Raw genomic sequence first — 72,089 nt, 5'->3', positions numbered from 1 at the left:
CAAAAGGTTGACCGTTATTGAATATCCGAAATTTTAACTTTTAAACTTTACCGTTTTTTATTGCTCCACATAGAGGCCATTATTTCAATTTAGTATATTATATCTGGTCCATAATATATTACAATCATTCTAGATTTTATTTGTACTCGGTGATAGCGGGATTAATTTGTGTATTTTGTCAATAAATAAAGGCAACAGTAGTATACCGCTGTTCAAACTCATAAATCCATGGACATTAAAACTGACATTCTCATCTTCGACGTACGTTTTTAAACTTTCCAAGCGTTTAATTGTTGAATGATCTTTAATAACTAAAAGAAGCGTACTGAGTATCACAACACAATATTTTATCCTTAGAAAAAATTCTTATCGGTCGATTCATACTAAGTTTGGGATTCGCCATGACAGTTGACGATCCTCTTCATTTGGTTTTAGCGTTAGCCGCTGCAAGCACAATTAAATATATCGGTGCATCTTTGTGGAAGTTAACGAACCTTTCCAAATATGAGTTTGTATGTAACGTTAGTACATTGGAGCTATATCCTGTTAATTCATGTGGAACAATTTCTCTACAGTCAGCGAACTGTACCAGAGGTGGATTGAAGCATGCTGAGGAAGCATGACGGTGTTACTGACAGGTGAGCGAGATATTTTTTTTTCAAAATTTTCTTGTATGAAAAATGTTTTTCTGTAACAAATCACGATGTCTTGTTTTATGTGTTCAGGCCATGCTCCCCACCAAGGGCACTTGATTGGAATTATAAATATTTGTATTTTTATTCTCATCAAAGATTTTTATTATACTATAGTATACAAATCAGTAATTTTGAAGTTTGTATCAAAAATGATTGCAGGAATATGTGTTTGCTTGTTTCATTAGACAAGTTGAGCTCCTTCTGCATTTAATGTTAAAATAGCTTTGTGAGTTACCATATTCCAAAGAAACAAAGCTTCTATTGCTGTGATTTTTATTTATGCTTTCATACTTTATTTATTGTTTCAGAAAAAGGGAGTAGGTTTGATACCATTAAAACATTGAATCCCGCTGCAAATGTTTGCACCTGTCCTAAGACAGGAATCTGATGTACAGTAGTTGTCGTTTGTTTATGTAATTTATACGTGTTTCTCGTTTCTCGTTTTTTTGTATAGATTAGTCCGTTGGTTTTCCCGTTCTGAAGTTTCCATGTGTAATAAAGCATCCGAAAAATCGCTGGAAAGCAAGAAAATAAATGGTTTTGTGTAGGGAATACAAAAATCCATAATGTGATGCTGCAAGCCAAAGGGAATGGTGTATGGTGTACGCGACACATCGTCTTGATGTGTTGTACCCATGTGCCAAATGTAAAAAGCCTATGTCGAAGGTTAAACAAGTTATGTTCCGGATGAACACTAGAATGTAAGTCAAGTATTTTTAAATTGATTTTCGAAGTTGAGACGATATGCAACTCACCATGTTATAGCAATACACATTCATGCCAAATATAATCCAGATAAAAAGATATGATTCTGAGAGGTTTTATGAAAATAAGAAGAAAAAGAAACCAGAAGTTAAAAGTCAAAGGGAGACATCAAAATGTAAGAAGGTACTAAAGGATCAATTAAAAATCATAAGTGAACAGAAACTTATCAACATTCATTAAAGCACTACACATAACTGAAGATTAAAGAACACAAACACCGTCAAAAACCAAAGGGATAAAATCAGGGGCTCCGAAATATAGGTACTCGGGAACAGGACAATTTTTTTTTACTCTCCCCCTTTTTCCAAAATCCGTTTTTTTTTCGTTGATCCGAAAGAGTAATTGCTGAGTCACAAATGACACCTTTTCGTATTGTTAATGAAATCATACATCTCAATTACTTGTGTAAAAATTTCATAGATTTCTATTTACTTATACTTAAGTTATTGTGCGAAAACCAAGAAAAATGCTTATGTGGGCCCTTTTTTGGCCCCTTATTCCTAAACTATTGGGACCACAACCCCAAAAATTAATCCCAACCTTCCTTTAGTGGTATTAAACTTCCTGTTAAAAATTTATAGAGATCCATTCACTAAAACTAAAGTTATTGTCCGGAAACTAAATGCGTCTTCGGACGACGACGACGCAGACGACGACAACATCATACCATTATACGACGCAAAAAATTTTTTGCGGTCGAATAAAAACTAATATTTTGGGTTAATGATTTTATGTTAACTGCTTACTACATTAAACTGAAATTTATTTTACAAATAAAGCTATACTGCAAGGAAATCGAATTTGAATTGCAGCATTGGAATTTATCAAACAAACAAAAACAAAATGTATTTGCTTGTATCTAATTATAAAAGTTATCTACTTTATTGCAACTTTTTTTCTCGTTAAATTTTAATTTATGATTTTCGATGCAATCTTAAAGGGGCACTAGCTACGAATCATATGAAAAACCTAATGTATAATTTTTTTTGGCTCAACCAGTAATGAAATACAAATAGTGAAATAATAATTCCTTTTTAGTAGCCAATGGGGTTCAATTGTGTCAAAATAAGCAAAAAAAAACCCATGGATTATGAATTATTCACTTGCAAGTGAATAACTCGACCTCATTGAATCCGAATTCATGTGAACTTTAATTTAACCCCTTAGCTTGAGATGGATAACACGTGAATTGTATGTGTAAAGTTATTTAAAGGAAGAGAATGTCAACATTGAAAGTGAAACAAAGGTAAATCATTTGATTGACTGATTCGATCCACAAATAAACATTGTAATACAGGTAAAACGATGATAAACATTTATTTTTTATCTGTAATATGAAATTAAATAGACCTAGAATAATTTAACAGCACGTGTTTGCTTAATCTATTTATATCTTTATTTATGTTTACATCGCTTATATGGTCATCGAATGACTATAGAGGTCAACTCGATAAATAATTAGATGGCGTCTAGATTCAAATACACACGAAACGAAGCTACGTATTTTCATGCCTGTGCCTTGTTTATTGTTTTATTTAGACTTTTAATAGTTTGGGTAAATATTTTACATTGCTATAAATCAAATATGAGAATTTGATTAGAATGGGTGAACATGAATTTGACAGCTAGTGCCCCTTTAAAGCTTGTAATACTATTAAATACCATTGTTTATATATTCATTACGTGTTTTAGTCTGGTATATATGGTCTTGTTTACTGTTTGATTTACAATATTGTTATATTCACCTCGCAAACTTTACTGGGAAGAGACCCTAACATTGAGCCATTGAAAACACTCAGAAAGTAAATTCCAATTTTATAATAACAATTTACATTAATGATTATATAACTTGGTTATGAAAGTTTGTGAATTAAATATTGGTTATTTAACATCGTAAAAGAAATGCCTAATTGCATACACTAAGGAAAGAGGCTTTTGCAACTAAAATAGAAAATCTCCCTTTATATATTTAAATGATATACTTAAATATGTATAGCCGTAGAATTGATAAACAATTGTATACATTTCAGATTTAAAAAGACAAAACCATACGGTGATTCTCCTTTATAAATTTAATTTGGTATGAACACAGCAATAGATAAAGAAGGTATAGTCAAGATTGAGGACCCAGTTTATGTCTTGAGGAAACCAATGGCATAGAATCATAAGATGTACAAAAATATTGACAATGGGGAACAGACTTTTCAGACCGTATTTCTGACATCTAATCAAATGTATTTTTCTGAGATATGCAGACTTATAAATTAAAAGTCTACATTCAATCAAATTTGTAGCGTCTATTTCATCTTCTTTTTGCAACATAATATGTTAATGTTGATTAAAAATTATGAATGTAGTTGAAGTAAGTCAAGTCATGCCATTTAAACATATCCCATAAAGTATGGATCACGGATTGTGAATTATGTAAGATTTTTAAAACGATTATGTGACGAGAAACATTAATTTTGTGTGAATTTGAAGAACTCTAAACTGTAGAATTTTAAAGTGTAATAGGAAAAAATAGTTTTTGTTATGTAATTTCAGAAATAAGGTGGAAGAATTGAGGTTAAGGAACTCTGTGTTTGTGTGTGCTTCAAAGCAAAAAATGTTTATAAAATGTACATAACTTAACATCAGTGTATATGAGTGATTTCAGCTTATATTACAATGCGATATGCATTTGTTAAAACAGTCGAAATAAAACAAAGCACATGTCATTGTTTATTAAGATAAAAAGTAACACAAAAAATTGCATTCCTTTCTCAAAATATGCATATTTTGTTAAAGATATACAATTTTACGATCCAAAATGGTGGAGGCCATCATATTTCAAATATGCCATGGAATACGACGAAACCTGGTACATTGTCTGACGAACAACACTTAGACCACATGGATCTACTGCAAATTTTGAATGCCTTCAAGCAGTAGAGAAGCAGAGGCACCACATAAACCAATCAGTGACCATGTGGTGATTTCAGTCGTTCTTTTTTATAGTCTACAGTAGCTTTTTTAGGTAGTCCATGAGACTTTGCCTATATAGGTCTCTGCCTTGCTTTTAATTTTAAGGAGCAGCTTCACAGTACGAAAAAACGTACAAAGAGGCAATCACAGTTATAAATTTATTAAAAAAAATAAAAGATAACACAATAGACAACAGAAAACAACGAATCGGCAAATAACAGTTCACAGAAAACTTTCGACTGAGCCATAACTCCCAAATCTTATGATAAGTTATTTGTTACTTCAGACGGGTGATCAGTTCTTGTTTACAAGGTCAATCGTTGTGTTGTTTAATTGTAAACTATGCTGGTAAGAAACATTATGGATATTCATAATCGAGGACAGAACATGGGGATTAAGGTTTTTGACACATATAAAACATCAGGGGCCCATCTGTGACAGGAATTATGTAGCGGTCAAGCAAGCTATAAAGATGTCCGCAAAAGTTTCGTAGAGATAACTAAAGAATGACAAACAAGCACCCCAAACTAAAAAAAAACTTGGGGTGATATCAGGTGCTTAGAAGTTACGAGTTCGAAGCTTCTATCATGCATGTTTCCTGACAATCGTTTAGATGGCATCAAACGACCTTCCTTTGTCACTTCAGCTTTCTCTTATAAATTACAATTTTGAAAATCATGAGGAGTCTTGAATCTTTTCGCCTTTGTTCCAGAGATCTCCATTCTAGGTGATTAAGCATCTTGCTTGCACTCGAGTGATTATATTGTTTATTCGTCACATATCTTGCATCTCCAGTTGTTAAATCTCTGTTATGTTGTATGGATCCCATACATGACTGGAGTATTCAGTTATAGCTCATACAAGTGTTTTATATGCATTTTCTTTTACAGAAGAGCAAGTAGATCTGATATACAGGTTTTATTTTTAGAAAGTCGATGGTTCTTTTGGCTTTGTTACATACGCTGTTAAAATGGTCATTCCATTTCATTACGGGTGTGAATGTGCAGTCTAAGTATTAGGCGCTTTTGGTACGTTCTACAGTGTGACTATGTAGCTTATAGGATGTTGCAATGGTATTGTTTTTAACCAATTTCTTGGACTAGCCTGATTTTCTTGTAATAGACATTAGTCCAACAATAAAATCAGGAAATAATTAAAGGTCATAAAAAGCACCAACTCTATATAAAAAAAAAATCAAAAGCAGAAAAACGAAAATATAACCTGTCTGCTTTCTGAGAGAATTTTTTTTTTTATGTATAATATGCTATGTTTTGTTTTCTATATTTCTATGACCAGAAACTATAATACCTAGGTTCAACTTAGTATTCTATTTAACCATACTATGTCCGTTTAAATCTTGTGTGGACAAAACGTGCGTCTGGGTATTAAATCATAAACCCGGTACCTTTAGTTAGCTATTATTTGTATAATAGTCCTATCATGTAATGTTGTCATTTTAATGTTACGTTTAACATTGCAATAAAAGTAGGAGGTTTGGCATGCCACAAAACCAGGTTCTACCCACCATTTTTTTTTTATCAAAATGTCCTGTACTAAGTCAGGAAAATGGCCATTTTTATATTATAGTTCGTTTTTGTATGTGTTACATTTTAATTTTGTGTTTCTGTTGTGTCGTAATTCTCCTCTTATATTTGATATGTTTCCCTCAGTTTTAGTTTGTAACCCAGATTAGTTTTTTCTCAATCGATTTATGAGTTTCGAACAGCGGTATACTACTGTTGTCTTTATTTAAAGCTCAGAAGAGATTATGGTATGTCCTTATTTGGACATCGTGCCGACTCTAAATAATTTTTTCCCATCATTCATTTGTTCATTATTCATTATTAGACAAAAGATACACATATAATTATTTATTAACTTGTGTCGTATGTTAAGTCGTAAACATAACATTATTGTTGTTATTCGAAGAAGTTACAAAATTTTTGGCCTGAGTGCATACTTGTAATCTTGAGTAAGTGACTTCGAGTATTCTATGGTGATTGTTCTACAGTAACATTCCTACTTCCTAATCACATACACTGGGTCACCAACTTTAATTTCACCTTCTATATCAACAGCTGCATTTACTCCAAAACATGGATCAATAGCTTCTGTTATTAGCCTGTAACTGGAAGAAAAATTGCCATTATTTTCATGTACAATAATTTATCTACAAGAAACAAACTCACCATAGATACCGGTACAAGGATTCTAATTTTGTACACAAGACGTGCGTTTTGTCCACAAAAGACTCATTAGAGACACTATATATATCAATCAATGCATTTTAACTATATGTTCCATCCTTGTGGCTAACTATATGTTCCATCTTAGTGGCTGTGTTTGTTAACTGACTGGGGATATACCAAACCTTCATACAGATACATTAAGGATCATTTAACCAAAATTTGCTTGAATTGGTTCAACACTTACAGAGGAGTGATAGCAATAGCTCCCCTGGCCCATGGCCATATCGTTCAAGTGAGCTAAAAAGTACATGTTTAGAATGTAACAATAGTACAGCAGAATTTATAAAGAAACATCGGCATTGACATATTTTAGTGATATGTCTGTTCCTGTAAAAAGTTTCTTTTAAAATATTACAACATTTATCGATGTAGAAATATGTTCTCAGTCTGTGATATCACATAAACATACAACTGGAAATAAGGAAAATAATTTTGAACGCTAATTCAGATCGTTATATATTTACTTACGACTTTAAAGTTTCTAGGGGTTGTCTTTTAGCGTCTTTTTCTCCCGTTCCAGGGTCAACTGTTGTTAAGATGCATCTAAAATGATATATAAATTAATATATTAGTTTGTTTTTAACATTTATTTATTCTGAAACTACTATGTAAAACGTCAAGACATTAGTAATAAATGTATCTGCTATCATGACAAATTCGAAAAAGACCGCCAGATAGGAGCTTAAATTTGTTCTGGAACTTTCAATGCATCATTATACGACAAATTCCAGCTAAGTATGTGCAGTCAATCGCTGTTCTTAGTCTTACGGTGGAGTATGTAGCTCTTTCTATGCAAAGTCCAGCCTAGTCATCCGGTAATCATACACTCACTTGTTTATTTGCATCTAATAATTGTACGATATACTGAAACAGTTAATACAGGGATATCCACTTTTTTCTATGATTAGTTACAATGGACATTGTGCTTGACAATAGTGGAATTAATCATAAACTATACATTCGACCTTCTGACTATGTTTCAGGTGAAGACTTATAAATGGACTATTATCTCTCAAAGCTTACTTTCTAAAAACACGACGGGCACAAAATAATGGGAAACATTCACATGCCCCTTTGATAGTAATCAAAATTATGATAAGAATCATAGTACCTACCTACCACACAAATCCAACAACCTCATGTACACTGAATTCCCTATTTTCATTTCTGCCCAATTGTCCTAAAAAAAACACCAAAACAACGCATGTGTAGCAGTATTTAATAATTTTAACTAAAACATCAAAATCACACTTAACATTTATTAAATGAATCTAGAACTTGTACAATTATTACATCCCAGCTATATACGTTTTTCTCCTTCAGATGTTTTACTTCAAACATTTACTTAATTCTGCCCTCTTTTAGAAAACATAAAGCTGGTAGACATTTATTTCTCGATCTATCGCTCATTTAATTCCATTTCTATTGTTTTAACCTGAAATCAAAGTGGTTTTCTTTACCAAATACAAACTACCTACAACTGGTAGGAAGTGTACCTACTTGTTTCTTGTACCCAAGTTACAACAATTATATGCTACTTATCTTTCCACATCATAAAGAATAATAGTATTCTATAAGTTTGATAAAAGTTTAGGGTGATAATGAATCTTATGTTAAAACTTCATGTACTGCATAATGCAGAAACTCTTTACCTCGTCGTATGGACCACAGCCGTCGATGGTAATATTCGGTCTAAATCTTGTCATTGTTACTTTCTTCTCTAGTCTTGTATTGAGATCGTCTAAAGATGCTTGTGATAATATCATATAAGCACCGAAATCGGCAAATGTACTCTGAAAATTGTATAAGTAAAACATTTCTCAATGGTATGGTTTATTTTTATCAATAAGATATGCAATTGCCATTTGAACAGCGGTATACTACTGTTGCCTTTATTTAAAGTGATCAGATATACGCATATGCATTCTTTAAGTTAATTTAGTTTAAGCGTGTAATGTTTTTCGCCTTTAAAAATGTCGTTACAAAAGACCATTCTATCTTGAAAAAATCATAGTGAGAAAGCCCATATAGTTATATAGAATTTTTGGTTTGTGTGTTTGGAAGAAATTGCAGTGAGTAGGTTTGGTGTGAGCATAGTCCATTACAATTAAATAATTGTGGTGTAAAATACAGATTTGAAAGAGAAAAAAAAAACAGTTTGTAATGTAGACACACATTTAAATAACATCAATTTCTCGTTCGTTTCAAATCATTGACATGTCTGATGTATAACTACCACAACTAGCTTCCAATATATAATTCTTAATTTTACGACTGATATAATCACAAAGGGTCAAATGATGGTGGTTCTGCACGTAAAACTGGTTTAACCATGCCAAATTTAATTTTGTGATTGCTGTTATCTTTTTGCATGTCCATAGTACAATTTAATGAGTACGCATGTTACACACATATGCTATAACAAATATATATATACCAGATCTCCTTCAACAGCGGGATTGCCAAACTCTTTAAATACTAAAGAGCTATCCCTCTTTTCCATGGATGGTGTTGACACAACTATCGAAGGACCGTCATAACCAAGATATTTAGCTATCCAACTTTCTGCATCCTCTCCGCAATATAAACCAGTTATATATTCGTCCCAAACTCTGAAACGTGTGTGTATACGTTAAAGTCAGAAATGCTCGATATTTAACACATGAATGTTAGACACAAAAAAAATGACAAAAAACTAATGACGCTAGTATTACTTTTAATAGTTAACAAGGTACATTCCTTCTAATTGTATGTCCGACTCGTCAAATTAAACTAAGCATCATGATTTCAAATTTTGATTTTTTTTTTTACTAAAAACTAATTGCAAACATACCTGCATTTTATCAACTTTGAACTTTTCTCGATGGGTGGACATTTTGGCAAGACTAAAGTTGGCATCCCTGGTGCATCGAGAAGTAGATTGTCACCTTCTGATGATGGTTTAATCAAAACCAGTTTTGGTTCCTTTCGGGCAGACAAAAATGCTCCATCTCGTCGTATAACCATCCAGTGTCTGAAAACGAAAAACATATTCATTTTCAATGTTTTCTATATTTCGAAACAGGTTAATTGCGAAGCCGTCAAAACATACTTCGCCAGCAGTTTTTATTTGCATCGCTAAATGGTATTCAAATTCTGCAGGTATGTTTTTTTAGTAATAAGAACTTTCTAAAAAATTCCCGTTTTTTTTCAGTTACTTCAAACAAGATTTTTCCTAGTCTCACTATACAAATCCTTGCTTCAAACTATAAATTAGCAAACTGATGTTCATCGCAATAAAATACCCGAGTGAATGTACTTCCGCTGTATATAAACTGTTCACTAAATCCCAAAGTCTACCAAGCCAAGAAGAACTATTAAAAGGACAAACCCATACCTTTCCTTAAAGGTAGCTTGTTAGGTTGCTGTAAAAGTCTTGTTGTCAAATAAAACGTTATGGTGGAAGCACACGTTTATATCAAATCTCTGTTCTATGTTGAGTTTTATTACCAGTATATAATTCCTCATGTACATTTTTTTAAAGTGATATGCTTAGTTTATGATTGGTTACCTGAGACGTTACTGCAAACAGGTGCATATCGAACTATTTAAAGAGATAAATGTACCCCAATACATATTTTCGAACATCCTGGCACTTTAAATTTCTAGGAAAATATACCAACGGAAAATACAATTAGTTTTTAGAAAAATAAAATACCCGAGTGAATGTACTTCCGCTGTATATAAACTGTTCACTAAATCCCAAAGTCTACCAAGCCAAGAAGAACTATTAAAAGGACAAACCCATAACTTTTCTTAAAGGTAGCTTGTTAGGTTGCTGTAAAAGTCTTGTTGTCAAATAAAACTTTATGGTGGAAGCACACGTTTATATCAAATCTCTGTTCTATGTTGAGTTTTATTACCAGTATATAATTCCTCATGTACATTTTTATTTAAAGTGATATGCTTAGTTTATGATTGGTTACCTGAGACGTTACTGCAAACAGGTGCATATCGAACTATTTAAAGAGATAAATGTACCCCAATACATATTTTCGAACATCCTGGCACTTTAAATTTCTAGGAAAATATACCAACGGAAAATACAAATCAGGGAACTGCAATTTAACAATAAGAAATAAAAAGTCGTTCCGTTTATCATAAATATTTGGTATGATGAGTACCACGTAAATGCTTGATAACAAGGTTTTAAAATGACGTTGGTCAGTTTTCACGTGAGGGTGGAAGTTCATAAATATCAAATAAAAAAGATGTGGTATGATTGTCAATGGATGTGGTATATGATTGTTATTGAGACAAATATCCAAATTAACAACTATATGCCATCGTATGGCTTTCAAAATAAAAAAGAAATCTATGCCTAATATAGTAAACTATTCAAATGAAAACAACAACGGCCTGATTTACGAAAAACAATAAACGAAAAACAAAAACGACTGATTTGCAGGTTCCTGACTTTGGACAATCACATGTATAATTTGTCATACCCAATTTTATTTTCTCTGAGTCGTTTAAATCACTCGAAACTAGGTGAGACATGCACAGAAGAGCTAGATATGTATTATAATATAGAAAATTGAATATTTTAATCAACAACAAAAAATAATATCTGTATCATATATCCAAGCGCCTGTTGTTATACCTAATGGGATATGCTTTCTACTATGCTCGCTGCTGTTGAAGCTATCGAACCGATCTTTACATATCAAAACATCAAAATCTATTTACACATCGGAGGATGGACCCGTAACATCGTGAAAGGAACAAACACTTCGCTTCAGCCTACGGATAAAAGACCTTTAACAGAATTCATCTTATTTGTAAAGTAGTACATGGACCAAAGACAATAAAGGGATATGCATTTCGATTTTCGTTTTAGAAAAATAGAGGATGGAAAAGACAACAACCGGCCTTAGAGAAGAGAACAGTCAACAGACACCAATGGATCTTCTACGCAGCGATCGAGAAATTCCAGCACCAAAAGCCACCTTCAGCTGGTCCCTAAACAATAACGCATACTAGTTCAGATAAATGGACGCAACATTAAACTCCGAAACATACAAATGACTAAATAAATAAAACACATCAGACTTACAAAGGCTAGATGTTTCTCACTTGGTATAGGCGCATACAAGAAAACCTAGAGGTATTGAAAAATTTTGCTATTTATATTAATAAATATTTTGAACTGAGAAAACTATCAATATAGTATAGATATTGTTTTATTAAAGATGTTGAGAATATTTGCCTGTTAATAATAAATATATTGTTACGCCTTTTTATGTATATGGCTCTGATCTGGTTGTAGACTAACATCTAAGAAATTATAGTTCAATTCATGTTTATGATTTGTTTCATTATTGTAACAATTATAAAAATCATTGTAATAATAAATTGCTTTGCTCTTCATGGGCCCTTTAATTGGAATAAAAATATCTTATCATACATTCGGTGGTATTCAACATGTTTCTTGAGACCTTAACACTCCCCTATTATATAACTAGCCAACGTGGAATAAAAAAACAAACACACATCAATACGTAAACAGAAAAAAACTAAGCTAAATGACATGAATTAACAAAGGACTGCCGAGTATATAGTAGTGGACATGCCATATCTAGGCCTCAATTAAACTGATCGAAAAATAATGACTTCATCGTATGAAAATCAACCTCGATCTCTCCACGGTAAGCATGGTGAAGTGGTTTACGTTCATGCCATCATATATCATACGATAGGATAAAACCCGTATCATTCCAACCCGTTGAACTTGGTGGTTTTGGAATAATTGTGTGTATACATTAAAGTTTGAGTCACATTTTTTTAATTTTCAAAGCAATTTTGATGCCAATACCGTGTTGTTTTTTTCAGCTTATAAACAATTCACTGTAAATAGTTATACATAATGTTTTAGACCTTGACCTGTTGACATTCATTTCGCAAAGAATATGCGTGTCAGAAACTTTATCTTTCCTTCTAAAAAATACTGTTGTAATCATCTTGACCTTTGCCAAATTTGGTTTCAGGTGTATATGATCCTATCAATTGGTATTGAATTTCATCAAAATAGTTATGGTCTCTTAACAGTTGTGTTTTAAGAGGGGCTGGTGGTATTCAGTAGAGATGTAAATATATTTATATGGTGATGCCCTATAAAATTGTTTATTTTCATTCACAGCCCTTTAAAATATTATTTGTGTTCCTGTTATATTTTCTGAAAAGATCTCCTGTTTAGAAAAGTTGATCAGATTTTATATCTATTTTTCACCATTGCACTATTACGTAAATACAAAGACTTTTGATATTGATATATCTGTTTTTTATTCACATACATTGTATTTAAAAATGCAAGTGAACATTATATATTATGACAGTGTAGGGGACAGTGTAGGTATTCTATAGTGACATCTTATCTATTTATTTCTGATGCATTGCATATATATGCCTTTAATGGAGTAAATAAGATAAGATAAAATATGACAATATAACTTTATTAGCATTAACACGTTTACAATAAATGGATATGGCAACAAAATACAGATTAAACTACAATAACGTATGTGCAATGAAGGATTGGTCGTGGATAAAAATATTTAAAAAAAACATATAAATTATTAAATAAAGAAATCAACTGACAAGTACCTTTTGATAATGAGTTTTTTTTCACAAACAAGCATTCGTTCAAATAGCTCACAACAATTTTAATACTGGTGTGGAATTCCTAAGTAGAACTGATATATAAGCAAGTTAATTATGACAGTTATATAAAAAGGAAGCTAATTTGTTCTTCAATAGAACATTATCTCACTTTTTAATTAATGAGGTTAATTATAATAAGATAAACATTATAAAAGAAAATGTAATATATACAAGATATGAATATATACATATATATCCTTCAGCAAACACGTTTAGTTTGCTTTGTTTATCTTTTAGTCTCTGCCGCTATTCTCAGTGCCTCACAAGGTGGCACGGTAGTATTTGCATTCCAGAATTTGGTTGCTCTTTTGTGTACCCTACTTAGGTAAATGTATCTAAACAGTGTGATTGGACAAAAAATACAGTATCAACTGAACATACTTTCCCAAACTGAGGGATGAATCAGGTGTAGAAAAACATGAAATAATTTTACATACAGATGAAAATGAATTTTTGAGAATTTTTTTAAATTTTGCATTCACTGCACCATAACAGACCTAAAAGTACTGTGGCCTTAGGTTTTTTAAAAGTAGCAAAAAAAGTAAACGGTCATGATACATATTCAATTTCATTTCTGAATAGTAAAATGAAAGTACTTCAGTTTACTGTGGATGTAGAATGTTTTGCAGTGTTAGAAAGTGGTGAAAATTCTAAAAAGGCTATCATTATCCCTTATGGGCAAGGAAATACTACCGTGCCACCACAAAGTATTAACAAAATTCTATAAATAAATTACTATAAATTTCATTACGAAATCCAAATCCAAATCAATAAATGCAATTTAAAAGTATGAACACGTGCAAGATAATATGAATAAATAAATTTCAACTTACCTATCAGTAATGTTGTTGTAATGTAATCCTGTAATTGTACATTGTGCCGTGTCAAGGTGTATTGGACCACCAGATTTAACAGGAAACTGGTTCATTGATTTAATTATCCCAATTTGTTCAAACCTTTGGAGTTTTTTACGTCTACAATAAGCTAAAAATGCAATTTTTGCCGAGGTAATTGATAAAAAGGCAATGAATACGGAGCCATCTGACATGATGTGTGTATCATTTGCATCAAATACGTTAAAGACCGAAAAGAACACTTTATAAATATCACGGACGACCTTTCAAAGCGAAAAGTAAGCCACAATGTTAAAGCGTTATTACACAACTGGCCTAATTTCACTTCTGTCTGACATAGATGTCTATGATCTGCATGTGATCACATGACTGCTTATACATTTGGTTTACGGTGTTTGGTTTACAGATTTAATCTAAATAATTCGAGTATCCATCACCTAACTTATAATTATCATCAGAACTCTATTTATAATACATGTCATACAAGGGAAATAGTACACAATCATGAACTTTTTATTATGCAGTTTGGTAATCTTGTAATAAAACTGATTAAATTAAATCATTTAGATTGGTATCGATGACAGACGTAATACCTTTAACCTCGATGCATATTTTTGCAATAATGTAAATACACTGTTCATTTACATTATGAAATGTTGTTCTGTATATTATCATGTGATTTGTAATGGAGGACACTAATATTAGTTGTCTAATAAAGAATCTGAATATGAACATATTCTGAATGTAGGCCTATAGATAGTTTGTTTTTAAAAGCATTCTTTTTTACACTGCACATTTTGAATTATGTTCAATTTATGTAGCAAGGGCTTTTTTCACAATTTATCTTAAGACTAGAATTGATTGTAAGTTTTAATGAAATGTTTATGGGTTACTAGTGTTATTACTCCTAAGTTTGTTTTTTTGTGTTGAATAATATATGATACATACTACAGTAATAAGCTTTAAAAGCACAGGCACTTGTCTCTGATTTGCTTAGACAGTATATAGAAAGAAAACAGAGACACAAGATAGCCAGCTCATAAAAAAAAAAGTGAAAAAAATACCATTATTATTCTATAGCATATTTTGAAGACTAATAAATGCCTGAAATGAGAAGTTCCTATGAAAGGTTTTTGGCTTGATTTTGCTTTAATCATAAGTGTTGGGTTTATATAAAGAATCTACTTTTAAATTGTGTTTACCAAAGCCTGAGACATTGTATTATATATCTCTGTCAATGCTCAAAGTGAAAAATTACCACCATTGTTAATATAAAAGTCAAGTTACAGATAAAAATTTTCAAATGTAGAAAATGGTGGATTGAACCTGGTTTTATAGCTAGCTAAACCTCTCACTTGTATGACAGTCGCATCAAATTCCATTATATTGTAACCGATGCGTGAACAAAACAAACAGACACAATAGGTAAAAATGTCAAAAATAGGGGTACAGCAGTCAACATTGTGTTATCATCTTAATCACTATAAAAACAACAAATGTAACGAAGAAGCACAAAAAGGCATACATCAAATTAACATCCTCATTTTGATTATATTATACGATTTTATTTGTCTATGTAAAATGCACCCATCAAGGAAGGAGGGTTTTGAGTACTGGTCAACGCCTTTACAACCCTATAAAGTTACAAAAAGAAGCATTCAATACTTATAATTACATTTTTTAGCTATGATCATGAAAACACGAATTTTATATATTTTATTAATTAATTCACCTGTGCACTTTATTGTTGGAGCACGTGTTATCATGAATGAAAAGTCGTATTTAAGAATTGAATGCTCTTTTTTGTAAATTTATTGGGGTGTAAAAGCGTTGACCGAAGTACATTTTGTATGAAGCGCGGAAGCGCTTCATACTTAAAATGTGCGCACGGTCAACGCTTTTACAACCCTATAAAGTTACAAAAAAAAGCATTCAATACTTATAATTACATTTTTACCTATAGGATCATGAAAACACGCCTTTTATCAAGTTTTTATTTCATTTACCTGTGCACTTTATTGTGGGACCTCGTGTCATCATGAATGAGAAGTTTTATTGAGTGAAACAACTGCTTACGGAATAACACATGATGTGCAGTTAGCCAATCAGAATAACGTATTGTAATGAAACATACATCTAATGTAATTATTGAGCAATGCAACTGCTTACGGAATAACACGTGATGTGCAGTTAGCCAATCAGAATAAAATATTATAATGAAACAAACATCTAATGTAATTATTTGGTAATATTGACCAATATCTTAATTCGTAGTACTTATGTGTGGTAATAATTTGTATAAGTCTTGTAATGCTTCATTTATGGAAGAACGTTAAAAAATATCAAGATGTGAAAAAAACAAACGAATTCGGTGAATAATTTGAAGTAAGATTAAATATAAAAATTGTGAATTACAAACTGAACAATCGGACTATACGGTATACAGTTTTGAGAAACATAGCTCTAAAATATAAGACAAACAGAAATACTATCACGACGAAGAGACCTTATTCAAACTTTTAATAGATACCATGCATACATTTGTGTGTTTGAAAAAATAAAAATGTCAAGAAAAAACTTATAAAACGTATAAAACGAGACGAGGTTAATGACCATCTTCGTATTCTTTGTACTCTGTTTATGATTCACAATATGTATACGATTCACAATATGTATACGATTCACAATATGTATACGATTCACAATATGTATACGATTCACAATATGTAAACGATTCACAACAGATGAGTTAAAAGGTACCAATACAGAATACTCTAAAGTTAGTGGAGACTATATCCCCATAAAAAATACCACTATTAGAGATACAAATAAATATAAGTTTGTTGAGTGATATAATTTAAGTCACTTTTCTGGAGAGTGAAACCATTGTTTAAAACTTGTACAAAAATATAGCATGTTCAAAATAGACACTGCCATCCCTGGCGTAAAGTGCACCATGAAATAATGAGAGCATTGAAAGTCGCTGCAAAGTAGCACGTCTGTGAACCTTAAAGATAAACAAATGGCAACAATTCGTTAAAATTCAATTCATTAAAGATTAATAAATGCAAAATAAATTGGTAGAACTAGAAGAAATAAATGATGCAGTTGGAATGTACATACGAAATGGGCAAAATCGGTTTAAACACAATCACTCTAGGTGAGTAAAGAAAGAAAAAAATACTTGTTTAGTAATAATTACATTAGTTGTATGTTCATTATAATACGTTATTCTGATTGGCTAACTGTACATCACTTGTTATTCCTTAATCAATTGCATCACACAATAAAGTATATCATTCATGATGACACGAGGTCCTAAAATAAAGTGCACAGGTGAATTAAATAAAAACTTGATAAAAATCGTGCTTTCATAATCCTAGCTAATAAATGTAATTATAAGTATTGAATGCTTCTTTTTGTAACTTTATAGGGTTGTAAAAGCGTTGACCGTGCGCACATTTTTATGTCAACGCTTTTACACCCCAATAAATTTACAAAAAGAAGCATTCAATTCTTAAATAAAAATCAGATTTGGTTATACAGCCGGTTATGACAAATTTTTGATATCAAGGGCACAAGTAAATAACTTCTTGAGGCATCTATATATTATTGTTAAAATCATATAGGGAATACATGACTTCTAAGTGTTGGAAGAATTAGTTATATTACAACGTTTATATGTACCGACGCTTCCAGTGCCAATGATATTAAAATATAGATCTGTGTGGTTTCGCTGTCGTTCAACGAATATGCGAGAAAAATATTGATAATAGACTAAAATAACTTTTCTACGCAGGGATAAGTCATACTCTGAAAATTCCACTCTAATTCAAACAAAATATTCACTGAAACTGGCATATTTAAGATGCTTAATTTATTTATTAACAACATAGTTGTTACATTTTGATGATGCGTTTCTCAACCAAAAAAAAAAGACATTTCAAATGGTCACCAAATGTTCTGCTCTTCTTGTTGACTTGCCTGCCGATACTTAATACAAATACAGAAAAAGAATACAAAGAAGCCAGAATTACCTTTCACGTCTCGGACGGGCTTGAAATAAAGAATAGCACAGTTATCAAGATTAATCTGCTTATATCTTTACTTGTATCTTATGGAGGAAATCTACTTAACCTGCTTGAACCTCCAATATCTTTACTTGTATCTTGTGGAGGAAATCTACTTACCCTGCTTGAACCTCCACTATCTTTACTTGTATCTTATGGAGGAAATCTACTTACCCTGCTTGAACCTCCACTATCTTTACGTGTATCTTATGGAGGAAATCTACTTAACCTGCTTGAACCTCCAATATCTTTACTTGTATCTTATGGAGGAAATCTACTTACCCTGCTTGAACCTCCAATATCTTTACTTGTATCTTATGGAGGAAATCTACTTACCCTGCTTGAACCTCCAATATCTTTACTTGTATCTTATGGAGGAAATCTACTTACCCTGCTTGAACCTCCAATATCTTTACTTGTATCTTATGGAGGAAATCTACTTACCCTGCTTGAACCTCCAATATCTTTACTTGTATCTTATGGAGGAAATCTACTTACCCTGCTTGAACCTCCAATATCTTTACTTGTATCTTATGGAGGAAATCTACTTACCCTGCTCTAACCTCCAATATTTGTTTATCTTATGGAGAAAATCTACTTAACCTGCTTCAACCTCCAATATTTGCTTGGGTTCTTGTTGCTCAGTCTTTAGGTTTTTTTTTGTAGTGAATTATGAACTTGTTTGTCTGTTTGTTTTCATTCGTTTTTTTTTATCATGGCGTTGTCAGTTTCTCTTTGACTTTAATGAGACAGTAATGTCTCCTTGATAAAGAGAAAAATAAAGTCTATTTTATTTCAGGGAAATAGTCTTTTGCACATATCAGAATGAAGTCAGATGTCTTAATTATTCCATATACAATCTTTTAAAACTTTCGCTTTAGAATGTAAAAGAATGACAAACAGAAGATTTTCAGCTGAAGAGTGTATTTGTTATATTTATTATCGAACTTGAGAAATTACATATCTCTGAAAAATATGCATCGTTCAGTGATCTTGGCGAGTCATCCATGATCTAATGAAAGGCTAATGGAAATGTCGCAATATCGTTTCATTATGCTAGCTCATGACAAGACAGTCAATTCAACGCATTTTTTGGAATCACTTATCACATATATCTTCATGCGAGGAATAGATAAACGCATCGTTGTCAATATTATGGAATTTGATGCGAATGTCATACAAAAATATAAAACAACACGTTTGATAATTTATTGCGTCCGAAGCGCTTTTCTGGATTTACCTTCATCAGGAACGCTCAAAGCCAAACATTTGAAATCCGAAGATGTATAAGTACCGAAAATCGTTGAAGAGCTATATGTTAAAAATACCTAAAATAAATAGTCAAATTCATCTAAAGCCAACTTTGCCTGAGGGAGTTGAAACCTTAGTTTTATAATAATTTCAAAATTTATAAACGGACAATTTTAGTAAAGTTTGTTTATGCCCGCGTCACACTGTCCCGATTTTTATATACGATGGACACCCGAAAGCGAAAATTGTAAGTTCGTACGAAGTTGGTCCCGATCTCGTTAAAATACCAAAAAGTGACCGAAGCAAGTACGATGAATAACGAAGTCTATACGATGGTGCCAAAATTATATACGATAGCAATAGATGGACAAACGAAGGTTAACCGAAGACAGGTATTTAAGCTTCATATCTCAGTCGAAGCCTACACGATGGATCACGAAGGCTACACGATGGATTACGAATTAAGGCTACATGATGGATTACGATGATGGCGCGATGGCCATACGATGTCTAAGAGATGTCGTGTACAGTTTATTATCCCCTCGCCTACTACATGTAAGTTGCGTGTAGATAAAATTGTTATGGACACTCTAGAACCAAAATGTTCAAAACTTGGTATGGTGTTACTCGTTAAGAATATCTTAAGCGCTATTGACTTTAAATTTCAAAGGTCAAGGTCACAGTGGCAGTCGTAATACAAGGCAATATCACCCTAGTGGACACTCTAAAACCAATATGATTCAAAAGATTTTAACCACATTTGGTATATGGTTCCTCCTTGTAATGATCTGACATTTTTTACGTTCAAGGCCAAAGGTCAAGGTCATGCAGATAGACTTGTTTTTTCTCCTTGAAATAGCATAATACACAGGAAATTGGTTGCTCATTTTTTACCTGCTGGTTCTAAAGACAATATTAAAGGTATTTCCAGTTACTGAATGTTTTGGTTGATTTCTAAAAAATTAGTTTATGTATCAAATATGCATATTCAATTTATCATTTTTTGCATGTGTCATATACAAATATAGTGTCCATATTTGTCCCCAAAATGTTACATACGAGGGGATGGCACGCTCGGCATTGCTTTTTTTTAACTGTAAAATGTGTGCACTTGTCTGAATAATCACCCATATTTATGCCCATGTTTACTGATCTATCTTAAAGGTAAGGTAATGGGTTCGTTGATCCCTTTTATTCAAAAAGAGCTCTTTCCAGAAGAATATCATAATAATATAGACAAAAGGAAGGATGTGGGGAAAGCAACAAATGCGCAAAATATGACATATAGAAAACAAAATGGTTATGGAGAAAACATTGGTGTGACAACAACTCAGACGATACATAAAAAATCAGAATAATGAAGAAAAAGTTGGTTTACCTATATTTTTACGTGTACCTGCAGTGTTGGTATACGAGGCGCGTTTATGATTTTCATTATGTTACTTGATATGCAAAATTGACAAAAAATAATATTTTACTTGTAAAAGTAAATCCTGAGCCTGTTATAGCTGCTCTTCTTGTTCCATTTGAATTAATAGAAACAACGCTGTCGTCTTTTTTGTTCTCATAGAATCATATGATATGAGCTCCATGTTTTGTGAACGTCTTTCTTAACTGTCATATTAGACTGACCAGTGCATATCGCGCATGGCACTTTAAATGTATTTTAGTGCGAAAATTAACTTACATTTAGCTGGATTTATTGCCGTCGTAGTTCCATCTTGTCGCCTTCGTACTTTCATTCGATGGCAACACGACGGGATTACGAGGTCTTCACGAAGTCGTGTTGCCATCGTAAGACCTTCGGGTAGCTTCGTGATTCATTCGTGTAGACATCGTAATGTCAAAACTGCCTGATGGAAACGATGGAAACACGAATGCAATACGATGTTCAAAGATGCATTCCCGGTGACATTACGATGGTGAGGATGGTGATACGAACTCAATACGAACCCTCAACATCGGATTCACCTTCGGGGATTTTTTAACATGTTAAAAAATTTAGAACTCTTCCCGAAGTTGTCCCCGAAGGCTAGAAAAAGTGGCCGATGGTTCTACGATGGTAAAAGATGGCACTACGAATAGCCCGATCTGGATACGATCAGTCCCGATTTTGACAATTTCCATAATCGTGTTGCCAACGGCGTAAAAATCGGGACAGTGTGACGCGGGCATTAATCATGTCAGTACCGAAGCACTGACTACTGAGCTGATGATACCCTCGGGGACTGATAGTCCACCAGCAGAGGTATCGACCCAGTGATGTAAAAATATAAAACAACACGTTTGATAATTTATTGCGTCCGAAGCGCTTTTCTGGATTTACCTTCATCAGGAACGCTCAAAGCCAAACATTTGAAATCCGAAGATGTATAAGTACCGAAAATCGTTGAAGAGCTATATGTTAAAAATACCTAAAATAAATAGTCAAATTCATCTAAAGCCAACTTTGCCTGAGGGAGTTGAAACCTTAGTTTTATAATAATTTCAAAATTTATAAACGGACAATTTTAGTAAAGTTTGTTTAATCATGTCAGTACCGAAGCACTGACTACTGAGCTGATGATACCCTCGGGGACTGATAGTCCACCAGCAGAGGTATCGACCCAGTGATGTAAAAATATAAAACAACACGTTTGATAATTTATTGCGTCCGAAGCGCTTTTCTGGATTTACCTTCATCAGGAACGCTCAAAGCCAAACATTTGAAATCCGAAGATGTATAAGTACCGAAAATCGTTGAAGAGCTATATGTTAAAAATACCTAAAATAAATAGTCAAATTCATCTAAAGCCAACTTTGCCTGAGGGAGTTGAAACCTTAGTTTTATAATAATTTCAAAATTTATAAACGGACAATTTTAGTAAAGTTTTTTGTCATACAAGTGAGAGGTTTAGCTAACTATAAAACCAAGTTCAGTCCACCAAGAAAATGCCGTACCAAGTCAGGAATACTACAGTTGTTAACCATTCGAGCTTTCAATGATACTAGATAGGGATTTTGAACCTGCAAAATATCCGGAATCAATCCGGGAATGACTTTAGGTTTTATAATTTTCATATGTTATGAATGCGTTCATTGGACATATTTTAGAAAGAGTCCAATCAAATTTCTCGATTCATCCTAAATTCGGACCACATATTGTAAACAAATAGAAATATTTTTGAATACCATTACGAACGAAGTTTAACAAGTTGAGAGTTGAGAGCCTGTATGTAGTGTAGTCAACTATTTTAGACATTCTTCTTAAACTGTTCCCTAATTAGTAAACTAATTGAATATACATTGCCCTGTTTAGATTCTAAATTAGTTAAGGAAAGAGCATACCAAACAATAGTTAGACCAAAATTAGAATACTGCTGTACAGTTTGGGATCCATACACCTCAGAAAACATATATAAGTTGGAACAAGTACAAAGAAGAGCTGCAAGATATACTTGCAACAGATATCACAATACCAGCAGTGTATCTGAAATGATAGAACATCTAAAATGGCAATCCTTACAAGAACGCAGACTAAAAACCAGACTCCAAATGTTGCACAAAGTCATCAACAATGAAATTGCAATACCATCGCAAGATATACTCATAAAAAGCCAGTCTAAAACAAGAACTACCCATCAACAGACATACAGACAACTTCAGTGTAATAAAGACACCTTTAAATTTTCTTTTTTCAGCCAAACAATCAAAGATTGGAACAAATTACCACCCGATATCTCAAACCAAACCACTACAGACAACTTTAAGGATGCACTCACTCATGAGGTGCTCCTTAAAACATACTCTCATCTGAACTAAATGTGCTTATTGTTTTTATCTTATAGTTATAAAAAAATATATATAAAAAATGTAAAAATTGAAACTAAAAAAATTGTAAATTTCATAAATAAATAAAAGTAATAAAAAAAAAAAAAATGAAATTAACTTAAAGCGACCTCATACAGGCATGCGCCGGAAAGTAATCCTCAAAAAGTTGATGGTATTCCGTAACTAAAGAAGAAGACATGTTAGAGAATGTATCCGAGAGACTTGAGTATTCAAAATGTCCAAAATCACAGAAAAAATATACCCCATAAAATTTGATTGAGCGTTAAATAATAAATTAAATGTCTTTCAGCACTGCTGTTATTAGGAAATTGTTATTAAGTACTTACAGAACAAATTATATTATTTCTAGTTTATCCTGCACAATGACCATCACTTAGATGCTTGATAGTTTGACGTTTATAGTGCAGGGATACAGGCGATCCCCTCTATCTGGTAAATGATGTCATAAAGGCACGCATAATTGACAAATTAACTATAAATAATCGGTTGAAAGGGCTAAACTCATCAGATCAATGCTAAACATTTAAAAGAAAAATGTCATTTAGTACACATCCTTCATTCAAAAGATTTAGTGTAAAGACATTTTTAACTGTCAAGGAAAAACATGACATTGTGCAATGTCAAATTATAGGTATTGACAGATTGTAAGACAGGAATCAATGTATTAATACTTTGATGATGAGCTAAAAAAATATATTGTTATCACTTAGCACAAAATTAAGTGGCATGGTCTATAGTTGTAATAAACTTATTGGGACATGAAACCACTAGAGTAGACCAATTTCAACCAAGTTGTGCATACTGTGATATACATGTCTATATATATTTATTTTGAATTTTAAGAACTTTTTAATGGAAGCTAGTATGCTTTTCTGAAATTTATTAGAATATTTGTGATTGTAAAATATGATAGTGTCCCTCTCTGAGAATTTACTAAGATATAAAATGTGATTTTAGGGAAAAGTTGATTTTATGAAGTAAAGGAGGAATGGAAAATTTTGTACTTTATGAAGAGCTTGGACGTGGAGAAAGTTCCATCATTTATAAGGGAAGAAGAAAAGGAACAATACATTTTGTTGCAATTCATTGTATTGAGAAATGTAAACGTGCAGAAGTTACCAATACTGTAAGTTAAACCAATGATTAGAATTTAGTAGGTATGCATATATATGTTGTGGGATCAAAATTGTTTTAAATATTTTGGTTTTGTATGGAAGTGTCTCCTTTTTGCTGTTTTGTAGACACCATTTGGCAGATTTTACAGTATTGTGTTCTGTCTCCTACTTTCATGTTGCTAACGTGACGGAGACAAAAATAAGTAACGTTAGCGACATTTGGACATGTAACATGAGCAACAACATCTTTAAAAGTTCAAATGTATGCACACAGTGATGTTTAATATATGCCTGGAGTAATAAAATTGTACAGTCTGGTTTAGAATTTCTAAATATACAGAATGTCATTTGCAGGTGTACTTTATATCAAATGAATACACATGAAACCAATTCGTAATAGTAACATTAGCAACATCTACTATCATGACATTACGTTTTGTTGCGAACGTCTTTTTGATGGACGGAATACATTTGAGGTCCTCTTGTAACGATATTACATACAACTAACCTTCTTTGCTACCCCATCATGTGAAGGAACTGACTCCGAATCTAATTCTGCAAAGGGCGATATCGTAACTCCTATACAGGAGAGTTACAGATCTAAATATATGTTGCTCACGTGACACTGATTTGGACGGAAACCTCAAGTAGTAACGTTCGCAAAAAATAAAACAGCCAATGATATTGATTCCTCAAGTCCTTTGACCCCCTTACGTCATCCAAATTTAATATGATTGCTATTTTCAATTATTTATAAAACCCGGGATAAAAATAACTACAATTGCCTGTCTGAGAACCAACAAGAAAATTGCGATCGTGACATACCACAATGGACGGAAAAGACGTGACGTTAGCAACAATATTATTAAATTACCTTTTTTAGCCTTTACCAATAAAAATCTGCCTTAAAGTTATGATTAAAACACAAAAGAAGACTTTTTATTAAAATATAAGTCCATGTGATAAGGCTCAACTTATAAATAATACTTCAAAATTCCACTCCAAATAAGCTGGATGTCAGTAAAGTAGGTCATGATGTCTATTCCATGTCCAATATTTTGAAATTGAAAACCCTCTAATTCTAACAAAAAACACAAGCACAGAGTAATTTTTATTTTTATTTACTCAGAAAGACACATTTTATTCAATAACATAATGCATTACTCCATTACACAGTCTGTTTCACAGTTTCAGCAATTGCTTTTTTGATGGATACAAAAAAACAATAATTCCTTCTTATTGTAAAATCTGCCATTTGCCTTTGACTGATATCAACAGATTGTTTCCCCTAGATCCAAGTCTCCAAGTACTGCTAAACAAGTTTTTATTTGAAGCTTTTTACTTTTTTTGGATTGTTCATCATGAAATAAGTTTTCGAATATATATATATAGCTATAGTCTCTTCTCAGATGTGGTTCTATTTACTTGTATACACAAGAGGGAAACAGGAAGTCACAAAAACACTGTCTTTACAACAACCTCCAGCCAGGTCTCTTCTCGTTGATTGAAATTATCTTGATTCTCCTTCAAATATGTAATTTTGCAGTGAAAATAAAATGCCCTCATTACACCTGGTCTACTGCAACAAAGATCTAGAATAGTTTAATATTGAAAGTCCATGTCCATCTGTTATCACATTTATGCAACTTGTAGCTATGTTGTGATTATTTCATTTTTTTAACCTGGATTACAAATAAAATGTATGAAAATTAACAAATATAAATACTGTGGATTCATTATTATTCGTTTTTTTTTTATCATGGCGTTGTCAGTTTCTCTTTGACTTTAATGAGACAGTAATGTCTCCTTGATAAAGAGAAAAATAAAGTCTATTTTATTTCAGGGAAATAGTCTTTTGCACATATCAGAATGAAGTCAGATGTCTTAATTATTCCATATACAATCTTTTAAAACTTTCGCTTTAGAATGTAAAAGAATGACAAACAGAAGATTTTCAGCTGAAGAGTGTATTTGTTATATTTATTATCGAACTTGAGAAATTACATATCTCTGAAAAATATGCATCGTTCAGTGATCTTGGCGAGTCATCCATGATCTAATGAAAGGCTAATGGAAATGTCGCAATATCGTTTCATTATGCTAGCTCATGACAAGACAGTCAATTCAACGCATTTTTTGGAATCACTTATCACATATATCTTCATGCGAGGAATAGATAAACGCATCGTTGTCAATATTATGGAATTTGATGTGAATGTCACATTTATGCAACTTGTAGCTATGTTGTGATTATTTCATTTTTTTAACCTGGATTACAAATAAAATGTATGAAAATTAACAAATATAAATACTGTGGATTCATTATTATTCGTTGGATACCAATTTTCATGGGTTTCGTGGGTACACTAAACAGGTGAAGTTGTGAACCATGAATTCAAATGTTCAACAAATATCATATTTTTAATAGGCTTTGTATACAGAGATTGACAAAACCACGAAAATCAAATATCTACAAATATACATGTTAATAGGAATCCACAAAAAAAATTGAATCCACAGTATATTCTTTTTTCCTTTTTACAGGTTCGTATGACTCATGATATAAGCCATACTAATGTTGTAAAGTTTTATGAATGGTATGAGACTAGTAATCACCTATGGTTGGTAGTAGAACTTTGTACTGGTGGCAGTCTGGAGATGTTAACACAACAAGACAAATATCTGCCAGAAAGTTCCGTCAGAACATTTGGTATAGACTTAGTGACAGGGATACATTACATACATTCACTGGGAATACTTTTCTGTGATCTCCGACCTTCCAAGGTGAGTTTTATTGTACTTTTCAGGTAAATAATTATATTGAATATAAAATGATACATGTAAGTAATTATTGTAATTTCCATTTTCATGATAGCCATAATGTATCTAAAAGAGAATGACATACACACAACAAATTCAGAAATTTTTGCAATGTTTTTATTATTGCAAAAAATAATTATGTTTTATACAAATTAAAAGCTACATTTAAAAATTTTGAAGCATCATTTGTAAGCACCATTTCCTAAAATAACATTAACAAATATTTCATTTCTGTCCACTACTCAGCAATCACAATCATAAATTCAGTTAAAAGAATACTTTCTATAAACATGTTCTTGATAATAGAAATGATAGCAATATTTTCTTTATAGATATTGTTGGATGGTTCAGGTATTTTAAAGTATGCAGATTTTGGCTTGTCAAAAGTTGAAGGTGAAAATTTAGAGGAATTATTTGAGAAATTTTCAGAAGCAGGAGGTGGAGAAGAAGATGGGACAACTCCAAGAAAATACAAAACACAAGGTAAACAACTTCAGGAAAATACAAAACACAAGGTTAACAGATTCAGGAAAATACAAAACACAAGGTAAACAGCTTCAGAAAAATACAAAACACAAGGTAAACAACTTCAGAAAAATACAAAACACAAGGTTAACAGCTTCAGAAAAATACAAAACACAAGGTTAACAGATTCAGGAAAATACAAAACACAAGGTAAACAGCTTCAGAAAAATACAAAACACAAGGTTAACAGCTTCAGAAAAATACAAAACACAAGGTTAACAGCTTCAGAAAAATACAAAACACAAGGTAAACAACTTCAGGAAAATACAAAACACAAGGTTAACAGATTCAGGAAAATACAAAACACAAGGTAAACAGCTTCAGAAAAATACAAAACACAAGGTTAACAGCTTCAGAAAAATACAAAACACAAGGTTAACAGATTCAGGAAAATACAAAACTCAAGGTTAACAGCTTCAGAAAAATACAAAACACAAGGTAAACAGCTTCAGAAAAATACAAAATACAAGGTTAACAGATTCAGGAAAATACAAAACACAAGGTTAACAGCTTCAGAAAAATACAAAACACGAGGTAAACAGCTTCAGAAAAATACAAAACACAAGGTAAACAGCTTCAGAAAAATACAAAACACAAGGTTAACAGCTTCAGAAAAATACAAAACACGAGGTAAACAGCTTCAGAAAAATACAAAACACGAGGTAAACAGCTTCAGAAAAATACAAAACACAAGGTAAACAGCTTCAGAAAAATACAAAACACAAGGTGAACAGCTTCAGAAAAATACAAAACACAAGGTAAACAGCTTCAGGAAAATACAAAACACAAGGTAAACAGATTCAGGAAAATACAAAACACAAGGTAAACAGCTTCAGAAAAATACAAAACACAAGGTTAACAGCTTCAGAAAAATACAAAACACAAGGTTAACAGATTCAGGAAAATACAAAACACAAGGTAAACAGCTTCAGAAAAATACAAAACACAAGGTTAACAGATTCAGGAAAATACAAAACACAAGGTTAACAGCTTCAGAAAAATACAAAACACAAGGTTAACAGCTTCAGAAAAAAACAATACACAAGGTAAACAGCTTCAGAAAAAAACAATACACAAGGTAAACAGCTTCAGAAAAAAACAATACACAAGGTAAACAGCTTCAGAAAAATACAAAACACAAGGTAAACAGCTTCAGAAAAATACAAAACACAAGGTAAACAGCTTCAGAAAAAAACAATACACAAGGTTAACAGCTTCAGAAAAATACAAAACACAAGGTAAACAGCTTCAGAAAAATACAAAACACAAGAAATACAAAACACAAGGTAAACAGCTTCAGAAAAATACAAAACACAAGGTAAGCAGCTTAAAAAAAAAAAAACAACACTCAAGGTAAAGAGCTGCAGAAAAAACAATACACAAGGTTAACAGCTTCAGAAAAAAACAATACACAAGGTAAACAGCTTCAGAAAAAAACAAAACACAAAATTAACAACTTCTTGAAAAGACAAAACACAAAGTATACAACTTCGTGAAAATACAAAACAAATGGTAAACAGCTCCAGGTAAAAAAAACACAAGGCAATCAGCTTCAAGATAAAACAAAACACAAGACGAATAGCTTCCAGAGAATGCAAAAGACAAGGTAAGCAGCTTTGTGAGAACACCAAAAAATAGTTAAAAAGTTGCGTTAAAAAGAAAAACACATGGCAAACAGATTCATGAAAAACATAACACAAGGTATTCAGCTAGCAGAGAACATAAAATACAAGGTACCGGTAAACACATTCCAGAAAAATACAAAAAACAAGGTAAACAGCTTCAAGAGAACACAAAATACAAGGTTAACACATTCCAGAAAATTCAAGACACAAGGTAAACAACTTCTAGAGAATACAAAACACAAGATAAAAAACTTCTAGAAAATAGAAAACACAGTAAACAGTCTACTCTTTCTTTCTTTCCTTTCCTTTGATTTGTTTTTTTGTTTCATTTACAAATGTATAAACAAAGCTTTCTTTTGGTTCATCTATTTATCAATTGATTCATAAAACTATTAAAAAATTCAATATTTCTTTTTACAAAATATCTTGACAGGAATTTAATGTCTTAGATATAAGAAAATGATAAATTGTTTAACATCTGACTTTTTTTTTAACAGGATCTGCTACATACATGGCACCAGAAGTGTTACAGGGTGCAGACTGTACTATTGCAAGTGATCTATGGTCTCTTGGTGTGGTTTTCTATGAATGTTTTACAGGTTTGTATTGTGTTGTTTTTACAGATATATAAAAAAAGAGGATGCGGTTTGATTGCAAATGAGACAACTCTCCAGACCAAATGACACAGAAATTATCAACTACATGTCACCGAAAGGCCTTCAACAATGAGAAAAGCCCATACCCCATAGTTGGCTATAAAAGGCCCCGAAATGACAATGTAAATCAATTCAAAAGAGAAACTGACGGCCTAATTTATGTACAAAATTTTTACAAAAAACAAATATGTAACACATGAACAAATGACAACCACTGAATTACAGACTCCAGACTTGGGACAGGTACATACATACAGAATGTGGTGGCGTAATACATTTTAGCGGGATCCCAACCCTCCCCTTTACCTGGGACAGTTGTGTAAAAGTAAAACATAAGAATGAACTATACTAATCAGTTGAAAAAGGCTTAACTCATCAGATGGATAAGAATACAAATACTACAAATACAAGTGAACATGGCCTGGTACTTGTACATCCCAACAACAAAAAAACACTAAGTACAGATCTGAAAGTACTCTCAGTTACTGACAGCTAGTTCAAAGACACTAACAACTAATAAAAACAATCATGCATCTAAGACTAGATACATGTATTTCAACAACACGTCCACTACTAACAATAATATATTGACCTGATCAAATTAGTGGTCAATGTTGACAATACATACTACCAACCTTGCTGGGGTAAACAATGAGCTAGCATAAACTTGAGATAATACACTTTTATTATGTGTATTTTAAAAGCATATGTGTAAAGATGCCCAAAATAACGTCCAGAGGTTACCATACATTCTTCAAAAATGGGATATCTAAATGTTATATACAAGATATTGTATACTGCAGGCATTACAACTTAAATGTACTGTATTAAGACTGTATCCTGTCACTATAAATTAGCTCAGTGTATAATTGGCTGGTAATTTGTAGATTTTATTAAAATGATAAGAATTATTGATACTAATAAATAAAAAAATAATTTCTTTTTTAGGTCATCCTCCATTTCTAGCAGAATCATTCCAACAATTAAAAGACAAAATCATAAATAAAGACATGCCAGTACCTAAAGTTAAAGGTACACATTCATTTTTTACTGTTCAAACATTACTATTTATCTCTTTAAGTTTTTATGATATACATGTAGAAATACAATAGCAGGAATATTCATAACCCAATCTGTTATTGACATATTTTCATGATTAGGTCAGATTAAGGGGAACCAATAGTGAGAGATCACTAATATTTGATATGCAGTTGTATTAGCATTGGTAATCATCATTTCCACTATGGTTATTTAGTCATGGTTCATTGACTTTGAATGTTTTGTATAGTTGGCATGTTCAAGTAATTTCATTTAAATTTCAACAATTGCGCTATAATATAAAAATTACATAAATGTGAGACATATCACTTTATCAACAGTTTTTGTTATTTTATACTTTTATTTCTCCTATTAACCTTTAGAACATCTACGAGTTTACATTTCCTATAGTGGACCAAAACAGCTGGATGATAATTATTTTGTCAATTGTAATGTCATGTCATGAATATAAACACTGACCTCTATGCCAAAAGAAATGAAAATTTTTGTTTTAGTAAAAGGATAAAATGTTTAAACATAAATAAAATAGTATTAGAAATGTTTGGTACATACATATGCCCAAAAAATACATTTAGTATCATGATATTAATGGAAGACTGCTGTGATGTTTGAACATTTAATGTTTAACAAATATTTATATATCCAGTGTTTTGTTTTAATCTTGTACACTTTATCTGCCATATTTAACAAACAGTAATGTTCAATATTTGATCATGTTGTAAATAGGTACCAGATTTTCAGCTAAACCATCACCAGATTTCCTGAATTTATTGGAGAGTTTAATGCAAAAAGACCCTGATAAAAGGTGGTACATGTATTACATAATAAAATTGATTTATTATTTCAACATTTGATATTTACATTTTAATATTAAATCTGATTCTGAGAACTGTTAGTTATTACAGCTTGAAACAAATAAGTTGATTTATGTCATATATTTATCCTTATCATTTGAAATTGTATCAATATTTTTTGAAGGAATGGGGATACATTTTATGAGCCTTGCTCAGAGTACCCCTAGTTTGAATCTAGCTATTGAAAACTGTCAGCATACTTGAAGTATTGAAAAACAATTTGACCTAGATACTACAAATACAAATTTATACTTGTACTTTGTGTGAATTAAGAGTATTTTAATTGTAGATTGGGGTGGCCTGGTTTAGTAACACATCCATTTTGGCAGGACAAATGCAGCCATCTAGCCAAAGATTTAGTTTTATCACAGGAGGTCCAAGGCAGTACAATAGCTACAACCAGGAGTAGTGTGTTTATAGATGGCACAGGGTCAGTCCTTGGTAAAGTGAAAACTCTTGATACTGGGAAGAGCACAGAAAGACCTGTATCTAATTTGGATTTGTTGGATGTAACAAGACCAGGTATGTAGTAAGACAGTCTGACATTTCTCTCTTCTGGTAACTTGAAACCCTATAGTAGCATTGGTGTCTGAAATCATCTGTAAGATAGATGTCAACTTACTACCAGGCTGATTCTACCAAGTAGACCTGTCATTTATATTAAGTTAGGACATACTATCATGATCAAAATGTTTTATCTTTGCAAATAAAACATGTGCTTGGTGATAAGTTTCCCATAGGATATAAGCCTTAAGGCTTTCGTGAGTCTTCCTAGATTAAATATCAATCATGTTATGTCTTATGATGATTATAAATGGAACAAAATCTAAGAACAAAAATCATAAATCTGTCGTTGAGACATGTTATTTGAGGTGTCAGACTCTAGGACAAAAGTGTCTGTGTTGATGTCTTTAATAATCCAAACAGTGGCTAAAATTAGTTTTATGATAAGTTCATAAAGTTTTTATGATATAAGGAACATTTATGAGGTCTGATGGTAGTTTCTATTACAGTCTGAACCTGTCAAAGTACTGCTAGGAACTTTGATGAATTATAAGAAAAATGCATCATTACATACCATCTGTACTTCTAAATATGTTGAGTTATCTGAAGAACCAAAACAAAAGCCTAAATATAAAGTATTCTACTTATTCAGGTTCAACAATGGGAGATTACATGAGGCCTAAGACAGCCCCAGGATCAGAAGGTGGAGAAAATTTATTTACACTCAGGTCAGTTCACTTATTTTTTTTTTATCAAAAATACTTAATGTTTTGTGTAAAGATTAGCACTTTTTATACCCCCGCTTTGAACACTTACCATTTTATTTCGTCGCATTTTTCTCAGGAACTATAATTCCAGGATTTCTGAAATTTGGTTTCAGGATTTATATAAGTCAGCTATACTGTGTGATGCGTTTTCAGATTCATCACTCGACAACTTCCTGTTTACCGAACACTACTATCATTTTACACATGATGGCCAAGTTGAAAATTTTCGTCGCATTTTTCTCAGGAACTACAATGCCAGGATTTCTGAAATTTGGTTTCAGGGTTTATATAAGTCAGCTAAACTGTGTGATGCGTTTTCAGATTCATCACTGGGCAACTTCCTGTTTACCAAACACTTGCATATTTTTACACTATTAACATTATCCACTTGCGACGGGGGTATCATCAGTGAGCAGTAGCTCACAGTTACACTTGTTACTTCTTTTTGTAAAGATTATTAAATATATTTCATGTGTTTGTGCTTCTTTTTCTTTCTTATAGTGCAAAGAGACTTAAGCAATCGTATACTAAAAGATAGATATTATTGTATTATGTTTAAAAATTGAACTTTTACAGTTTTAGGCAATCATATAGCAAACAATGTATGCTAACTTTGTTGTCAAGTGATAGTCAATAAAATTATCAGTAGGTGAAATTAACTAATCTTTTGAATAATTTAATAAATAGGATATACTGGTAAGATAAGATTATTATACCCCCGCTTTAAAAAAGGGGGGTATACTGTTTTACCTCTGTCTGTCCGTCCGTCCGTCAGTCCGTCCGTCCGTCCATCAGTCCGTCAGTCAGTCCGTCCCATGAAACTTTCGTCACATTTTTCTCAGGAACTACACATCCATCCTTTCTGTAATTTGGTATCAACATTTATATATGTCGGCCATACCGTGTGATGCGTTTTCAGATTCATCACTTGACAACTTCCTGTTTACCGAACACTTGTCTGATTTTACACATGACAGCCAAGTTGAAAATTTTCGTCACATTTTTCTCAGGAACTACAATACAAGGATTTCTGAAATTTGGTTTCAGGATTTATATAAGTCAGCTATACCCTGTGATGCGTTTTCAGATTCATCACTCGACAACTTCCTGTTTGCCGAACACTTGTATGATTTTACACATGATAGCCAAGTTGAAAATTTTCGTCACATTTTTCTCAGGAACTACAATACAAGGATTTCTGAAATTTGGTTTCAGGATTTATTTAGTCAGCTATACCGTGTGATGCGTTTTCAGATTCATCACTTGACAACTTCCTGTTTACCGAACACTTGCATATTTTTACACTATTAATATTATCCACTTGCGGCCGGGGTATCATCAGTGAGCAGTAGCTCGCAGTTTCACTTGTTTTATTCTAATATGGCTTTAGTCAAATTAAATTCTTTTTGTTGAGCATCCATTGCATGCAGGTATTATAAGGGAGCTGTTCAAATAGGTAATTGAAGTTGCAAAAATCCTCATAAACTAACATATTTATTCCTGATTAATTTCTGCAGTGCAAGACCACATACATCAGTAGCTCCAGATGAGAGAGTAGGAACTCCCCATAAACCAACCCAGTCACCATTATCTACCAGAGAACCTATAGGGGCCACACCAGATCAGAGTGAGGCTACAGATTCTAGAAATGAAATTCTAGATCTTATATATCACCCAAGTGACTTCCAAGTCTCACAGATAGTTGACAATTCAAAGGTAGGATTAGATTGAAATAAAAGGAAAAGATGCGAGTATATAAAATTACAAGGGAAATATTATAAAAGAGCATAATTTTGAAATTGAAGTTGTCTCTATCTCTCTATTTTGTTTAATTAAAGTGTAATTCTATACATAAAGAAGACCTATATGAATGAATTAAATTATTGAGTTTATGTTTACATTTAATGGATATTTGGATGTTCTGTGATTTTCAAATCTATATTTTTGTAGATACAGAAACCAACTACAGCAAAATATGATTCAAAGATATTACCTGTACCTCCATACTCAGGTAATATTTGTATAATTTAGCAATAAAGTTTCATATTACTATGTACTATAATCATATGAATTCAAGTTGTGCTGAAGGTTGTTTTTTTTTTACTAAATAGTGAAAAAAGTTTACAATTTTGTAATATTTTATCAATTAAATTTCACACTATAGAATTTTATACAGTAATTTTTGTTTCAATTTTCAGTTGAAAAACTAAATTCCATGTCAGAGAAAGAATGGACAAAGCATGTTAAGAGTATAGTAGAATGTTTAAGTATTGGTGAGAAAGGTCCTCCTTCACAGAAAAGAATACATCTGTTGCACTATCTGACTGGTATATCTACAAATTCTATGGTGGCCACAGCTCTTACCAAACAAGGGATTCTTACTAGCCTCTGCAAAGTTGTAAAGGATACAACACATTTAGATGTGTAAGTAAAAAAGTTCATCCCAGAACACACTAATGTATATTTACTTGTTTCTATGACAAAGATACATCATATTAGAAGATACTATGTAATGGCAGTGGTAAATCTTAATGTTTCTGGGTTAACTGTGATATTTAAATTTTCATGATTTTCTTTTGATAAAAATATACTGTGATAATATTTTCTGTAAAAAAGCAATGAATAGGGATAGTCAAAATGAAAAAAAACCCACACATTTTTTATCTTATACCTCAGCAGAAGCCTCTAAAAAATTAGAATATTCTTTCTTAATCAAATATGTACTTATGCATAATACACTTACATTGTACATTTGTAGCATATACATCATACATGTATAAAGTTATGCTGTGTCATTTCTTCAGAATTCTTATTTATGCATTAAGTTAACTGTTATTTTTGGAAACAGTCGATTGTCATGTAGAAAATTCAACTTTAATAATAAATAAAGTTTAGGAGGGCATTTATCAAATGCATTGTTTATTACAGGAAGGGAAAGGCAGCTAGAGTGATTGGTTTACTATCCTACAACACTGCTGATTTAGACGAAAGTGTTAACTTGTCTGAAGTGAGTACATCCATTCTCTTGTATACAATTTTTTTCTCGGCATGCCTTAGTCTCTGATGCTAGACTTATGCGGTTTTTTTCTGCTGGCAGTGATGATAGGGTTTATAGCACTCTAAGAGCTATAATTGTTTGTGAATAGGTCATTTTAAGATGAACCATGTCTGCTAAATTAATGATTTTTTATATGCAGTTGTATCAGCATTGTCAGATGTCTTTCAATGAAGATTGTTTGGCCTTTTCTTCTTTTATAATTTTTAGTTGACTTTAAAACTTTGACATGATTTATGATTAGGTCAATTATGGGGAAAACTTTGATGTTAATATTGTAGTACAATGATATTTGGTTTGTAGTTGTATTAGCTACATTATGTCTCATTTTTATGTAGATAATATGGCACTTTCCATTCAATTATGGTCCTTTGACTTTGAATCTTTTGCACCTTAGATTTTGATGATGAATTAGACAGCATCTAGTTTAAAATATACACAAAATGCTTATATATTATAAAGAGTACATACATTGTAAATTGTCTCAATTTTTTGAAAGGATTTTTTGGTAATTTTGATAGATGTTTTTTTTAAATAATAAATATACTATGATAATTTGAGTCCAATTGGTGAATGTGAATTTGACAAAGCTATATTTGTATATCTAAAAAAATCTTTTTCAGCCTTTGACAATCCTCACAGAATGTATACGAGAAAATGCAAAAAATGCCAAGTTGAAACAGACACTATTACCTGCACTTGGTGAAATACTTTATTTAGTAGCAACACAGGTAAATATTATAACATAAGGACTGAAAGAAGTGTGTGATGGTACAATTTCTGTTCTGAAAATAAATAATTATAGACATTATTCTGATTGAATAAGGGCCCATTTAAAGGTATTTCAAAATATTCTATTGTGGATTAATTTATCTTTGTGGATACCAATTTTCGTCATTTGAGGAAAACTTGCATACTCCTGGATATTTAATTTCATGGTTTTGGCATATGTCTGCATTCATTCCTTTAGAAAATTTGTAATTCCTTGAACATTGAAATTCCAGGTTCCCTTGTACTCACGAAATCCACCAAAATTGGTATCCAAAGAATATTAATGAATTTCACAGTATTAAGATTTCACATACTAAAAACAACACAGACAATGGGCCTGACAGTGTCCTCTTTAGAAACATTAATAACAAAAGTTGGACAATAATGATCTGATTTATTTGAGTGAATTTCTTAAGCTCTTAATAAAGTAAGGAAACATATCACAGAAATGAACACAAATATGTTTTACAGTAAATATCCCAATAAAAATTGTTCATGAGTTAATGATGTTAAATAGAAAAAAAATGAGAGTCAATTGTAAATCATAGATCATATCATCAAAGATGTTATAAGATTTTAAATCAGACATATTTCTTCTTTATTAGGGATACATAGATGACAAAGCATATTTGATATTTTAAATTTATTTTAACAGGAACAAACTAGACATTCTCCTGTTGAGAACTGGAATGTACCTAGTATGACATACACAGTAGTAACCAGGTCATGCAGAGAAGGGGTAGGTATCAATACTTTATTTACAATGGCAACACAGTCATCAACTGTAATATTGGACCACAGAACCAACGCAACTGAAAATCAGTGAATGTCATGTTTAAAATAAAAGATCTTTTCCATTGGTAGTTATACATTAAGTTAACATACAAGATTCATGAACATGATTTAAAATATCAATTGCTTAAATTTTTTCCTAATTGCAATTTGAATTCACCTCAACAAACTAATTAACTTAAAAAGCTTTTGAATTAACACAATAATTTCAGATTATGAAAATAAGACCTAGAGAACTGGTAAAGTATTTTAGGACTTTTTTTTCAAACATAGGTACTTTATAAATCAACCTGAATGAATGAACCTTAGATTTTGTGTTTACAGGAGGATGCTACAGTACACCATATTGCTGCTAAAATTGTTGAAAATGTTGTGGTAACAACTGGATATCATGCACAGGTTTGTTAAATGAGTATAATATCAATAATGTAATAGGAAATACCCTTTTATCATTTTTTAGTCACTTGTTGATGGTTATTTGAGCTTTTACTACGGTAGAACGGCTTGTATAGAGCGCTGTTTTATTCTGCAAAATTCAACCTTCCAGACGGGGTGCGGACTATAGAGTACAATAAGCAAGAAATAAGAGAAATATTTCAATTTCACGGGCGAGGTGGGTTGTTTACATTCTGCCATCTTTGTTATTGATATTGTAGAGGGCGCTCTTATTATTTATCAAACTAATAGTTTTAACTCATTCATATTAACCCTTTCACCGATTGCTGCCCAGACAGAAGCTACTCTGAGACGATGGCTTCCCTGGCTACTTTTACTCAAGTGGGATACCTTCATAATAAATGTCAATAAAAACTTGTTTATAGTTATTTGTGTATTTATTTCATTCACTAACACCATGTTCACAGTTTTGTTCATGTTTTGATAATTTTTTCTTCATAAAATATTCAAATTTTCATTTTTTCGGCATTATCTAGGTGAAATTCTCAAATTTCTGCTCTAAGACCCCAAATCGTAATTTTTTAACCCAAAACGGCAAAATTTTGAAAAATTTTATGAGGCTGTACAAATTCCTCACACTGAACAATGTCCATTCCAAGTGTTTTGTATATAAAACGACATTTTATGTCAAAAAAGTATACTAGTTTGGCTTCAATTCTTCCATATTCTTTCAAAAAAAATGTTCCCTCATTTCAAATTCTCGTAAATTCCGTAAATTTCGTCTGATTTTGCCACGGTTTTCAACAAATGGAAGCGCCATGTTTACACTTTCATCCGGGTATTCATCAAAGAAAGATAACTCAGGTTTGCACTGTTTTGAGCGGGAAATATAAAAGAGGTATTCCGATCCCGGTAAAACGGGACTCATCGTCAGCTGTCTGAAGCGTGAATCCCGTTAAACCGGGACTTATCGGCGAAAGGGTTAATAAGTTATTTCTATTCAATATCAAATTATGAACTAAACCTTTCATTACAAATTTCTGGTTTCTTTTCAATGCATTGGTAGAAATAAACTGGTACCTGCTTGATTGATACGATACAAACATAGTGAAAAAGACAACTGTAAACCAGCTTAGAATTTGTAAACTACAAAACGTTATCGGCTATTGTTCGTTCTGTTTTGGTGTTTCATACTGACTTATATGGTTTGTATTAGCTTAAAGACACTTCAAACATTAATGTGATAGTTATATTAAAGACTGTGGAACTGTTTTACCTTCAAAGTCCTATTATAGTGTTATCTGTTATGTATGGATTTCGACTCTCACCGGTTAATTTCTTCTTTTACATGTGCTTTTTAAACTTCCTGTTTAAACATACACAAGTTTCTAAATTGTTTTTTTAAGTGAATTAAACTTATTTTAACAATCATGAAGCGTTCTAAAATTATTTACAAGCAGTTTCAGCTTCTGTTTGATGATGGAAAACAGGTTTTTCCAAGAATATACTGCAAACATCCGCACAGGATTTGAAATTACCGGAGTTTCATTAGTCCTTTTCTAAGTTACAAAAAGTTTTTTTACCTAAAATTTCGTCTGGAGAAGGGGTGTGGACTATGTACCAGTGCGAACTATACAAGCCTTTCTACGGTCTCATTTTAATCCTTCAGCAATCAGTTATCTAATGGGTTTGTTTTTGCACATCCTTGGAACTTCTCAAAAATCAGTACTGCAACTTATCTTGGTATGTATAATGGGATGAATGAACCAAATTTGTTATTATATTAGACATGACATTAATTTGGAATAGTTTTTGATTGTTACCAATATAAGTCAACGTACAATCTTCAATAATCAATCAGTGTGAACACATTATAAATATAGAACAATAAGAATGATTCCATTTTTATATTTTTTGATGAAGTAAACTTTTTTATTTAAAAGTGTAGACTTATTGATTCCATATGAACTGTAGCTTCCATTGTAGGATTGCACTTATAATAACAAACTTAACTCTATTTTCAGAAATTTGTGACAAATGAAATGGGACAAGCATTATGGTTTATATTCAAACATTCCACAGTGGATTCCTTACGGATTACTGCAATATCAGTATGTATTGTGATAATATTGCGTTTTTAAATCTCAAGATATAACTGCTTTCTATATTATGAGGTTTCCATTTGAAATTTTACTCTTGTATATATCAAATATATATGAAGCTGATATTTTCCATTGTAATTGTGTTTTAGAAGTATGCTCATTTTGATTAAAAATTACATTTATAAAACCTGAGGTAGATAAGTGTATAATTAAGATGAATATGCATGATGAGAAATTGACTGTATACACTTTTAAATTTCAGGCTTTATGTAGGATAACAAGGCAGAATCCCAATGTATTCCAGAGTGTAATAGACACAGTAGGAGTAACAACCATATTATCAACATTATCATTTGGTATCACACGAATACAGCAGGCTATAGTAACAATGTTTGGTGTCCTGATAGCCTCTGGTTCTTTTATTAATAGACTGGTACAAGACAAGGTATGGTAGAATATGTAGTAAATGTTGGCCACAATTTAATTAATATGAATTTAGTGACACAGAAGGCCTTTGATTTTTGTCATGTATTTGATAAACAGAGGACATTTTGATCTTTTTTTTGTCTCTGCTTGATGAAAGTCATAAAATGATGGACATAGGGATAATAATTGGGTGCTGGTGGTGGTGACAGCATAAAATATTTGTATGACACTTTATGTTTCAAAAGGTAGAAAACCTGGATGCTTCATATCTTGTATACAGATACCTAACTTGTTTATATCAACTAGTTGGTGAAAAGTATCAAATTTCTTTTGATGCCTTTTACTTATATCTATTTCTGGCACTTTGTTCAATAAGCTATGATGATATTCAAGAAATAGAAATGAATAAAAATTAATCATTTCAAATTATTGCTTTATCATAAATTTGTTTTTGGATCTTCTATTATTTACTTCAGATCAGGATAATAGGCACCCTAAAATTTGATTTTTTTACAGGATTTCCTACAGAAATTATTGAGGTTATTAGACAGTCCATCCACAGTAATCCGAGCCAAAGCATTTGTTGTGATCCATGAAGTTGTAAAGAATAATTATGATATGTTATTACAGTGTTGTCAGCTAAGGTAAATATGAAATGAGATGCATGAGACAGCATATAATTCAAAGTAACTCACATTCATATAATTTCGATGCAATTGAGAGAAAGGCATTGTATATAGCTACAAACATGGGTCACCTAGACCTATATTTTATGCTTCACTGAACATATTTAGTCTTAAATAAAAACTAAGATCTCAGATACTATTGGCAACTTTATAACAATATCTTATATCATCTTCCTATACACTGAGGTATATCCTATATGTTAATACTTATGTCTTTAATTAAGTTTAAGTTTGAGCTCAAACCTCAGAGACTTACAATTGTATAAGTTAGTTATGGGAAACATTCATCAGAGGATCACCTTATAATTCAAAATATTGAGATTGGTAGAACAAACATCTACAATTATGCCTGTGTATTTATCAGATTAGTGATGTATATAGAGAGAGATAGTAGACGTCAAACACCAAGAGATAAGAAAGCAGAAGGTGGAACAGAAGCTGGAGAATATATGGGCCAGTGTCTAGAATTCCTGATCAATTATGTAGTAGAAATTCTACCTGCTGTATTTAGTAAGTACTCATTTATTACTAATCTTTGATACTGATGTAAAAGTATTTATTTTAATTAATTATTTATTATTATTTATTTATGTATTATACTTACACATTTATTAGAAAATTTTGTGTTAGCAGATCAGGCATGGGGTAATCGTAATCAGTAATCGTAATCATCTGTAATCGATTACATTTTGCAGTGTAATCCTATGTAATCAGTAATCATGCCATTTCTGATTACAAGTAATCGTAATGTAATCGATTACATGGCAAAAAACAGGTGTAATCATGATTACTTTTAGATTACTTTAAGATTACATTCATAAGATTACTTGATGATTACAAATCTTGTATAAATATGAAAATAGTTTTTGATAGACAAGATGAAAATAAGAAAATGTAAAGCTTTAATGAAAAATCATGAAACTAGTACTCACAATGATGGGACCTTGTTTAACGTGATCATCTATATAACAAATTTGTATAACCAAGTGTTTTATTTTGTTTTAACAGTTTACTAAAAGAAATTTACTGTCCAATATTTCTTTTTGAAATTGAGCTCTTATGATACAAGAATATTCTTTGAAAGCATTTGTTTTCCTTGATTGAAAACTTCTGATATTAACTCCAATTTCATATTAGTTAACCCAATATTTTTACATAAATACATTGAAATTCAAATGCAGAAAACATTTAGTTCCTATTTGACTTTGATGGTCAGCATAAATATATAAGCCCACTTAATTCAAAATGGAAGTTAAAACCAGGTTTCATTTATTGACAAAATTGAATGAATTTTATTTTCCATAAATTTGTGTATAATATGTGCTTTCTTATTTTAATTCTTTATTAACTTTCTTAGGCTCACCAGTATAAACAAGTACATTTTGTACATGTACAGTGTATACATATGGCATAAATATTGCAAACAATATGCATAGTAAACAATAGGTGACGTCAGAAGTTTCATCAATACAATAAACTGTTGCTTAATATAAAAGAGAAATGTATAATCTTTCTTAAGTTACAAAACTGTTTTGTGTTTTCACCTGACAATATTTCTATTAATTTCAATTAGATCAAGTATTAAAAATTTTCAAACAAATAATGACAATCAACCACTTTTAACTTTATTTATATCGTTATTAAGACAATAAAATTTTAATACCCAAGCCCACCCATTGTTTGTTTAAAAAATTGTACATTTTTAAAGTAAAATGAGATTTTATTAAATAAATACTTACCATCATAAATTCTGAGTGCATCCATCTGCGCAAGTCTGACAGGCGGAAAACCCCAAAATAAAAATATCATCCAATGAGAAGAGGTATGACCAGTGCCTGTATAACCATGCCTTTATATCATCCATTTAATTTTCCAACATAAGCATGAAGCCATAGGAAAAAAAACAGGGGATGAAGGGGAGGTTGGGAGGGACCTTTAATTTATGATGGTAAGTATTTATTTAATAAAATCTCATTTTACTTTAAAAATGTACAATTTTATGTCAATAAATACGTTACCATCATAAATTCTGAGTGAAATATAGAATCTAACACAAAGCTGAATCCCCTGAACCAGAAGATGCAGGAGGAAAAACAACTCTTTGTGCGGAAACTAAAGGTCCTAAGGAGTACAAACTCTGAGCTTGAGTAGCTAAAGACTGCAGATAATGAGAAATGAAAGAATTTTCAGTTCTCCAGAAACCTGCAGATAAGACTTCCTCTAAAGAAGCATTATTAAACAGAGCCCAGGAGGTAGAAATAGCTCTAACATCATGGGCTTTAATATGCATACTATTCAGAAGTTCTTCATTAGAAAAACTGTAAGCTAATTGAATAGTTTTACAGATCCAAGATGAAATGGTTTTAACAGACAAATCTTGTTTTCCTTTGTTAATAGGAATAAATAACCTGGAATTTGAGGAGGTGCGGAGACTTTGAGTTCTCTGAAGATATAAAAGTAAGACTCGGATAGGACAGAGTACTTTAGAACTTGAATCAACAGGAAGGGCTGGAATCACTATCGGTTCTGAACCTCTACCAGGAATTTGATTTTTGGCTAAAAAAGCTGGATCCGTTAATAGGGTAACAGATGACTTATCCCTATTAAAACGAAGGCAGTAGTCAGCAGTGGAAAAAGCATGAATTTCACTTCTTCTTCTACCAGAAGCTAAGGCAAGAAGGAAACAACACTTATACGACAAAAACTTGATTTCAACCTTTTCCGCAGGTTCAAAAGGATGGTTTTTTAAAGCTGATAAAACAAGACTCAAATTCCAAGACGGGATTAAAACTCTCTGTCTAGGGCGTTCAAGAGTGAAATTCTTAACTAAAAGAGAAATGAATTCATCATTACCAAAGTCTGGACCTCCAGACAGTAGAATCGTCCTAGAAATAGCTGATCTATAGCCTTTAATAGTAGAGGGAGATAATCCTTTCTCTTCAAAAAGGTGGATCAGAAAGTCTGCTAGTTGTTGTACAGAAATTTGGAAAGGATCAATTTCCTTCCCACTACACCAACTACTGAAGATAGTCCACTTGGCATCATAGACGATGTTAGTGGAATCTCTGACTGCCCTGGAGAGATGTCTGGCTGCGCATTCAGAAAAACCTCTCTCCTTGAAGCTATCCCTGAGAGAAGCCACGCGAACAGATGTAGCTTCTCTGGATTGGGATGAAGTATCTTGCCCTTGAACTGGGACAAAAGATTGTGTCGTACTGGTAGAACCAGTGGACGAGCACAGGATAGATGAAGAAGATCTGGAAACCAGGCTTGTTTGGGCCAAGCTGGAGCAATAAGAATGATCAACCCTTGCTCTGCTGAGATCTTCCGAAGAACTTGTGACAGAAATCTGAACGGTGGGAAAGCATAAGCGAACATCCCGTCCCAAGGAACACTCATGCAGTCCACTGCGTAAGCTTTCGGATCTGGTACAGGAGACATGAACACTTGAATTTTGTAATTGAGGCTCGTTGCAAACAGGTCTACATGGGGAGACCCCCACTGAAGTGTTATTGCCTGAAATACTGATTGTAGAAGTTCCCACTCTGTATTGACTGGAGTAAGTGTTCTTGACAGAGCATTTGCTAACACATTGAGTTTCCCTGGGACATGACGAACTACAATCTGTAGATGAAGTTGATTGCAAAGAAGAAGGATTTCTCTTGCTAAAAGATACAGCTCGTAACAATGAGTTCCCCCTTGGTTTCGCAAATAAGCCACCACAGTGGTGTTGTCCGTTGCTAGAACCAGAGATTTGTTCTGCAGTAGGGACTGAAAATGAGACAGGGCAAGTAGCACTGCCTTCATTTCTAGTATGTTGATGTGTTCCTTCAAAAGATCTGGAGTCCACACTCCTGACACTGAAAGACCTTCCAGATAAGCTCCCCAACCGAGGTTGGAGGCATCTGTGAACAGAGTCTGATTTGGGACTGGAGAGGACAGAAGTTGGCCTCTCAAAACGTTTGCTTGAGAAGTCCACCAAACCAAATGAGGACACAATTCCTGATGAATGATTGGAACTGGAAACTCCCAATTCTGTGTAGCTGGGAGCCAATGTTGGTGTAGATAAAATTGAAGAGGTCGAATGTGAAGGCGACCAAGTGGAACAACATCGGCTAGAGAATTTAAGAGACCTAGCAGTTGTGAAAACTGGCGAGCAGTGACTGTTTTTTGAGATAGAAACAGATGAATTTTTGAACAAAGATTCTGAAACTTTTCCTGAGGAGGTCGAACTATGCACTGATGAGTAAGGTAATGTTCGCCTAGGAAAATAAAGTCCTGAGACGGAATGAGGTCCGACTTTTTCCAAGAAATGAGAAACCCCAGAGAGAGCAGCAATCTGATGACTACATCTGTATTGAGATAGAGTTTCTCGGGAGAAAGTTCCTTGATCAGTGAGTCGTCCAGGTAAGAATGAATCTGAATAGCCTGTGAATGAAGGTGAGCAATTGCTACCTGCATAAGTTTGGTGAAAGCTAGTGGTGCAGTTGACAGACCAAAAGGGAGAGCCCTGAACTGGTAAACCCTTTTGTTCCAAACAAACCGAAGGAATTTGCGGTATGAATGGCAAACTGGGACATGAAAATAGGCGTCCGTCAGGTCCAGGGATGTTGTCCACATACCTGGAAGAATAGAAGCTCTTATTGAACGATTGGTCTCCATTTTGAAATGGGGAATAATCATATAAGAGTTGAGGATAGACAAGTCGATGACCGGTCTCATTCCTCCGGTCTTCTTCGATACAAGGAAGAGACGAGAATAGAAACCTGGATCTATTGAAGATACAGGGACTTCCTCCACTGCCCTCTTTGTCAAAAGAGTCTCTACTTCTGTTGACAGAAGAAGAAATTTCTGTGGATCTTGAGTATTGGACAGTGGGATAGGAACAGGTGAAAGAGGTGGTTGTTCTTTGAATTGAAGAGTCAATCCCCCTCGAATTACTGACAGAACCCAACAATCTGAGGTAATACTTATCCATTTTTTTAGAAAATGAGTTAACCTCCCCCCTACTGGTAATTGAGAAAGAGGAGTTTTGTAGTACATCTCTGGATTGGGTTCTGACAGTAACCTACGAGGGGGCAACTTCCTAGGAAGAGGGATTGGCCCTCTTGCCACCTCTCTTAAAACTGTTAGGTTTAGACCTAGGGATTGAAGATTTCTTAGGTTTATTACCTCCATCATTATTGATTTTCCTCCTCTTCTCCTGAGAATTATAAGATGAGCCTCCAGCAGAGGAATAACTACCTCGCTTAGAATTATTTCCCGAAACAGATACATTTACCTTCACTGGGACTGGAGTTTGATTGAGATGTTTCTGTACCTCATCAAGTGGTAACCCAAATATCTTCTCATCCAAAGGAGACTTGATTAAAGCATCCTTAAGATTATCTGACACCTTTGCCTTCTCCAAAATTTCAGATCTTTTGGATAAGGTGCAGTTGGCGATGGAACCCATAATCAGCAATTGGGAGGCACCCAAAGCCTTGTCTACCTGTAATAGGAAAGGTTTGACCTCTGGTGGAAGAGAAGAGTCTTTAAGAACTGGGGCAACTGCTGATAAGAAATGTTCAGCAGTGCCTAGAACATGAGAAGCGTTTCTAAGAAGATTCTCTGTTTTAGACCAAACAGACTGAGTAAGACGCAGTCCATCGGCGGGTTTAGAAGAAATAGTAGATGATAACACTTTGTCACATTTGGGTACTAGTTTGCCCAAAGTAGAGTCAAAAATTTCATAATCCTTAGAGCGGAACTGCTCAGAGAATGAGGCCAGACCGAAACCACTAACCTGGGAAAATTGGGACTCATTAGACACAATCCCATCATTAATGATCTGCAAAGAGTTGGACATATGATTAGACTGTGGAAAACTACTATGAGATTTATTATCATCTACAGGCAGACCACATGAAGCCTCAAAAGTGGAGGTTAGTTTCTTGGGTCTGGGAGGTGACTGAAAAGGCACCTTGTTGACATCTCTCATGATAGTATAAACAGAATCTCTGAGGTCCTTCAAGGAGGAAGGGGCATCTTCAGTCTCTGGTTCTTTACCAGAATTGGTAGAAGACTGACCAATTACAGATGAAGATAAAGACACAGGAACAGAAGGTTGCAAAACAATCTGAGAAACCTGAACTGAGTTGTCATCTTCATCCGAAGTAAACCCTTCTTCTTGGCTGCCTGGGGCAACTGAAAAACGTTCCTCCTCATCGCTGTCTTCCAGGTCACTTCCAATGTCATGATCTGGACGGAGTGAAATCACTGGAGAACTTGACTTATTGGCAATGTTCTCTAGTGTACACAGGCGATTGGAGAAGGAAGTCAATTCCGAAGAAATAGATTGACGAAAATCATCCAAAATACTCTTGAACCCATCTAAGGAGGGGCCAGAGTTAGCTACCTGATTAGACTGATGCCCAACAGAAGAGGTAGGCAGAGTAGCAGGTACAGATATACTACTACCCCTACTAGACACTGCTACAGGAGGAGCAGGAACTGATAGATTAGGAGTAGTACTCTGTGGAACAATAACTGGTGTTGGTCCACAATAAGGCCAGAAACCTGGAAAGGGCTGACTAGGAAAAACCTGATTAGGAAAACCTTGACCAGGAAACCCTTGACCATGAAAACCCTGACCAGAAAAGCCTGAATAAGGATAACCCTGAGACCAAGGAGGTCTAGACCATGACATGGCATTACTAGCCGAAGCCGGTAAAGTTAAGCCACAATAGGACGCTGGTGCTCTAGAACCAGGTAAGTTCAAACCCATAGAGATACCAGGGTAAGATGAAATGGACCCTGTGGTGTCAACTGGCCTAGAAAAAGTGTGTGTAACCGTAGCAGTGGTAGGGACACCTCCATCATAACCGACAGAACCTGCATGCAGGGTCTGTTGACCGGTCTTAGTAGTCACCGAAGTAAAAACGTCGGTTAGTTGACTACTAATAGGAGGGGTTCCCTGCCCTACCGCTGTTACGGTCACAGGAAAGGGTAATGAACCGTCTAAGAAAACATCATTACCTGTAATGGCCTCGTAAGGACTGGGAGCATTAAACTCCATAATTAAATAAGTATGAAGTTAAACACTTATAACAACAATATAATAACAAAAAATGTCAAATAAAAAATGGTATGGGGATACCTACGATATTCAATATAGAAAAAACAAAAAACTTCAGTCTTCTCTGTAAGTTATGTACTAATACAAAAATACGTGTGTCTTGATGCGCAGGCGGAAATTAAATGGATGATATAAAGGCATGGTTATACGGGCACTGGTCATCCCTCTTCTCATTGGATGATATTTTTATTTTGGGGTTTTCCGCCTGTCAGACTTGCGCAGATGGATGCACTCAGAATTTATGATGGTAACGTATTTATTGACATAAAAATGGAAGTAGTGATTAACACCTGTAAAAACATTAATGGATGTGTCAATTATGTCCCAACAGACAATAAAACTATACTTAATTAATTTTTCCTTATTTTCAGTTTTTTTGTTAATTAGGCAGTTGGTTACAATTTGTAGTTAAAAATAAAGTTACATCTTTTACATAGAGAAAGTACACTTGTCTATAGCTATTTTATCAAATTAAACATGTTACAATGTATGTAACTGTCTTGTCTATAAATTCTTTTAAAATATGAATAAATTAAGGCTTTTAAAAAAAATCACCGAAATAAGCAGATAAAAAGTTATAAAAAAACTTTGATATAGCAATATACAATGTAATCATAAGTAATCTAAAGTAATCATGATTACAATAAAGAAAAGTAATCTAATGTAATCAATTACATATGAAATAGGGTGTAATTGTAATGTAATCGATTACATTTTATTAGCAAAGTAATTGTAATTTAATCGATTACATTTTAAAGTAATCGACCCCATCCCTGTAGCAGATGGTATAATTGTTTTCTTTTTCTTCTTTGGTGGATTTGATCTTGAAGGAAACTTCAAACATATAGAAAATTTGTACATAGGCATTCATTTTACAGTGTGTTGAATTTATTGATCGATGGATTTTTTCAGCAAGTTTTTTTTTTACAGTATGGATATATTCATTTCTTAATGACAGGAATTCTAAAAGCTTGATCAATTGATTCACATTGTTTAGCAGTTATGTGAAATAAAAAAGATCTGGTATGATTGCCAATGAGACAATTCTGCACAAGAGACCAAATGACACAGAAATTAACAGCTATAGGTCACTGTACAGCCTTCAACAATGAGCATAGATCATACTGATTGTCAGCTGTAAAAGGCCCCAAAATATGATCTAGTAATAGTAATCTGACTCTTCTAAAGTTTAACAGTACTAACATTAGTTTCCTCAATTGAATTGTTTTATTTTTTTCATGTCAGGTCCTTTGATAGTGGACTTTCAATGCGTTTTTCCCATTGTTGAAGGCCATATTATTGCCTATAATTTCTTACATCAATTTCATTTGAACTTTGATGGATAGTTGTCTCATTGGCAATCATATCACATTTTCCGCTTTTTAAATTGTTCCGATAACAACTTGTATTCATTTAAATTGATTTGAACAAAACTTAAATATTTTGCAGAAGAAATACTAACATCACTTGATGCAGTGAATGGAAGAAAACATCCCAATGCTGTACAAGCTAAACAACTAAAGGGAACTCTACCATTGATTAGTATTGTACTTCATCTGGTTACAAGTCCTGTAAGTTATCAGAGTGTAGTTTAGTCCCACACAGGGGGAGGTAGAAAGTTTCTGTCTGGTATATTTAGCACTCTAGTATTTACAGTTCTTGTCAGAATTTTCATGGCCAAATATTGTTGTACTGAACCCAAAGGGACTAATTAGTTAATGTATTCCAAAGTTCTAGCTGCTATGATTCAATTACCTTTTTTTAACTTTTTTATATACTGTAAACCAAAGTTTATTATGATATGAGCAAGAACAACTGTTATATAGAGATTAATACATGGCCTTTTCCATATCAGCCTGGGTATCAGCCTGAGATGGAGTCGAGGTGCTGATATGGGTCGAGGGATGATACCCAGGCTGATATGGAAAAGACCATGTATTAATCGCTTTATCATATACTTCCGACAATAGCTTTGTGTAAGGCAAATAAACAAATGCAATAACTAAAACAGTCAAAAACTTTATAAAGAAGTTAAATTATGAATCAAATATACTATACTTGTCCAACAACAGCATCACTACCTCCATATATATGTATGGTAACATTTCCTAGAGAGGCATTTTGAAACATTGAAAATTTGGAAGAGTTTTATAATCATTATTACTCCATGTTTGTTGTACTATAAAATGATTCATAAATTTCAATGGCATTTGTTAGCAAGTACTAAACTATTCCCACAAACGTTCCCATAAATTTTGACGTTGTCATAAAAAATATCTGACGTCACAATGGAAAAGTAAACAACCGATACCGGAAACCAGAAGTTACTTGCACGAGAGACACTATTATGGGTTTTGTGCACGAGATGCACCTGACAGGGTTATCAGCCCTGGTGGAAAATTATGGCTTGTGTACTTCCGCTCATTACACATATGCTAAAGCTATCATATCTATACTAAGTATATGATAAATATATATTTATTTTACAGGTATTCAGGCCAAGAATTATGTGTGTAGAATTTATCAAGAATTTATCTACATTGTTGTCTCATGTGAAGAGTATTGAAACAGGGGAGACAAATATTGAGGCTGCTAATGGTAGGTTTAAATATTGCAAATAACCATTACTAAGGAAATAGTCATATATTTGTAAACTAAATAGTCTATCATGCTGTCATTTGGCAGTTACACTAGTGAATTACATTTTGTTTTGTTTGGTAATTGTTGAAAAGCATCTAATATGAATATTATTTTTATTCAAAGGAAATTAGATTTTGTAAAACATTTCTAATATTTACCATTGTATGATTTATCTTTACAAAGTGTTAACCATTGAAACTTTTTATAAAAAAAAAGACCCACATAAATTTTTGTACAATTAGCCACAATCACAAAAGGTAGTGTTTACTGGTTTCTGTTGGTTCCTTTTATCTGTCCTTCTTTCCATCTACCTGTTTATTCATTTTCTGTCAATCCCTCAGTTTGTTGAACTCTGTTCCATAAAATTTTTGTCACCATTTTCTCGAGAGCTTCCTGTAATTTTGTATTAGGCTTCATGCAAGTGTCCTGTACAGTAGGATGCATTTTCAGATTTGTCGATTATCAAATTTTTTTTACCAAATACCCATATATTTTAGTGATAAAAATGAAACATTACAGATAGAGGATATAATTGATTCTTATTAACCTAATTTTGATAAAATTATGCTGCATGCAAGATTCCCATGTGGTACTGACTCATCTTGTTTTCACGCTAGAAGTAATTTAAGTATGATAGATGGTATAAGTTAACTGTTATATTTAAAAGTTTTAATTCTGTACTGAATAAAAATGAATCCTTAATGACATGTTTTGATTTTAGTAATAATATATTTATGAGACAAAATGATTTCTGTTCCTTTAGCTGACAGAGGTAAATTGCGTACAATACTGTGCTATAATGCTTGTCAGAGTACACCACTATTGCTGTGCTTACTTTAGATACATATAGACAGATTAGTTTAGAATGTTGTGCTCACTTTTTATTCCAAACTTGATGTTATTCAATTAGATAAATGATTATGCATATTTTGATATATTTCCTGTTCCTAATTTGATTCCTTATTTAACTTTTATTCTTTGTAAAAACTAAATTATGACAGATAGATTTTGTCATATAGGTAGGTACTTGTATCAAAAAAATGGAAAATCTATGAACGCGACATCATATCAATTAAAAGTTAAAAAAAAAAATAATGATTTTATCATATTCATGTGGTACTCTTCATTGCAAACTCTTCATTAGTTTCTTAAAATCATGTTTGAGTGTGATGTTTATGACATTGCTATAATCCTAATATAGGACACAATGCTTATAAAACTATTGAAGTTAGTGAATTCTAATATGAGATTAGATTTTCCAGGATGTTATTATGTTTTTTTGCATGTGAATTTTATGTTCTTAAATTTGACAGAAAAAAAAAGAATATGTTTTAACCTATTTTGAGAATGTAATGTTGATTTATTTCAGAGATGTTCAATTTATTGATTTTTCGGTTGAAAAGTTTCAATATCTATTCAAACAAATATTGAAGTAAAATGATCAGCCAGATTTAGGGTGTACCACTAAAATAGATGTGCTGTCATTGCAGACAACTTGGACTCATTCAAATCTCAGTTTCAGTCATTTTGAACTTTTCTTTATATAGCACTGTTTAAGTTATTTTGCACATTATTTTGTGATTCAGCATAACAGGTTTTTGTAATCCTTACCCTATTTAGTTCAGTTATGTTACACAGAATTATGTTAATAATGCACAATATTAAACATAAACAGCTGTTATCATACCAATGAAGTAAATAATTCTAAGGTTCTTATCAGACAAATATGCCCCAAGGGTGGCTTGTGAATACATATATGATCACATAAGCCTTCATCTGACTGGCAGTAAAACCCTTTCCAAAAGGTGTTGTACAAGTACGCAGTCACTTCTGGTCAATCTGGTCAGAATTGACAAGTTTAATTTGTTCCCTCGTGTAAAGAGAGTATCAAGGTCTGGATGTTAAAAACCCAAGCAAGATTTCTGTCCCTATCTTATATACTCTCATTCCAAATTATGAATACTTTCATATCGGACAGGACCTACCACTGTATTGATTGTTATTTTGTGCTGGACCTTAATAAACATGAAATAAATGCCACTGGACATTAACCAACCAGCAATCAATCATATTATATATTTTTTACATGAAATTGATATTTGATATAGGAACTTTTTGTTCATTTTATATGAGACTTTTGTTTTTAAAATCACCAAATGTAATAAAATTGAGAAAGGAAATGGTGAATATGTCAAAGCGACAACCACCCGACCATAGAGCAAACAACAGCCGAAGGCAACCAATGGGTCTTCAATGTAGCGAGAATTCCCGCACCCGTAGGTGTCCTTCAGCTGGCCCCTAAAATATGCATAATAGTACAGTGATAATGGACGTCATACTAAACTCCGAATTATACACAAGAAACTAAAATTGAAAATCATACAAGACTAACAAAGGCCAGAGGCTCCTGACTTGGGACAGGCGCAAAATTGCGGCGGGGTTAAACATGTTTATGAGATCTCAACCCTCCCCCTATACCTCTAGCCAATGTAGAAAAGTAAAAAAAAAACTATATTGCAGTTAATATATTTTATCTTCAGCATTTTAGAATACTATCTATATAGTGTGCAAAATATATGTAGTTTGCTGTTTTTCTTTAAATTTTCTTTTAGATTTATTGCATATTTATCTTAACTGATACATGTATTTTGAACTTTTTATTGTTTTATTATGCACTGTTTGTAAAATATTTCATAGTTCTTTTATTGATTAAAACAATAAGCAACTTTAATGTGTTTGAAAACCATTATATGCAGCCAATGTTTATGTACAGTTCAATATTTAAAAATAAATTAAATGTTAAAGAGTCTCAAGTAAAATTTTTTTTAAATTCTGGCCAGTCTTAAATGTTTAATTAAACACAATTCACAGCAAAAGATACATGTATTTTAAATTACTTTTGCAGGTTCCATAACAGCTAGTGAGTTTGTCAACACCAGTATGTCTGTACTGGAAGGTTTGTCTCAACACCCAGTCATATTAGCAGAATATAGTGAAGTCATACTGGAGAAAATACTGCCTACATTAGCTGATCTCATTGGTAGTCAGAATGGTAAGTTTTTTGTATTAGTTTTCAGAAAAGTATGCAATTTAGTCATCATAATAGTATAGCATAGATTTTAATGATCAAATATCTTTAAGCTTTTTATTTTATTTCTGAAAAATTTAAGAAATTATTAGATATTAAAATCATTTTTGTGGTAATATCACTAATAAAAATAGAAAAAAATAATAGATATATTTATTAATATTATTAAGTCGTATATTTTAACAAATTTGATTCGTTTAGGGATAGTCACATGTTAAACTATATTTTCGAAGGTAGAGAGAAAATGGCGGATAGCAAAAAGCATATTGACCGGCAAAAAGCATATTGCACGGTTATTTTTAGAATATCTAAAAACCGATATACTTTGTGACGTCATGTAATGAATTTCAGGATATTGTTTAACGTTTTGAAACAAATGATATCTGTGATCGATTATTTGACGAAAAAAAATCTTCAAATACTTAAGATGTCAAAAAAAAAAAGTAAATGAAATAACAACTAATATGTTGTTATTGTCAAGAGACAATTTAATATCTATAAAGTTCCAACAAACCAAAATGACAATTTTGATACAAACAATGTCGGAAATTAATAATATAACAAATATAGCCTTTGTATGAGGTCAATACAGGATATATCGACCCAAAGAAGTATATCTACCTCTGACTTCGTCCTCAGTCAATATACTTCTTTCAGGTCAATATATCCTTGTATCGACCTCATACAAAGGCTATATTTGTATAATATGACTGAACAACATCACACTGATACTAAAACTTTATTGAATAAATTGTGTAACAATGATTGTTTCAAACGAACACTGTTTTTATACCCCTGCTTTGAAAAAAAAGGGGGGTATACTGTTTTACCTCTGTCTGTCCTTCCGTCAGTCCATCAGTCCGTCAGTCTGTCAGTCAGTCCGTCCGTTCCAAGAATATTTTCGTCGCATTTATCTCAGGGTTTATATAAGTCAGTTATACCGTGTGATGCGTTTTCAGATTCATCACTCGACAACTTCCTGTTTACCGAACACTTGTATCATTTTACACATAATAGCCAAGTTGAAAATTTTCGTCGCATTTATCTCAGGAACTACTTGACAAGGAATTCTGAAATTTGGTTTAAGGGTTTATATAAGTCAGTTATACCGTGTAATGCATTTTCAGATTTATCACACAACAACTTCCTGTTTACCGAACACTTGTATCATTTTACACATAATAGCCAAGTTGAAAATTTCGCATTTTTCTCAGGAACTACTTGACAAGGAATTCTGAAATTTGGTTTCAGGGTTTATATAAGTCAGTTATACTGTGTGATGCGTTTTCAGATTCATCACTCGACAACTTCCTGTTTACCGAAATATTTCGGTGGGGGTATCATCAGTGAGCAGTAGCTCACAGTTTTACTTGTTCTTCATTTATTTTGCAGCTTCAGTGATAAGCATTTATTGTATGACTCTACCTTTTACAAAAACATCAATGTTTTAATTGAGAAAGATTTAACTGGAACTGTGAATCTTTTTCATTATATTGCCTTCTCTACTTTTCTGTTTTACTTTTCTTTAGGTGATACAAGAGCTCTGTCATTGAGACTATTTACTGAGGTGGCATCAGTCTACCTTAGTCAGGACCAGTTTGGTGTTGGAGATGTTAAAGTTAATACATCTTTACTTCATAAGACCATCGGTGATAACCTTTTACCGCAGTACGTAAGCTTATCTTTTATTTTGTACAATGCATTGGTTTGAATTTAAATGTTTTGCTCAATTGTCTGTCCTGTTGTGTTGGTTAAGCTTCTCGGAAATGTATGATGGAACTAATCAATAAAAATTTTGTCAACAATCTTCCTATGCAGTAAAATATCATTAAAATACATTTCAGACACAAGTATTTCCAACAAATCATGATTGAATATTGTTAAAAAAAACTTTGTAGTGCAATTTCTGAAATTTTGCAATGCTTTTGTTATTGCAAAATTGAGATGTGATTGGTTTTGCCAAAATAAAAACTAGCATAAAAATGAAATTGAGAAAGGAAATGGGGATAGCATACAAACTTTAATAATATTATTTGTATACATCATTTTCTCTAATTCTTCGTCAATTTATCCCTTTCTGCACCCATTGTATAAAAAAAATTTAATCAACGTGTGGTTCGTTTGATCTCAGTACTTCATTGGTTAAAATCCGATTATGACGTCGAATTTTCTTGCTTTCCTCTGAATTTGCTATTGTGACGGCATGAAAAAAGGCGACCATGCCTGATGACATCACATAAAATAAACACATCTTTTGCAGATCATTCGTAAAGAAGGAATAAGTTTGCCTGCATAATGTTAGAAAATCATTAGAGAAACAGATTCCACCACCAAATCTTGTGTAATACGATATTTATCCACTCTCGACAGTTAAATTTTAAATATTTAAAACGCTCGGGCAAGCCTCGCGTTTTGAATTTGAAAATTTAACTGTCTCGAGTGGATAAATATCGTATTACACTCGATGCAGTGGTAGAATCTATATTTATCTGGAACCTTAATGGATTGACTCAATTATCAATAAAAAATGTTAAAAAAGTTCAGTATTTATTAAAAAACAATGATTAATGTTAATATTTTTTTTAACTTTTCTACAGGTTTGAACAGATTTTGTTGGACCAAGATCCATTGCCAGCGTATGGTTTAAAACTTTTGTTAGCATTGTTAGAACAGAACCCTGCATTCATTAAACAGTTTGAACAGCTTGGTTTAGTGTCTGTCATATTCCAAGTTCTGCTGGTAAGTACAATTTTAATTCTGTGTGGATTTTTAGTTCACCTTGGTTAAGAGTGGGTGTATTTGCTTTTCATTGTATTCTTTATGATCTTAGGCCACACCAATTTAATTTCTTGTTCTACGGATTTTTGGACTCCAAAATTTGGGGCGAGCGAGCGATTTGAAAATTTTAATAAAAAAATATTTAATTTGCAAATTTTTGAGGCAAAGCTTGAAAAGTAAAGGCGAGCGATTATAATTTTTTTTTGTAAACATAAAATAGTAGGTTTTGACAATATTAAAACTTGATTTATCACTTGTACTTTGACATTTCTTTAATTTTTTAAGTATTTTTTCCCTGTTCATCATGTTCACCAAGAAATAATTAAATCTGGTCTATGTATGTGTGACTGACAATGAGATAATTCTCCATCCAAGTCATAATCAGTTTGGGGACAACCCCTTACTGTTATAAATATCCCTTTTACATGTTTTATGAGGGATCAATATAAGTTATAATATATTTGTTTGTACAAAAGGGCTCATATTTTCTCAAAGAACTATATATCTATCTGGTATTAAATGGTCAAAACATGTCCAAGAATTTTGTAATATTCCTGGACTTTAACCATGTTAAATTAACACATTTACTTTAACAGTTTAATATTATTCAAAATAAGTCATGTAAGTGGACCCCTCAAAGTACGGCCTTTTACACAGGGCTTTGATACAGACCAAACAGCAAGCTATAAAGGACCCCAAAATTATTAGCGTACACAATTCGAAGAGGAAAACCAACGATCTAATTTATATATCCAAACGGAAAAATACCAATGAACAACATCAACAAACGATAACTGCTGAACAACAGGTCCCTGAATCAATCAGGACAGGTGCATAAACGTGCAGTGGCTATGGATAGTTTTGTTTTGCCAGCATACAATATAATTGCAGTTGAAGGTTAGGCAAATCCTTCAGAAGTTCTTTGTACTTTATTTTAACAACGAACATTTTTTGATAGGGAATATAAGTAAGGGGGAAAGAAACCAATCTTTTGTTCTTTACAGGTATTTACGCTGTTATAAATTTAAATTGGAGCACTCCCACTTTGAATAAATAGGTTTCATGCTGAAACAAATATTCTCACAGATATTTACACAGTGTGGTGGGGTGCTTTGATGTTTAAATTCATTATATACAGGTTAATAGACTGTGATTTTAAAAACAAATGTTGATATCTTTTTATAATATTTACTAAAAAAACGGTGCAGGAAATGGACATGATTACATTTCCGGATGCGGGAAGCGGGAATATAAAAAAAAAAAAAAGAATTCTGATTTGAAAAAAATAGGTGCGGGTGGGTCCGTCGAACAAGGAATCAAATTGGTGTGGCCTTATGTTAAAATGAAAGACATTTATATGAAAACTTACTCACTGAAAGGAATTTGATCTTGAAAGGCTTGAACTTGGATAACTAATCATGAAAATATGTAGGTGGTACTTTTCATAAAAAAATATGATAATTGAACATGTTTAACTTCAGGAATTCAATATGGTTAAAACACTTAACAATGACTTGTCAGCTTAGGATTTGACCACAACTAGCAGGGGCGTAGCTACCCGGAGGCACGACAGCACGTGCATCCACGTCGTTTTCACAAAAAAAAAAAACAAAAAAAAAAAGCAGAAGAGAGAGAGATGAGTTGGTCAATAGGAATCGGAGACTGTTGGTATCTTTTCCGTCTATCCCGGATATTAGTTTGACAACCTAGTTACAAGTGTTGATGAAGCTGTTCATTCAGAAAAAGATCGTAGCTCCGAAGTTGCGTGCACATTGATTCGGCATGCAAAAAAAGAAATGGCAAAATAAAAATTTATAAATTGAATGTTAAAGGAAACACCTATGTTGTCACTTTTTTTAATTGATGAAATCTCATTAAATAACGACATTTGGTTTCAAAATATTTTTTTTTGGAGATTATGACAAAATCGGAAGGTTACTTGTATCTTTTACAAGATTTTTACTTTTGAATTTGTAATACTCAGTCTATGATATGTAGTTTTGGAGCACATTTTACAGTGTACAGTTCATCAGTTTGGAATGAGAGTTACCAATCGGCATTAGAATTATCAGATCCCTTCGATATTGTTGAAAATATGCCGAGGCGATGTGGTTGACAGACTACCGGAGCCAATCACCCTGCAACCACGCCAAAACAGTATTGGAAAGTTTCATTATTTTTTGCGTTCATAGACCATATGATAAGGCAACTGGAGAGTGGAGTCGCGTCAAGTTATCAGAAAATCGCTTCTTTGTGCTGCTTCATCGTGTTGTAGGAAATATCACAAACGAACAAATCTCAATATTGTCTGAAACATACGAAACTGACCTAGCATGTAATTTTGACGAATTCAATTGGGAGGTCGCTCGATGCCGAACACGTACGCTGGTTTATAACATCTCGCAAGTGCTACCATGCCATCATGGCCCTGAGATCTATCAGTCACGGTACTACGTATGTAATTGAAAACAAATGTACGATCAATAATCAACAACTAAAGTTACATAGCATTACTGCATATTCATCGGGATTTCGGTGTGAATGTTGACAAAGTAATAGAGAAGTTTGTTTCTGCCCAGACCCGAAGAGCAGATTTTGGACAATTTTGAGTAAATTCTGTATCACAATTATGTGTTGTTTATGTATTACTTTATTCAGAAGATTTATTAATAGTTTTACATTCATAAATTTTTATCTACATATAGCTCCTCTTTTAACCGTCCTATGACCGAAAACCGAAAAAAAAATTATTCTGCATAATAGGGTCCCAAAATTTGTAGTTGCTTCCACATCGTTTCTTTCTAGCTACGCCCCTGACTAGTTCATGAAAAAAAACTAAAATAAACTAGAATTGCATTAGACTATTTAATTTAATTGTTACTATTGACTTTTCTTAGGATCATCAACAAAACCCTCTGAATAGTGCTATGCAGAGTATTGCAGGAATTATAAATTGTTTGGTCAGCCATAAAGAAACAAACATGCAAGAACTATATGAACAAGGTAAGTTTACATATTGCAAATACACTGTCTGAATAAAAGTGGAAACACTAACATTCAGCTTTGAATCCGGTTCCTTACCTGAAAAAAGAATAAACTAAGCCATTTATGTGTGAAAGACAAATCTCAACTTAAATTTGTAAATGAGAGAGTGTAGCTCTGAAGAATAATGTCATCAAAGCCTTTGCTATTGCTTTTTGTGTGGATATGGTTTATCATTTTTTCAGCTTTGATCACAGTAACTCTAGTTTCATTTTGAATTACCGGTATAAGAATAAAAATATAATTTTATAGTCATTTATAATCAATTATTGGGAGAATATTTTTTGATTTTAGGTTTGATAGATTACTTCACTACGTTAATTTTTGAGGTGTCAGCCGTATGTTTTGAGGGAGATGAACATGGAGGGGACAGTAAAACAGCTGTTGTAATGTTACAAATGTTACTAGATACTTTAAACAGTATATTTAAATATGTATCGGATGTTGTCAGGAAAGCTTTACAGGTATTCTAACATTTTATTCACAGTTAAGTTACATTTGATACAAGCTTAAGCAATCTTTTAAAGACTACCTGAAACAAAACTAGAAAAAAAGTAATTAAAAAATCTTTAAAAAAAATCTTAACTGTAACCTAAATTGATATGTTATGACCAAAACTGCCACCAAGCATGGAAGCACTGTTACCTAAAATTCTAAAAAAAGAAATTTTTTAAAAATAATATGCAGAACCATTTGCTTCTTTGTTAATATGATACATTTTTTATCCCCTTTATAATTGTTCTTCATTAAAAACCAATTGCTATCTTCAAAGATGGCTGCCATGTTATATAAAAGTATCTACCAATGGTATAAATTGTCCTCAACAAATTTTTCTTCATTGTTTATTATTTTTTATGCATAAAACATTGACTAACCTTTTGCATCATACTGTTACAGTCTAAGAAATCAGGAGGTGAGGCTGGAAACAAAGAAGCAGAGGATGCAGAGATGTTGCTACTGAATAACAAACCATTAACAGATCTGACATCATTGTTAACACAGCTGGTAGGTGTAGCATTACAATACCTCAACAAACTAGAGTTGTCCACTAAGTTGGACAAATACCCCTTGGCATCCTGGTTTGGTGCTTGAATATGCTAGTGACTGAAATGCAGCAAACCAAAAAATTGATTATACGAATTTGAACTTTTTCGAATGTTTTATTTGATGTTGTCTCAGATGTATGTACACCTTTGAGTATCATTTCAAGTCTGAATGACACTGTTTCTGGAAAATTGATAGAATTCACCATGCAATTAAAAGAGAAGTTGTAATGATAAGGTCCATTCTGTCAAAATTTCTATGTTTAAAATGATACAACTAACAAAAAATGTCTGGTAATATCATATCCATATGCACATCAGCATATTAGGATCTAACAATGTTCAATTTTTTTTTATGTATTTGCTATAAACCATGTAGTTTAGTTTAAACATATTTTACTGTCTAAATATACCAATTAGATACAAGTTATAACAACTTAAGTTAATCCTCTCCAAATAAGTAAAATATGCAAAATTTCAAGAAGTGGGACGACAAAGTTGGTTGTTAAATTGGTCAAAATTTCTAAGATGAAAGGGGCATTATTCAAGAAAAACTAAATGAATTAAAATTTCCTCCTCATGGTAATTAATGCTTGTGTGAACGATTTGTATTTGCAACATTTTTTAAAGTGAAAAAAACGCTTATTAAGTTTTGTAGAATGTGTCAACTTGGATCTTCTCTTAATGAATACACAAATGAAGTGTGAAAAGCAGGAAAACAAGGATTAATAGTTCAAAACAGCTTCAATTTCAGTGGCTATTGTTTGTAAATCCAATCTATAAATTTTTTGTAAGGCCAGGGTTTTTTAATTTGTTGGTTTATGGATTTTACCCATGAAAAAGTTGGGTCGGTTGGTCAGGAAAAAAAAGAAAAAAAATATCTTTCAAGACAGAAAAATATGCAAAATAAATATATATTTCACCTTTCTAACAATATGTTTGTTATGCTATTTTGTCATCATTTCTTAAATTTTAGTTAAATGAAATTTTGTTGTTCAACTGTCATAAACATCATCGCATGACATTGTCTAATAATTTCCCATAAAGAAAGGGGGTGCACGGACATAGACGAGTCATTTCACAAACAAGAAAAACAGATTCCCATAGCTCTTAATCAATTCCAGAACACTTGGTGAATGATGATCTTCAAGCACGAAAACTGATAAAGAAAAAAAAAAAGTAAAAACGTTGTACGAAAATAAGTTTCAACACAAGTGTCAAAAACGTAATAGACTAGTCCACTGGAAAAACGAGAATATCGGATGAATCTGTTGTCATGCATTCCCGTTTTTTATATCCAAATGGCAATATTTTTTAATTATCTATGAAACAAGAAAATTCCAAATGATTTGTTAATATTCAGTACTTTAACTTGATGTCTTCCACCTGTCCACATTTGGACAAGTCTATTTCTATGAGATGATGCATCTTACGGACTGATGACAAATAAAGGAAACAAACTTATTGTGTAATCGGTTTTAAACACAGGTTTTATTCTGCAAAATTATTTGCGCAAACAACATTTCAAGGTCAGTTATAATTGATTTGTCTATTTTTAGAAACGTAAACTGGAAGTTTTATATTTTTTCACAACAGAAAGTGTTATCAATTTTGTTAGTGATTAATGCTTTTCATTTCATGAAAAAAACAAAAAAAAATTCAGGGATAATGCATTTGTTAGGGTTGGCGGGAATAAAAAAGCATGACAAGTCAATTTTATTTTTATTCTGGAAATCGGCAAAGTCGGGTCAGCGGATCCGTAAACCAACAAATTAAAAAATCCTGGCCTAAGCACATTTTCATATATCCTATTAGTTAAGCTATCCTATCAATAACCATACAATTATTATAAACATATTTACTCATAGACAAGTTAATTTTGCAATACTACATGAGTGTTATAGTTTTGAATGTGATTTTCTCTCTTTATAGCTGTGCCATGAGGATACAGATATCCATGATCTATCTACCAAGTGTATATCTCTACTAGTCCAGTTGTTTGGTGGAGAAAACAAAGATTCATTATCCCCTGAAAATATGGTAAAATATTTAACTGTTTAATTAGTTTCAGTACCAAGATAAAGACAAGCTTTTGAATTGTGTCAATTAACGTGCAAATATCATTAAAGATGTTAACCTTTGACCCTTGTTCATTTGTTTGTAACAGAGAATATTTATCACTTTAATACCTTAATTCTATTACAGTATCTGCAAAACCTTAAATAACTGGGAAGTCAAAATCTATCTGTATATGTAACATTTGTTTAAACTGGAATTAACATTTGAGTAAGCTGAACTTATTTGCATGAAGGGCAATATATATTGTACCTGCTTAAAATTGAGAGAATTGTGTGGCTTACAAGTTTATGGTTTACCACCAGTTTTAATAAATTTGACCAAAGTGTCATTGTATAGATATAAAAAATATAGTATTAAACTTCATTAAACAAATGTACAGATACATGCTTGGCCGGACAGTGACCTACAGTTGTTAATTTCTGTGTCATTTGGTCTCTTGTGGAGAGTTGTCTCATTGGCAGTCATACCACATCTTCTTTATATATAGACTCTTGATGTATTTCTCATAAATGTACAAACTTGTGATCATATTTGTAGGACTATTTTCGTAAGGTTTGATGTATTTCTCAGGAATGTACAAACTTATGATTATATTTGTAGGACTATTATCGTAAGGCTCTTCAGAAAGCAGATGCCAAGAAACAAAAGGTTTTACTAAGGATCATTAAAAGATTGGTAAGTTATATACAAAGCTTATACAAAATAATTATTACCACAAAACACGGATAAAGTACAAAATTTGATGGCTTCACTTTTACTGTTCTTGAGTTAAGGCCCTTTATAAATTGAAAAATTACTAAATCTATTGTTTTCTTTCTAATACTTTATTTTTCCTCAACCATATGTTATGGAACTTATACGTCATGCTTATCATAAAATTGTTTTAAGTATGTGAATCCTGCATCTGTATGTGGAAAATAATTCATGCATATTTGCAAGAGGGGGGTGTCATCTGTGACCCATAGACACAGTCTCCATTTATTTTGGTTAAATTAATAATGGACATTACAAGGGCAGGGGTATCATTAAGTGAACTTATAGGAAAATGTACAAAAAATAAATAATGGACATTGCAAGGGCAGGGGTTTCATTAAGTGAACTTCTAGGAAAATGTACAAAAAATAAAACTAAAGCTAGTGATGCATTGAAAAAAATTGAGAAAGGAAATGGGGAATGTGTCAAAGTGACAACAACCCGACCATAGAACAGACAACAGACGAAGGTCACCAATGGGTCTTCAATGTAGCGAGAAACTCCCGCACCCAGAGGCATCCTTCAGCTGGCCCCTTAAAAAAATGTATACAATTCCATGATAATGGACGTCATACTAAACTCCGAATTATACACAAGAAACTAAAATTAAAAATCATACAAGACTAACAAAGGCCAGAGGCTCCTGACTTGGGATAGGCGCAAAATTGCGGCGGGTTAAACATGTTTATGAGATCTCAACCCTCCCCCTATACCTCTAGCCAATGTAGAAAAGTAAAAGCATAACAATACGCACATTAAGATTCAGTTCAAGAGAAGTCCGAGTCAGATGTCAGAAGATGTAACAAAAGAAAATAAATAAAATGACAATAATACATAAATAACAACAGACTACCAACAGTTAACTGACATGCCAGCTCCAGACCTCAATTAAACTGTTTGAACGATTATGTCTTCATCATATGAATATCATACTATCATAAAATATATGACAAGAAAATAACCTGTGTCATGCCAATAACTGTTTAAAAAAAAAATGTGTTTAGTTCTGAGGGCTATTCCAGAAAAAAATGTATGGAGGGGTTGGAAGGCAGTTTTAGTCAGCACCCGCCACCCGGACAATTGTAATTGAGAATATAGTGCATTACAGTGTGAAAAGTTGCTTTGATACCCATCACCCATGTATTATTAATATATTGTGCCTTCCAACCCCCCCATACATTTTTTTCTGGAATAGCCCTGATGCAAAGACCCTATAAGTGAATCAATATTAAAGCCAAAATATGCAATCTTTAATGACCTGACAACAGTATCGTAACTATATCCCTTCTTAATAAGTCTGTTTAAAGGTTTAAAATAACTGCATTAACATATGTATACAATATGTATTTTAACATCATCAATGTTTTTTTTAATATCAATAGACAATATGGAACAAACCATAAAAGCAAATGCATAAAAAAAATCAGTTACCCTTTATTTCAGGGTTGAAAGGGCCTGTTCAAGTGTTGAGAACACTGCAGTAGAATGGCAATAAGTTTTTCTTTTTCTTTTCATTACAGTTAAGTACAGAAAAGGCACACATAGACATGATGAAACAGCATGGTGACGTGTTGGCAAATACCATAAAAAACCTCGTGCAGACAGGAACGTAAGTTACTTTTACCTAAGTCTTTTGCCAGGAGGAGTATGGTTTGTTATATATGATATAATATTCTGTATCTATCTGTGAATAACAGTTTTTTGATTTCTTAAAATGTAAGTTTGTTTAAAAGATTCATTATTTTTTTGTCCATGTGACATACTATTATACCCCATTAAAGAGTGGGTTGAATTTGTCATTGCTCTTGTCTGTTCTGCAGTTCTTCATCTTTAAATACATATAACTGTACTCAGCTTTTGTATAAAGAAATGATTTGTACAAGGCCTGGAACTTTGTAATGTTGAGTTGAACTGTTTTAAAAAGAGATTTCTAGATTCAGGACAGTTGCTTCCTGTTTACAAAATCCTTAGTAGGGTTTTACTATAATGTCATTACAATGTACTAGTTTAACAATTTCGTGGAATTCTATGTTCACAGATATTAGGAAGATACTTTGAATTTCTATTATACTCAATGGACACAGTTACATATTTCTCAGCTACTATATTAATAATAAATTTAATAACTTTGTAAAATTGAGGTGGGCTCTTTAAGTAATTTTAATAACTGGCTAGCAGTCACTTGCAGTTTCAAGAAGTAAAATTCAACAAAAAAATGAACTCGGAAGAAAATTCAAATCGAAAAGTCCCTAATCAAATGGCAAAATCAAAAGCTCAAACACATCAAACGAATGGATAAGAATTTACAATACTATAAAAACTGTTTGCCTATATTTTTGTCTTCCAGACATACTTTTCCCCCATGGATAACCTTATGGGATAGTTCCCTTAAAATGAACTTCAAGCCTTAATAGGATTTTAAGCCATAATAAGGAATTCAAATTTATTTTTGATTGGTAATAAATGGGCTTCTTTAGTTTTTAGTCAAACTTTATTTACAATAGATGCTTTATATATGCATACCATTTAATTTGTATGAAGATTATAACTTTTACCTTTTTTAAGTGTTTTGTATATTTTTTCTGTTTTATTTTTAGATCACATGCAGATGTAGCCTTGTCATCTTTAGCTGGTGAAATACTCAAGATGACTGGATATCTTAAATAATTTATATTATTGGACACGCACTTGCCATAGTAACAATATGTGATTTTGGTTCTCTCATCCGTCCAGAAATTGCTGATCTAAACACTTTGATGATGTGCTATCTTTTACATTTTCTAAGATGCAACGTAGAAATATAATTGACATTCCGATTTGATATACACTAGAATCTTAATAAGATAAAATATTCTTAATTTTTGTAAATCAATTGTGACCCATTTATAATTAGTTCTTTCCAATCTTCACTTGAATTGATTCCAAATAAGTTTGGGTATACATGTATTTGCATGTAGTCTGACATGAAATGTAAAAGAGTTCAAGATTGTGACTTAAATTTTATAATTGAGTCTAAAAAATTTATAGCTTGAGTCATGCTGTATTGTTTCTACCTAAGAAAGGAAAAGTTTGGTCCAGATTCAAGAAACATGTACACTGCACAGCTTTAATATTTTTTAACTGACAACAATTTAAAAGTAAGGATTTATAAGTGAATTGTATGTTAAGATTAAACTCAATACAGGCCCTTTTACAGCCTACATACTTTTATTTTGTAAAGTAATTGAATTGAGAATTAGTGAGTTTGCTTTGGTTGATAAGAGTACCTGAATATGTTTTTCATGAAATTTATATCATTTTGTTTTGCTTGAATCAAATAAATCAAATAAAATGATTTTGTTTTAGTGTTATTCCATTGAATGTAAAACAAAACAATTAATTGTTGAATAGTTGACAATTTGACTGTTCTGCCATTGTGTGTCTATTCAAGCACATCTCTTGTTATCCCTGATAGTGTTCCATAGTTATGGCATTGTTTTTCATGAAGAGTTATATTTGTTTGCAAAAATGATCTTTCAAAAGCTTTGAACACAGTTATTGTACTCATATTTGGTTCAATAAAACAAGTTTTTCTTCAAATGCAAAAAAAATCTGATGTGTGCATCCAGAGTTGTAAGATATGAAATTAAAACAAGTCTGACAATACAGTTGTAAAATAATTGTTTGATATGTTGGTGTTTAATGTCACTTTCAGAACTACTATGAGTGACTTTTTCTTGTTAGCTAGTTTTTATTGGTGAAGGAAGCTGTGATATTGATGGCTGTAATACAGAAAGGTTGCATACATTAATTGTTCCATCCAGATTAAAATCAATATAAAACTCAATGTGGAAAAATATCTTGTTTAGTTTATCTTTTTTACAAACTCGCATGCTGGTGCGACTTAATCAAAACACAAGCACAATGTCTGAACAAAATCAGTATATCTGCAACCCTATCAACACCCGAAAAGACAGCTCATGAACAGGTTTGCTTAATATATTACTAGTTAATTGCCATAAAAAGCTGATACCGAAATATCATAAACTTCTAAATCATTACAGATATTACTTATTTATTTTACTTGGCTGGGCGGGGTTTATCCAGTTTTGCTTATCATAGACCAGTCCATCTATAGACCGGTGTTTTGGGATAAAATATGTAAACACTATATATGTTTTCAAAGTAAATAGTGAGACAGATCCCCATGTCAACTGGAATAAGTTGATTGAAGCCTGATCAGTTGAAAAATAAACATTGGTAATATAACCACACATTTTCAATAAACCAATACATCTGTGATATACCAACCTATTATACCAACAGGTACTTTGATAATGAAAACACTATGTTCGTTGAAATCTTATCAACTAATGATATCCACAGTCAATATGTCATTTAGTAGTGAAAAAACCATGTTCTTTGTTAATCCTAGTCTTCACTACAAGTCTTCTACAAATATGTGCACAACTAACAACTTAGAAATACACACTTTGTAAGAATGAGACAACAGATTGAAAACACAACCACAATGAAAAGGAAAACAATTAATTCAGAGGGAGAAGTCGTCTTGATAACAAAGTAATAAAAAAATGTATGAAAATCACCATGACAAATTCCAACATCCAGATCAAACGTTGGATTTATGTTTTGGATAGTATTGTTTACATATCAATGTCACAAGTTTTGTCGATGTTGAGGACTCTGATAACATACTTACGTGACTTCATACAGGAACTTATTATATAGAAAGGAAAGAAGTTAGCAGTATCATTTAACTTTACTTTCTGCTATATACTAGTAGATGTGGAGTCTCAATAAATAATTTTCTATTTTGTATTTTGTGAACTGTTTGTCTATTTTTTCTCTTTCCGTTTTTTTTTAATTATGACGTTCTCAGTTTATTTTCGTCTTATGATTTTGAATGTCCCTTTGGTATCTTTCTTCTCTCTTTTACATATGTTCTTTTTTATGAGTAAGATGGATGTTTATGTCTGGTAAAACTTTTGTTCAAGTGACAAATGTCTAAAAACATATATATCTAAAGAAAATTTCCAAATAAAAGGGCGTTTATAGTGATGGTCTCAATCTTTCGGTTCATCATAACTTTGCTGTAAATGTGGTCGTGTTCAGACCACACAATTTATACTAAGTACTGACAAGCATGTGCAATTGGAAAAGTTGTAAGGCATGTATGTATCTAATTTTTTCTCCCGAAATTTAAAAAGTTTCATGGATCTTAAAAGGAAACATTTGTAGCTCTGGCATTATCTGCGTCATTGTCACAAATATTCTCACAATTTTTAATGTATATCAAATTTTACATTAAGATTGGCATGTGTCCTAAATTTTCCAATCATTTTTTCTTTTCAAGGAATGTTGATAAACCGCAATGAATGTTTTATTCTACCCTTCTGGAGCACCTGAGATCATCACCAGTTTTCTGTGGGGTTCGTGTTGATCGGTCTTTAGTTTTCTATGTTGTGTTGTGTGTGTACTATTGTTTGATTGTTTGTCTTTGTTTGTTTTTTGCCATTGCGTTGTCAGTTTATTTTCGACTTATGAGTTTGAATGTTTCGCTGGTATCTTTTTCCTTTGTTGTGTGCAAATTTGTGATAATTTGTCCTTTTTAACTTTTACTAATTCGTGCGTCACCTATGAGTCTTTTGTAGACCAAACGCGCGTCTGGCATAAATACAAAATTCAAATCCTGGTATCTATGATGAGTTTATTTATATTAAAAATAACAATATGAATGAATGTAATGACATATACACATAAATTGAATGAAACATACGAGACCATGTACAATTCTTAATACTGGAACAAAGGTAGAACGGAAAGAATCACATTATCGTATCAAAATGTTTTTTTTTTAATTTCTTTGCCTTGGAAGTAATTCAACAAATGTTAAGAGATTGATAGTTATAAAATGGTATACAAATGATATCTACTTTGAAACTTTCGGTTGTCTGGAGCCTACAAACATGTCATCAACTGATGTTGGCATTTCAAATATGGTCCAATAAGACAGATAAAGAGAACATTGGACAAGAAGGTAAAAAATTGATAGTCAAAATATCAAAAATCTGTTAGAACTCCCGCTAAATATTGATTACAATTAAAATTATTTTTTTTACCAAATTTTATTTGCCGTTTTCAGAATAACACGAATTTGTCCCTTTGTTGTAGTTAGTACATGAAATTTAAAGGGAACAATTAATCATTAGACCAACAAACACAAAATAAAAAAACATGACATTTATTGATTGTAATTGTTGATGTACTGTTTCTTTACACGTGACTGCTGTTAAAAGTTTTAACATTATCTTCAGTCTTCTTGTTTTCACTGTTTCTTCAATATTTGAAATATCTTCTACGGTGAACTAGAAAAAGAAGAAAATTAAATTAAATATTAGTCATTCATCTTTGTATTCTGAGGAATAAATAAATCATTTGACTGACTGGATGCATATTATTTTCTTAACTATAACACTAGCGTTTCATCAGCACATTTCGCTCACCTTCAAATTTAAATCGGGTTCATGTTGCTTCATTTTTTAAATTTTTTTTTGGGAAAGTTTGAAAAAATATAGTTTTTGTGTGTTCATGCTTTTTCACTTTTGTCTTTTTCGCCTTATGGTTGTTTGAAACACATCTGTTTTATTATTTCAACAAACTCATAATAATTGTTATAAAAGTTGAAACGAATCTAAGCAATGCAGAATTATCTTGGACGAACTAATAAACATTGTAATTTTCTTAATTTTTCAAAATACAAACAAATGTCCCAATTGCCTTGAATTAAAAAAAATACCATACTAGATACAAAATAAAATTATAAACAAATTTCAGTATAACCTCATTACTTTATCAGTTATAACTCACCGGTGATTGGTTGGTACATTGGTGGTGGCAGAAGGAATGGCCTTGGTGGTGGGGGAATTGGGTATCCAACACCTCCTCTTCCGTTCAAACCTCTATTGATTCCTCCTAAGAAGAATGGAAGTCCCAATCCTAAGCCAAAAGCCTGACCAGATGACAAACCACTCAAGAATTGGGCTTGAATGGTGCATGAGCATACCAAAACAACACACAATACAATAGCTAGCTTGTTCATTTTTGTCTGGAAAAAAATGTTTCAATAGTATTTTATTTTGAAATTATTTCATATTTTACTTCATCAAATACCAAGACGTTATTATGCAGTTCCAAATCTTAAATGTGTTTTAACAGCAAAAAGGTAAATAAAAAGAAGAGAAATGCTTGTATTCCGTTTATAGCAGATCATACTTTACTTTTATTGTTTATTGTATCGAAAAGTTGGCTAAAATCTGATAAATAGACCAATCGAATGCTTGTTTTTAGCTGACTGTAATTCAAGTAATACAATAGGTTTTATCAAATTTAACAATTCTTGTCGACCAAAAAAGAACACAGTTGTCGCAGAGTTTATATATTGATGTTTGGAACACAGCTCATGCATTTAATAATTTAGGGTACAAAATGTACAGACATTTGGACATATTTTGACTTTCTTAAGAAGGGAAGGAGAGTCTTAAAACTAACAATCCAACTTTTAAAAAAGTTAATGTAATATTTAGACGTTATTAATGAAAAATGTTGTTAAGTAACTGGACAAAGAAATATGTGTTGTTGTAAGGTTTTAGTCCAAGGATCATTAGTTGATTTACATACATTTGAAATTGAATTGCATAAATATTCAGTAACTTGAATTGTTAGGTTAATAATAAGTCTCTATAAAAAATGGTATAAAGAAATAAAATGCTTAAAAAACTATATTAAGTTCATATTTAAAGTACTTTTGGGATGTGTTAAACCAATACTTCGCGTGTGGTAGATATCTTATTTGATTTGTATTAAAAATTGTAAACAATTTTGTCACAATTCATATTAAATCTAAAACATTTTTTGTTTAAAAGAGAATAAATACATTTCTATGAAAATTGGATCTTTGAGATTGAATGATTGTAGTTTTTACTCTGGATTGGTTTCAATAAGATTTGAGTTTTATATCA

At 32.3% G+C, this 72,089-nt stretch overlaps 2 protein-coding genes across 6 annotated transcripts; one reads left to right on the top strand and one right to left on the bottom strand.

Annotated features, from left to right (window-relative positions):
• Positions 1-6,280: 6,280 nt before the first annotated feature.
• On the bottom strand, positions 6,281-14,607 carry LOC139517009 (mitochondrial amidoxime reducing component 2-like). Of its 2 annotated transcripts, none has more exons than XR_011663070.1 (7): positions 14,206-14,537; positions 9,507-9,686; positions 9,111-9,285; positions 8,326-8,466; positions 7,793-7,853; positions 7,142-7,216; positions 6,281-6,552 (listed from the first exon to the last, which is right to left on the bottom strand). XR_011663070.1 is itself a non-coding variant. In XM_071307548.1 (7 exons), exons 1-7 carry the CDS (start codon positions 14,418-14,420, stop codon positions 6,444-6,446), a joined length of 960 nt encoding a protein of 319 aa, XP_071163649.1. In that variant the 5' UTR covers positions 14,421-14,607; the 3' UTR covers positions 6,281-6,443. The 2 variants fall into 2 exon arrangements, 1 of the variants encoding a protein (XP_071163649.1); XM_071307548.1 differs by having other exon boundaries at positions 7,789-7,853; positions 14,206-14,607.
• An 8,060-nt stretch (positions 14,608-22,667) lies between these two features.
• LOC139517001 (serine/threonine-protein kinase ULK4-like) lies at positions 22,668-67,405 on the top strand. 4 transcript variants are annotated; one of them, XM_071307532.1, is made up of 33 exons: positions 22,668-22,758; positions 24,336-24,504; positions 27,038-27,277; positions 27,646-27,796; positions 29,961-30,062; positions 31,068-31,151; positions 31,905-31,983; positions 32,322-32,554; positions 33,189-33,264; positions 34,821-35,019; positions 35,254-35,314; positions 35,502-35,727; positions 36,232-36,310; positions 36,982-37,089; positions 37,785-37,868; positions 38,246-38,320; positions 40,342-40,428; positions 40,682-40,864; positions 41,362-41,489; positions 41,896-42,041; positions 50,098-50,219; positions 51,138-51,246; positions 52,290-52,307; positions 54,194-54,340; positions 55,906-56,044; positions 56,974-57,115; positions 60,052-60,157; positions 60,491-60,660; positions 61,094-61,201; positions 63,172-63,279; positions 63,919-63,993; positions 65,592-65,680; positions 66,669-67,405. In XM_071307532.1, the coding sequence occupies exons 2-33, from the start codon at positions 24,367-24,369 to the stop codon at positions 66,736-66,738; spliced, it is 3,882 nt and encodes a 1,293-aa protein (XP_071163633.1). In that variant the 5' UTR covers positions 22,668-22,758; positions 24,336-24,366; the 3' UTR covers positions 66,739-67,405. The 4 variants fall into 4 exon arrangements, with proteins under 4 accessions (XP_071163633.1, XP_071163636.1, XP_071163634.1 ...); XM_071307533.1 differs by lacking the exon at positions 22,668-22,758 and adding an exon at positions 23,728-23,810; XM_071307535.1 differs by lacking the exon at positions 52,290-52,307.
• The last annotated feature ends 4,684 nt before the right edge of the window (positions 67,406-72,089 follow it).

Source organism: Mytilus edulis, chromosome 3, assembly GCF_963676685.1.
Source record: "Mytilus edulis chromosome 3, xbMytEdul2.2, whole genome shotgun sequence".
Classification (NCBI taxonomy): domain Eukaryota; kingdom Metazoa; phylum Mollusca; class Bivalvia; order Mytilida; family Mytilidae; genus Mytilus; species Mytilus edulis.
The sequence above is the reverse complement of the archived record's forward strand: the minus strand, read 5'-3'. Positions and strand labels throughout refer to the sequence as shown.

Bases quoted from the DNA above. Each gene is read 5' to 3' on its own strand.
- LOC139517009 (XM_071307548.1), bottom strand. From the start codon at position 14,420: ATGTCAGATGGCTCCGTATTCATTGCCTTTTTATCAATTACCTCGGCA. The intron at 9,286-9,506 runs GTATGTTTGCAA...CACACGTTTCAG, and splicing joins TCAAAGTTGATAAAATGCAG to AGTTTGGGACGAATATATAA. The intron at 7,854-8,325 runs GTAAAGAGTTTC...TGTTTTTTTTAG, and splicing joins GCTGTGGTCCATACGACGAG to GACAATTGGGCAGAAATGAA.
- LOC139517001 (XM_071307532.1), top strand. From the start codon at position 24,367: ATGGAAAATTTTGTACTTTATGAAGAGCTTGGACGTGGAGAAAGTTCC. The intron at 56,045-56,973 runs GTACGTAAGCTT...ACTTTTCTACAG, and splicing joins GGTGATAACCTTTTACCGCA to GTTTGAACAGATTTTGTTGG. The intron at 60,158-60,490 runs GTAAGTTTACAT...TTTTGATTTTAG, and splicing joins GCAAGAACTATATGAACAAG to GTTTGATAGATTACTTCACT.